The 72,089-nt window shown below is 37.0% G+C and overlaps 3 protein-coding genes and 1 long non-coding RNA gene across 4 annotated transcripts; 2 read left to right on the top strand and 2 right to left on the bottom strand.

Moving 5' to 3' along the window:
- Positions 1-30,448: 30,448 nt before the first annotated feature.
- Positions 30,449-32,732, bottom strand: LOC111892060 (GDSL esterase/lipase At5g45910). The gene is made up of 5 exons (XM_023888124.3): positions 32,445-32,732; positions 32,126-32,353; positions 31,677-31,825; positions 31,123-31,396; positions 30,449-30,837 (listed from the first exon to the last, which is right to left on the bottom strand). Exons 1-5 carry the CDS (start codon positions 32,722-32,724, stop codon positions 30,629-30,631), a joined length of 1,140 nt encoding a protein of 379 aa, XP_023743892.1. The 5' UTR covers positions 32,725-32,732; the 3' UTR covers positions 30,449-30,628.
- Positions 32,733-39,114: 6,382 nt separating this feature from the next.
- On the bottom strand, positions 39,115-40,196 carry LOC111892062 (uncharacterized). The gene is made up of 3 exons (XR_002850421.3): positions 40,138-40,196; positions 39,719-40,055; positions 39,115-39,566 (listed from the first exon to the last, which is right to left on the bottom strand). It is a non-coding gene; the product is annotated as an uncharacterized LOC111892062 (long non-coding RNA).
- A 1,255-nt stretch (positions 40,197-41,451) lies between these two features.
- Positions 41,452-47,269, top strand: LOC128127215 (protein FAR1-RELATED SEQUENCE 5-like). Its single transcript, XM_052765645.1, has 4 exons — positions 41,452-41,554; positions 42,763-42,874; positions 44,911-47,173; positions 47,240-47,269. Exons 1-4 carry the CDS (start codon positions 41,452-41,454, stop codon positions 47,267-47,269), a joined length of 2,508 nt encoding a protein of 835 aa, XP_052621605.1.
- An 18,301-nt stretch (positions 47,270-65,570) lies between these two features.
- Positions 65,571-67,845, top strand: LOC122195163 (uncharacterized). The gene is made up of 2 exons (XM_042896717.1): positions 65,571-65,600; positions 67,036-67,845. The coding sequence occupies exons 1-2, from the start codon at positions 65,571-65,573 to the stop codon at positions 67,843-67,845; spliced, it is 840 nt and encodes a 279-aa protein (XP_042752651.1).
- The last annotated feature ends 4,244 nt before the right edge of the window (positions 67,846-72,089 follow it).

The raw sequence follows: 72,089 nt of genomic DNA, 5'->3' as shown, positions 1-72,089 counted from the left end.
AAACCGAAACCAAATTCGTAATTAATTTGTAATGAAATTCGTCTAAATTTTAAGTGACCAAAATTCGAACCAAAATCAAAGTTATAATTCAGTTTGGTCTTGGAACAAACCAAAAAACGAATTTGAATATGGTTTGATCTGAAACCAATTTCGGTTCGATATGGTTTTCGGGTTATTCGGTTCCAGACCAAATAACTCTCACCCATACAAAACAACACATCACATGCAAATATTGTCTTGGTCAGTTTTGCATTTGTTGGATGAGTACATAAATGCTGTCATTTTTCTCAAAGCAAAAAATGTTATAGAATTAGTTTGTTTATATATTACAAAATTTCTTTCTAAACAAAACATTATATTTTTGAAATATATCTGATTATATTGCTATATTACTATGGCAGTAGATATTTAAATTTCAACAACCTCCGACAAATTTACATTACGTATGAGTTAAGTTCATGTATTATAAAAGATCCAACGGGATACCAAAAGCTCATAATAATCATTTTATGTTTAACTTGAGCTACTATGTTTGTAATCTATAATCTTTTTGCAAGCTTACCCAAATCTTATGCTTGGCAATGTAAGGTCTCCTACAATTACATTAACATTAGGATTCTTTAGAAGCTTCTTAAAGACAATTAATAAAGTTAGCAATGTTTTTAGACATATTAACAACCATTATAAATTCAGTTAAGCTGATTATTATGAAAGAAACACTAAAGAAATTGAAAAATATTTATGTTTTGGTTTTAGGAGATAGACAGAACTATTGTTAAACATTGAAATCGATTTTATAATAAAATGACTACTTGAAAAAATATATAATTCAGAGTGGAAAGAATCTTAGCCAAAAAAAGCCTATTTAGCATTTAAAACCATCAAGATTCGTATTTTGTATTGTTTCATTTGATTCCATGAATGTTTGTGCTAACAAACACCAAAAGTGCTCAAATTCTGGTACATGCATGAATTTGTCAAGTGTTTAAAGCAATCAATCAATTTCTAAAAGCCACCAATCTTACAAAAAATAAAGGAAAGGGTTATAGAATATTGATAAGGAGAGATGAGAGCTAAGATACGAAGAGATAGGAAGTAAGCATGTTACTCGATTCCCATGTACCAAGTTTGAAGCAATCAAGTAACATCCTAGTCTCTACAATTTCCTTTCATCCTGTCATTATGTTACTTAATTTACTTGTATCCTAGAAAACACAACCAAAAAATGGAAGTTGTCAGAGATAGAGAAAGGAAGGAAAAACCAAGTAGTAGACCCGATAAAGGAGATTGGGATTCAAATTTCAAATGTTGAATATACAGATTCGTATATAATTGAATATTTGTGTAGGTTTATTCGGCTCATAGAATCGTCATGGAAACTGTAATTGGCGCCATTATGTTTTTTTGGATCATTTGAAACATTTGCCTTAAATGTAACTTTCTTCACTGCCTTAAATCGTAAAAAAATAATTATCAAAAAACAACACAAAATCCTAATCATTAACAAGGTCGATATATAAAATAAGTACTCTAAACCAAACGCCAACATAAATAAAAAGTCATGGGGCGTGCATATGGGAATGATACTTTGAAAATGGTGATTATTTATGGAATCATATTTAAAAAAAAAAGTTTATTTCCACAAATAATAGTATTTAAAGAAACAGAATTGAGAAAAGGAAGAGACATTTATTTATGGCACTCACCTTTCTACAGATAATGTTAAATTCAAATAAATATTCTTTTCCCTTTAGAAGTTGATGCATTTAACCATTTCCGTTTATAAACTTGTGCATTTGACCATTATACATGATGATTATTATTTTGTATGATTCAAGAAATGTTGAATATGTTTTATATAATAGTTAAGATAATTTATAAAGTTGACGGTGAAGGAGTTAGTGATATTTAAAAAAATAAAATGATGGAAAATATCATTTTACAAAATAAAAAGGTTGCAACTGACAAGAAAAAAATGTCAATTTACAAAGTTAAAGGTGGAGGGTGAAAGTGATATTTTAAAAAATAAAGGGACCGAAAATATAATTTTACAAAATAAAGGAGTTGCAAGTGACGAATCATTCCAATATGATGGATTAAATTTGTAACTTATGCTTTGATGTAGTTGTACATTATACAATGGTACTGTTACTCACACAAATTGGTTTTTGTTTATATTTATAATATAAGAATCTATCAAGATCGATAAAAAGTTAATATTGAATTTGATATTTAAATTTTTTAACATAAATCGAATAAGTATTATTTTTATGCATAATGTTTTTAATGACTAATTATATATTATAATTGCACGTTATATTAAGAAAATTAATATTAAAGAAAAGATGTATTTCTATTTAAATATTGACTACATGCGTTTTGATTTGATTTTCCAATGTATGATTGAATTTAAGTAGAAAAGATCTAATACTAAAAAAAATCGTTTTGGTGTTTATTTTAGCATGATTTGAATTGCCCTTAGTGAGTTTTGATAGATAGATCTCCAGGAAACTCACGCGATTATGAGATTCATATTTTAAGTGTATTGTCAATAGAAAGTTAATATAAAGTGGAAATAGTCAAGCATGCATGATCAAATGAAACAGACAAATAATAAATCGATGTGTATTATAAAGCTTGGTGGAGAAAAAAATGGAGAAAGCTTCTATGGAAGACTTGGTCAACAAAAGGCTATGGACTTGTTGAAATGAACGAATCGTTTTAACACTTTGTTATTTTCTAGATTTTTTAAATTATTTAATATTTATTTTTCATTTTTATAGATTTATTTTTTCTTTTATATTCAAATTCCACAAATTAAATGCCACCTTATATTACTTAATTTTATTAATATATTAATGACAAAATTGCAAAAATGGTCCTTATGGTATGCATTTTTTTGGGGTTTTAGTCCAAACTACGATTTTTTGGGATTGATGGTCCTTTTGAGCTAGTTTCTTTGCGTTTTTTGTCCCTCGGTAAACTGAAAAGACTATTATGCCCTTCTGATATATATTTTTTATGCTTTTTCTATTTAATTTAAATGAAAAATAAAATAATTACCTAATTTGGGCCCACATCTCTCTCTCCCCCCTCACTCTCTATCTCTCCTGTGTAAACCCACTGCCGATCCAAACCACGTTCATATGCCTCTCTCTCTATATCTCTCTCTCTCTGGCAGAGTTTGTACCTTTAAGTAATCTGTTGCTGTTTCTGTTAGTAAAATTGTTCAATTTTATCTTTAAATTGTTTTCTGAAGAGGGATCAGGAGTCAAAAAAGGGGGAGAAGGTGGGGATTTGGGGGCAGATTCTACCGGGGGAAACAAAAGAAGAAGAAAGAAGAAGAGGACCAGACAAACACATAGTGGTTGTATTTGCTTGGATGTCGAGTCAAGATAAGCATTTGAAGAACTATGTTGACCTTTACTCCTCTATCGGTTGGGATTCCCTTATCTTCCATTCGCAATTTCTTAATTTGTATGTGTTCTTCAACCCTAATTAGATTCTTCTATATCCTAATCTTCATTTGGAGTTATTCCCAATTCTCGGTTTTAGGTTGGTACTCCAATTGTTACATAATTAATATTAGATCGATGGTCCTGTATCCTTGGAACGTTGTTTCCTTGATCAACTTCATGGTTCAACCTTCAAAGTATTTTGGTCTGAACCTTCATCATCTGGGTTTCAAAATTCTAATCGATTCATATTCTTGTTTTAATCGTGTAAATCGAGGTGGGATTTGAAGTCAGGTGGTGGATTCTTTTTAATTTCAGTTATCATGCTTAGATTTGAGTTAGAATTTGAGTTGCAGGTTAGATTTTAAGTTTAAGCTCTTGGTTTTGATTTGAGGTTAGAATTAGATTTCAACTATGGTGGTGAATGTCATGATTGGTTATTGTTAGCGGAGGTGAAGTGTGGTGTTTATTGGAGGTGAACAATGGTCTTATTCAGAGGCGAACGGTTGTGGGGGATGGTTCAAAAGAGGTTATTGGAGGAGGTGAACAATGGAGGGGAAGAGGATTATAGGTAATGGTGGAACCATAGATGGAGGTGGCAGATGGTGGTAATGGTTGACTAAGGTGGCGGCGGACAATGGTAGAGGTATACGGTGGTCATAGGGTGGTGGTGGTGGTGGTGGCGGACAGTGGTCAAAGGGTGGTGGTTGTGGAAGATATTCTTAAGTTCTTGAATATGTTCTTGAGATTATGAAGGTGTTCTTGGGTGTTGGGAGAGAGAGAGAGAGAGAGAGAGAGAGAGAGAGAGAGAGGTCCTCTATTATTTTTTAATTGTTAAAATAAATAAAAAATATATTAAATTTTAAGAAAAATGAAAGAAAAATAAAAAATAAATACCCTATAGGTATTATAGTAATTTCAATTTTTGGAGGGACTATTTTCACATACAAACCACTCCAAAAGGACCATGAATCCAAAAAACTCGGGGTTTGGACTAAAACCCCAAAAATTTGCATACCACAGAGACCATTTTTGCAATTTTGACTATATTAAATAATATACATAATAACTTTCTATATCTGAATTCATCTTTCTATTAATATATATCCTAATAAATAAGAATGTTTTTGCTACATGTCCTCTTCTATTTCATTTTGACATTTGTCATTTTCTTGATTTTTTTGAATTATTTAATATTTATTTGTCAATTTTATAGTTTTTTTATTCAAATCCCACCTATTAAATGTTACCTCATATTACTTAATTTTATTAATTAGTATAAATAATAACTTTCTATCTGTGAATTCATCTTTCTATTAAAATATTAATTAATGTATATATATATATATATATATATATATGTAGTAAATTTCATTTGTAAATTCATATTAATTAATTATATTAATATTGATTAATTAAGACCAAATTAAATAAATGGTCTATATGGTTTTACTAAATGTTACAAACTCAGTCATTGTTTATTTATTTTGATGAACATGGTTCTTGTGTTTCCCAAAACTTGGGTGAATAGTCTTTTTTTCCTCACGCCATTACTTTTGGTCCTTTTAATAAACCCGTACAATATACACATCTCACACCTAATGTTTCCCAAAACTTGCGTGAATAGACTTTTTTTTGCTCACACCATTACTTTTGGTCTTTTTAATAAACCTGTATAATACACACATCTCACACCTAGTGACATAATCTACTATAATAAATGAAGGTTTTTTTGCCACATGTCCTCTTCTCCTTTATTTGGACACATGACATTTTCTAAAAATTTTAAATTTTCTATTTTCCACTTGTCATTTTATTGTATATTTCATTTTATTAAATTAAAATTCCACATTTAATATGTAAGGTAATATATATATATATATATATATATATATATATATATATATATATATATATATATATATATATATATAAGGTTTTTATTAGAAAGTGTTTATATATGTAATGTATTCAATACATTAAAGCTTCATTAGTTTTAATAATTCAAAAAAAAATTCATTTTTCTTATAAATTCAAACTTTTCATATTGCTAAAATTTCATATTTTTTTTAAATAAACTCATGTAATACATGGGTCTCACACCTAGTATACAATCAAAGAAGAAACAAGATTGTTGTAAATCATCACGGTAGTTACAAATGGCATTACTTTGTGTTAATTTCCTGAAATAAAAATATGTTATTTAAGTTAAAAATTAAAAATAAATTTTTACTGCGGGCAAGCACTGGATAAGTACGCCCCGCAATAGATACCATGAATCTTGAATCCTATATGAATCTTGGACTCGCAAAATGGTAGCATCGCCCCTTCATAGCCTTTGGATTGTGTTGAACTATACCATCATGTTGTATTTTATTTAGCCCATGTGACTATGTCTAGGCCATATGATGGGTATCTATGTATACATATGTTCTCTTTATGTACCATTTTTGGGATTTAATGATATTGATAGCAATTTCTTAATTTGTTATGTGTTCTCCAACCCTAATTAGATTCTTTTATATCCTAATCTTCATTTGGAGTTATTCCCAATTCACAGTTTTAGTTTGGTACTCTGATTGTTGCATAATTAATATCAGATCGATGGTCCTGTATCCCTGGAACGTTGTTTCTGTTGGTGAATTGTTATCATCAATATTATTTAAGTGTAACGGGATTACTTTGTTGACCAAAAGTGATCTTGATAAATATTAAACAAGTAAGGAAGGTGTAAAGTACACACTTGTTTAAGTTTGATCAAGTTTTCAAAGTACACTGTCATTTAGGGGCGAAACCCCTAAACGAACGGGGTCCGGGGGCAGCGCCCCTTGTAGCGGGGTCCAAGGGGTGGCAGCCCCTAGCGGGGTCCAAGGGGCAGAGCCCCTGGCTGGGAATTGACCATTGTTTAACCCTTATCCAAACTTCCGTTTTTATGTTAGTTTTTATAGTTTTATGACAGTTTGAAACTGTCATATATAGTTTTCAGAAAAAGATCATAAAGTCGGTTTTGGTCACATTTCTGGTACAAATGAAACTATCATCAAAACATTCTAAATTCTTGTCTCTCTGACTCTTATCTGATTAAAGAATATTGGGAGTACCACGCAAATCCTTTAACCTGAAAGTGTTTTACACAATTCTCAGAATTTCAAGCCTTATTATACTCCAAATTCTAACAGTTTCCTTGATCAACTTCATGGTTCAACCTTCAAAGTATCTGGGTCTGAAACTTCATCATATGGGTTTCAAAATTCTAATCGATTCAACAAGTCTATTCTTGTTTTAATCGTGTAAATCGTGTTGGGATTTGAAGTCAGGTGGTAGATTCTTTTTAATTTCAGTTATCATGCTTAAATTTGAGTTAGAAGTTGAGTTACAGGTTAGATTTTAAGTTTAAGCTCTTGGTTTTGATTTGAGGTTAGAATTAGATTTCAACAATGGTGGTGGATGTCATTATTGGTTGTTGTTGGCGGAGGTGAACTGTGGTGTTTGTTGGAGATGGTTGAAAAGAGGTTATTGGAGGAGGTGAACAATAGAAGGGTAGGGGATTATGGGTAATGGTGGAACTATATATGGAGATGGCAAACGGTGGTAGTGGCTGACTAAGGTGGTGATGAACAGTGTTGGAGGCAGACGGTGGTCAAAGGGTGGTGGTGGTGGCGGACAGTGGTCAAAGGGTGGTGGTTGTGGAAGATATTCTTAAGTTCATGAATATGTTCTTGAGTGTTCTTGAGATTATGAAGATGTTTTCTTAAGATTATGAAGGTGTTCTTGGGTGTTGGGAGAGAGAGAGAGAGAGAGAGAGAGAGAGAAAGGTGGGTCCTCTATTATTTTTTTAATTGTTAAAATAAATAAATAATAAATTTTAAGAAAAATGAAAAATAAGCACCCCAAGGGTATTATAGTCATTTTAATTTTCGGAGGGACTATTTTCACATACAAACAACTCCAAAAGTAACATGAATCCAAAAAACTTGGGGTTTGGACTAATACCCCAAAAATTTGCATAGCACACTACCACAGGGACCATTTTTGCAATTTTGTCTATATTAATTAATATAGATAATAACTTTCTATATGTGAATTCATCTTTCTATTAGTATTTACCCTAATAAATAAGAATGATTTTGCCACCTATCCTCTTCTACTTCATTTTAACACGTGTCATTTTCTAGATCTTTTTGAATTATTTAATATTCATTTGTCATATTTATAGTTTTTTATTCAAATTCCACCTATTAAATGCCACCTCATACTACTTAATTTTATTAATATAGTAATTAATATACATGATAACTTTCTATTTGTGAATTTATCTTTCTATTAGTATATTAATTAATGTATATGTATATTAATATAAATAGTACATTCCGTTTGTGAATTCATATTAATTAATTTTATTAATATAGATTAGTTAAGACCAAATTATATAAATGGTCCATATGGTTTACCAAATGTCATAAACTCAGTCATTACTTATTTTTTTTTATGAACATGGTCATTGTGTTTCCTAAAACTTGCATGAATAGTCTTTTTTTGCTCACACCATTACTTTTGGACCTTTTAATAAACTCGTGTAATACATGAGTCTCACACATAGTGACATAATATGCAATCAGAGAAGAAACAAGATTGTTGTAAATCACCACGATAGTTACATTCTACCTAATAAATAAGAATGATTTTGCCATATGTCCTTTTCTACTTCATTTTGACACTTGTCATTTTTTTTTTGATTTTTTTGAATTATTTAATATTCATTTGTCAATTTTATAGTTTTTTTTATTCAAATTCCACCTATTAAATGTCACCTCATATTACTTAATTTTATTAATTAATATACATAATAACTTTCTATCTATGAATTCATCATTTGTGAATTCATATTAATTAATTCTATTAATATAGATTAATTAAGACCACATTACATAAATGGTTTATATGGTTTACCAAATGTCATAAACTCAGTCATTGCTTTTTTTTATGAACATGGTCCTTGTGTTTCCCAAAACTTGCGTGAATTGTTTTTTTTGCTCACATCATTACTTTTGGTCCTTTTAATAAACTCATATAATACACAGATCTCACACCTAGTGACATAATATGTAATCAGAGAAGAAACAAGATTGTTGTAAATCATCAAGGTAGTTACAAATGGCATTACTTTGTGTTAATTTCCTGAAATAAAAATATGTTATTTAAGTTAAAAATTAAAAATAAATTTTTACTGTGGGCAAGCATTGGATAAGTACGCCCTGCAATAGATACCATGAATCTTGAATCCTATATGAATCTTGGACTCTTGTAAAATGGTAGCATCACCCCTTCATAGCCTTTGGATTGTGTTGAACTATCCATCATGTTGTATTTTATTTAGCCCATGTGACTATGTCCAGGCCGTATGATGAGTATCTATGTATATATGCTCTTTTTATGTACCATTTTTGGGATTTAATAATATTGATAGCAACTATTATGGTGTTAGATTCTTTCTTAAACTTCTTCAAAAGATCTTCTTTTCATATTTACCATTCTCATCGTCTCTCTCTGTAACTTCAATCAGTTGACCCTGGCTCATTCTATTTATCTTGCTCATTCTCTTATGCTCTTTTCAACTGCAATTTGTCGACCCTAGCCCTTCTGTATAGTTATCTTTGAATTTCTCATGGTTAAAACTCCACCACAATTAAACAAATCTTTTGGCATAACAAATATCAAGACCTACATTATCCTCCTTCTTGATCTCGACTGACTAAACTATAATGTGTGGAGGGAACCGTTTTCCACACATTGTATCAAATTTGACGTTATCGATCACATTGATGACTCGTACCAAGATCCTACTCCTAAGCCCAACGATCTTGAATTAAAGAAGATGGACTCTATTCTCAAACTTTATATACGGGTAAATCTCTCGGGTTCTCCTTCAAATGGTGCTGAAGAAAGACTTGACTACTCGTGATGTTTGGGTTGGCCTCTAGAACTTATTCTGAATAAATAAAGATGAAGAGGCAATGTAATTGGACAACAAAAAGTGAAATGTTACCATGGGAAATCTCTTTGTCATCACCTACTTCATCAATGTCATATCCATGGTCGTTCTCCTTGATACATCGAAGCGATGGTTCTAGAAAAAAAAATATTTGCTATTTAAGCCTCAACAGACTCATAAAAAATTAACTATGTTGCTAGCATACATAGCCATTGTTAGCCTCTTTCCACTTTTTTGGATACGAACTAATGTTGTTGCTTGGGGTGAAACAAATGTCTTAGAGTAAATTACACGAATGGTCCCTATGGTTTGGGGTAATTTGCACGTTTGGTCCCTAACTTATTTTTTTTTAACTCGGAAGGTCCTTACTGTTTGTTTTTGTTACGCGTTTGGTCCCTACTGTTTGTTTTTGTTACACACTTGGTCCTTGTCTTACCCAAAACGACTATTATTTAAATAGGAAAAAATGATGGGGTGGGTAAGGTAAGGTGAGAGGGGTGGGGTTGGGGGTGTGTTTATTTAAATAGATTAAAAAATCAAAGGCAAAATAGTCTTTTTATGTATGATAGAGACCAAGCGCGTAACAAAAACAAACAATAGGGACCTTCCGATTAAAAATATAAATTAGGGACCAAATGTGCAAATTACCCTAAACCATAAGGACCATTCATGTAATTTACTCAATGTCTTAAGCTCGACCTTCTTCCAATCTGTCTTACAATGACCACATTCCTTCTTCAACCATCTTTACATTGGAGGTTACAAAACAAACAATGGAGATTCGTATCATGATAATAGTAAAAGAAACGACCACCGGTAGCCCGAGAATTCTCCCCAATGACATGGTTGGTTTTACGTTCCTCCACCGGACCACCAACTCATCGGACCATAAAAAACTGGTCTTGGTTCTTTGCTGCCCCAATCTACTGAACTTCTCGGCCCAAAAGTGGAGTATGCCCACTGATAGGCTCCTTAGTGTCATCATGCACATTTTTTTAGCTTGCCTACAAGCCCACTACGTAACAACCTTCACAACAGCCTAATGTTCAGCCACAGTAACCTCAACAGGGCTGTTCCTAGTCCAACTTGATTGACTAGCTCACACCAATGCCACAAATGTTTAGCTTGTTCTCATTAAATGACCTTGGGATTTATTATGGACACTAGAGCCACATACCATGTCCATGAAAAGTAAGGTATATAAAAATTCATCTATAATAATCATGATTTTCATTTTATTTATGTTGGTAATGGATTTCACATCCATGTAAGTATGACTGGACACATCGAATTCCATCTTAAATATCTACACTGAACCCTAAACCCTTCAGCTTAACAAAATCCTCATCTCCCAACTTTATCAAAAATATTATTTTTTTTAGACAATTCACTTGTCATAATAAATGTAATACTAAATTTTATGAGTTTGGTTTTACTGTCAATATTTAAATGAACCAACAACTTCTAATATGATATGATAGCTTTGGTCCTCTCTATGAAATTGTGTCTTCAACCCTTCAAGTGTTTTTTCCGCAAGTCCGTCTCTTCGGAACCAACGTCTTGGTATCCCAAAGATCAAGTTTTAAAGTCTCTTATTTTCAATAATTCAATTCCACGTAATAAACAATTATCTAGCATTTTATGTCGTGCTTGTCAGTTTGGCAAACATATTCAACTTCCATTTACTCTTTCGAATTGCAATATTTGCAATGCTTTTGATATAATCCAATATCATATATGAAAATCTCAAATTTCCAATGTTAGTCGTTTGCTATTATGTACTATTCTTGCAAATTACTATGATGTGTGCTAAATTATACATGTTTTTATGGACATTTTATGGGTATTTTTATAATTAAAGTAAGACAAAAGATGTTTAATTACTTTATATTTTTATTTTGCTATTAAAAAGTCTATGTTGATGAAAAGGAACGAAAATAGACTAATATGGAGCTAAATTGATGAGTTTGAGCAAAACACAAAAAATGCTAGCTAAATTATAAATTGGCTTATGGACCCCTTTGAAGTGATTAGATCATATCTCTCGACTCGTAACTCCAATATACGAAGTTAAATATTTTCTAGAAACTAGAAAATTTTCCAAAAACTCATGTCTTAGGGCCTTTTTTCTAGTTCGACGTCTATCGAGTCTAAAATCGGGTTTGAAGTCAGACCAATAAAGACAGAGTTAAAAATGGAAAGGATTATGAAGATTATGAGGATTTCGAAGACATAAAGGCATATGTTGCAAGCGAATTCGTAGCTTGAAGACTGGGCAAAGTTTGATTAAGGATAATTTCAGAATTAATGAAGATTTCAAAGATATTTAATAATATATGCTGATCGCACCGCGAATATATTGTAGCGCTGCCATTTGGGTCTGTTCTAAAAAGCTATAAATAAAGGTGATTTTCATCCAACATAGGTGGTATTCATCATCACAGAAGAAAATAAGAAGAAAACATCCAGAGAAGGTTGTTTTGAGAGTTTAGAAAGTTATATTAGCCGATAGGATGATATAGATGCAAGAACTTGAAGATTAAGAGAAGAAATCATTAGGCTATCGATATGTTTACTTTTCTGTCTATAATTAGTGAGCCTTTTGTTTTCTTATATGTTCTTATTGAGATTTGAGATTCTACCCATTTTGATTATTTGTTATTTATGAGACCCTAGTTTGTTTGTTTATGTAACATCACGAAAATTTCATAAAATTTAAACTTTTCAAAACAACCCTTTTTATAAAGAAGTATTTACAAAACCATTGTTTCCAAAACATTACTTTAAAAATAAGAATTTCAACATAGTTTTCAAAACATTCACATTATCAAAGTTTCCCAGAATTCATAAGTCCAAAACGCGGAGATGTGTACGGTCATGTCTTCACCTTGACACGATCCATTGAAGTACCTGAAACCATAAATCAAAATTCTAAGCACGAAGCTTAGTGAGTTCCCCCCAAAATGCCAATCACACAAATGATCACATATATAAAATAACAACATGCAATGGGTCTACAACTAAAAGACTGGATTACCCCCGAGCCCACAATATCAGTTTGGTTTGCCTATCGGGCCCACAACTCACAGTTGGCTTGCTCCTGAGCCCACATCATAAGTCCACCTTGCCCTCGGGGCACACAAAGTCATCAAACTGAATTATCAATGTTTAGCCCTCAGTATAAGTCTGGCATACCAACCGGGTCCTTAGATCGTATCCGAAATGCTATTGAGCCCTCAATATGAGCCTGACATGCCCTACCCGACCCTCAGCACATATCTGGATTTCTCCAATACCCTCAAGCCCTCAGTACCAGTCTGGCATACCAACCGGGTCCTCAGCTCGTATTTAGAATGTTATCGAGCCCTTAGTATGAGTCTGGCATGCCCTACCTGGCCCTCAGCTCATATTTGGAATCCCCCCAGGGTTTGTTGGCTACGTCACGAAGCAGTACAACCTCAACCCAACACAATATACTGACAAATAACCAACATATGCAGATAATAACGCAGACAGAATCATAGGTAGTCCTACAGATCTACCAGACTAGCATATCAATAACTAGCATACTCATGCAATTCTCTTCCATACTCGACATATCAGCAACAACAGGTTATCAAACCAAAAGGGCCGACCTTCGTGCCTTCGACCCGAAAGTGTAGTGAGGAAAACTCACCTCGCAATGTCGAATCATACTAAAAACCTCCGACTGCTGGCTCACGAAAATCCCAAACTAACACAGCAAAACAAACATCCAATTAACAGTTGGATTACCATCCTTGACTAATGATCCATATTTAGGTTAAATATCTATTTTACCCTTTTCCTAACAGTCCAAATCTTTGATCCAAAGTCCCAACTTACTTCAAGGCCCATGATTGGCCCAATTTTATAAGTTGGGCCCAAACCCCTTATTGGGCCTTATCCAAAGGTCTAATCGTCATAAGAGTTGCCAAAACACAACAACAGTGAGAACCGGTGATGGAGTGTATGTCATTCAAATATAAATCTTTGGATCCTTATCCCGACTATACTAGGGTTAAGTGGACAAAATGAGTGCAACTGTTAGGAAAATCAAAGTCTGAATCATAACAAAAGGAACCCTCGAAATCGCAAGAGTTTAGGGTGTATAGAGAGCTTATCATCATTATGCAACATGAGATTGACATTGCGCACATGATTTTGCCGACAATGAGTGATCTTGTTATCTACATTTGTTATCTTTTTATTTTGTTTGGATTTTGAACTTATTTATTATTTTTGTGTGTTTTAAATTTAGTTTGCACGGAAATTCTCTTAGATGTTTAAATAGCTTTTGCAAGGTGGCATGATGTTTTATGATTTGAACGCATTTTGGAAAATCAGAAAAAGCGCAGAGCTCATGGCAAAAATTTGGGAAAAATGAAGAAGAAGTTGGTATCATGTAGGTGTGGGGTTATTTTAGAAGGAGCAGAAGAAATAGTTTACAAAGGAAGGAAGATGAGTGTCTAATAAACATAAGTCGATTCTGAAATTATTTTTATAGAAAAAATTAAGAGCACCATACAAAAACGTGCCGCGATTATCTACTACGGGCCGTGTAACACCCGGGTTTCAGGGCTAAGCATATTTGTCAATGTAATAGTCTAGGTCAACTTTTGTAACTCTTTTTGAAGTAATAAAGATGAAATATTTGAGTATTATATGAATTATGTGTGTTTATGTGTTTATTATTTAATTATAAATGTATAATTAATAAAGAATAAAAATAAGCGTCAAGATTAAAGTGTGAGATAAGCCTGATATCTTTACATAAAGTTGTAGTGGTCGAAACAAGGATTTCGGGGATATAAGGAACGTTGAAATCCGAGTTATAACGAAGAAGTTATGACCCGTCGAAGTTTCGCGTCAGAACCGACACGATACCGGGAAGCGTAAATAGTGAATTTACGATAGAGCGAGATTTAGCCTTAGTGATCTAAACAAAAGTCGTAAAATATGTTAAACTAAGAACATCGATAAAAAGAACGCCCAAATCTGACTTCGTATGAAGAAGTTATGATTTTTCGAAGTTTCGGATTAGAAGTGTACAACCCGAAATTCGAATATTAGATCGAGTGATTTTTAGCCGACACGACCTAAACGAGAATCGAAGATCTTGTTAAGAGTAGCGTAACGAGAAAAAGATTGGCGAAAACGGATGTCGAATGAAGAAGTTATGAGGATTTAACGGACCAACCCTGTCCCGGTCTGTTAATAATATAAAATTTAAAATTGAGTCAAAATTAGCCGACGAAGTCTAAACGAAAGTTGTAGAGTACGTGCCCACCTTCACGTGGATATAAAGAACGTCGAAAACGGAGCTCGTATGTGAAGGTTACGAATTTTTAAAGTTAGAAAGTGAAATTACGAAGCTGATGCATGGCCTGATGACGTGGCTTAATCCTGACCGTCGGTTGCTGATCACGGCTCGCTTCGGATGGCCGACACGTGGTCCTCGCTTACGCCCCACGTTCGAAGTCAGTATGTCCCGCGTACTCTCGCCCTTATCTTCTTCCGGAGTGCGAGCCAGCTGGTCCGAGGTGGCGCTCTTATCCGAACCATTACGCCCAGCGTAGGTCCGAGGTACGCCCAGCGTACCGAGGCCTCGCAGGCTATAAAAGGGGGCCGAGAGTTCTTCATTTTTCACACCTTTTACACTTCTCTCTCTAGTTACTTTCTCTCTCTACAACCCCAAACCCCCCCCCCCCCTAAACCCTAGATAAACCCCCTAGCACCCTAAGGATGCCCCGAGGCTCCCGAAGTCCCGAGAAAAAGGAGTCTTTCGGTTTCGAAACGCTGCTCCAATTAAGTTCCGGTTTTCGATAAAATTCGCTGTAAGTGTGCTAAGCTTACGCAATTTTTAATATAGCTTTCAAATAATTATAGGAATGTTATTAGGTCCTTAAAATAATTATTTGGGCTATTATTATGAGTTATATTGAGTGTTATTAACGCTTATATAATAATAATAATAATAATAATAATAATAATAATAATAATAATAATAATAATAATAATAATAATAATAGTCAGACTATTAATTTGTCGCGGTTATCATTAGACTAAACCCTAGTGGTATTGATACTAGGTTTTATCGAAGGAAAATGTTTTAAGAATATCGAAGCACTGTCCGAGTGCTGAGTGACCACCTACTCAGGTGAGTGCATAGTTACTTTCAGCTTACACATAGATATGAAGTATTTTATTTAAATTACGTGCTATGTGTGCATATTATCTGAATACTTGCTATCTATGCTGGATGAACATTGTTATACATGTTTTCAATGATTTAAACTGTATATGTATTTTATATCTACGAAAATGTTGGGGTAAAACATGGGTAGATGTAATAGGTGATGTGTGATAAAATGATGAGAGGCCTCGATGTTGATGTTGTTGATTATGTCATCTAGCCGAGTATGGATGACGACCACGGACTCTTCTAGACAGTCCAGTGGAACATTAGCAGGCTCGCAACCTGTAGGTGTTTGTGAACGATGTGTTCACCGGTGTACTCTATCCCCCACATGGTTGCGTTTAGGACATTTATTGCTGAGGAATCCCCTTAGCAGTAGTGTCTGTCCCGATGATGATCCTTAGGCTAGGTCCCTTATGATAGGTGTTTAGGGACGTAAAGTGAGGATAACGGGAACGGGTAATCGGGTTATTGTTGATTGATGAAAATAAATAACTTATTTATTGTGGGTTGAAAACCCTATGTGCTCACCAGACTCCCAAGCTTGACCCACTCAGTTTTATGTATTACAGGTAGTGATGCTTGAGCATAGATATGATGTTTGGACGAGGGATTACAGATATAGGCATGTAGATATGAAATAATGTAGTAAGGCTTATATTGTACTGTTTATGCTTTTGATCTGTACGAACATGACATCCCAAGTCTTTTAATGAAATACATTTCTATGGAAATGCTTTTGATAAATCTTTATCATATTTTGTTTTGGGACAAATTCCGCAACACTTTTATTTAAAATGTTACTCTGATTTTTTTAAGCAAATCATAAACAAACCGGTCTTTTCTGGCCGTGATTTTGGGGATGTCACATGCCGTGAAAAATGGTTGCAACAAACAAAGAAGACATTTGACATTAAAATGCACCGCAACCAACTACATCTCGCTGTGATTCTTCACTAATGTTGGGACACATGACTTTCAAGTACAAATCTATGGTTCCACATGACGATAACACTCCTTAAATAGCAAAAATACATAATGAAGAGCTAAATATGAAAAGAGAAGCTTAAAGGAACGAGAATGAACAAGTGTTTAGTGCGAACACAAGTTGAGTCCTTATTATTAACGTAAGAAAGGCGTATGGTACTAATTAAAAAGGAATATAAGCTCACTTCATTCCGTAATAATTAAATGAAGATTTTGCCACTTTTCATGTACAACTATGTAATGCTTGAATCTTGGTAAGTTTCCTTATTTCCCTTATTGTTTTTAATGTTGCAATTTTGGTCCTTGATTTGTACGCGGGGTGTACCACATGGTACGCTTAGCGTACAAGATGTAAAGCGAGTACACGAGGCGTACCACATGGTATGCTTAGTGTACTCATGTGAGGCGGGATCGAGACTACGGATACGTACGCTAGGCGTATATGTATGTACGTGGGGAATATGTGAGTCATTTATAAACCCTAATTTCCGAGGTTGGACACTATATAAACATCATTATGGACCATGAAACCCTCATTTCTCATCCTTATTTGTCCCTATAGCCTCAAGCACGAAACCCTAGATCTCTCTTTGATATTTTGAGCTCATTGTGTCCATTTTTGGTGTACTTTGGTCCATACTTTGAAGAAGAAGCTTGATGCAAGGTGTGTGATCAATGAAGGGCTTGTGGATCTTGGTTCTCTGTGCCATTTCTAGCTTACTTGTGGTAAAAAAAAATGATCTTGATCATTGATAACTTAGATCTATTCTATTTGAGTTTTGGACCCTTTTGGCCCTAGAATGAGATCTAGTGGTTTGATGGTACTCCAGGAGATTTGAGTTGTCACTCTTGATGTCTGAGGTTCTAGATGCATAAAGTTGTCACCTTTGAGGTTTGGATCTTTTGGGGCATGCAAAGTCACCAAGTCAGTGACTTTATGGTTCTAGACATTTATTAGGGTTTAGATCTGTGATTTGGACTCATGGTATTAAGCATTAAGAGATTAAGGTTGATTTCGGATTAATGGTTGAGTATTTTGGGTATACAAGTCCATATATGCGGCATACAACCCAAGTTGCATGTATGCTTAGAGTACAACTGAGTATGCCCCACGTACTCAGTCTGTTGGGCTTCACAGATTTTGAGCCTCAATTGGGTCATTCCTTTGGACCTTGTGCTTTGGGCCTTAGTGGGACATCTAAAATCAAGAATTGGGCTAAGAGTTTAGACTAGGGAAAATTATTGGGCCTTAGGGTAAGGTCCATATAGGGTTTGGGGTCCAGTTTGGAAAATTAGGCCAAAAGTGGGCCTTGGAAGATCATTTGGTTTTGGGCCTTTTTGGTTTGTGAGTTTGGGCCTCAAACTAGGTCAGGGTTAAAATAGTCATTTTACCCCAAGTATGGATTATTGGATATAGATTGGAACCCAAGTGTTAATTGGGTACTATTTTGTATTGATAACTCGGGGATTCGTCAGGATAGTAGCTAGGGATTTTCAGTGAGATTCAGCAGTACGAGGTGAATTTCCTCACCATGTATAGCAGGTCGAAGGCACCAATAACGACCCATGGTCTGATATGTTAGAATACTCATTGCCTGTGTGACACTAGTATGTGTATGTGCTTGTATGCTTTCTGGGCGGGGCCCGATGATTATCATGTATGCTATTATTTGTTGTGTGATATGAATTGTATGTGGGCGGGGCCCGTTATGCGATTTAGGGTGGGGCCCATTATACTCATTAGGTGGGGCCCATTATGCCAGTTAGGGAAGGGCCCGTTATACTCTTTGGGCGGGGCCCATTATGTATTTTATGATTGGTATGTACTATCTTGGGGAACTCACTAAGCTTTATGCTTACAGTTTTCAGTTTATGTTTCAGGTACTTCCGGTTCCAAGGGGAAGAGCTCTGGATGACTGCATCGCCCACACCACATAGTTTTCGCTTGTGAGATATACTCTAATTGATATGATGTTTGATACACTTATTTTCATTTGCGTTGTATAGATAATGTTTTCGAATACTGTTTTAGTAAATTGAAAATGAAATTTTTGGAACGTATTTTCGGAACTTTACAAGTTGGTATCAGAGCCTTGGTTTGAGGGATTTAGGCACACTCTCGGGTGTGTCTAAACTCAAACTAGGGATTTAGTAAAGTTTTTCATATATATATATATATATATATATATATATATATATATATATATATATATATATATATATATATATATATATATAAAGAAAAGGGTTTTCTAAAATAAGATGGGGTGTGGTGCATGCAATCAACCGAGCTCAAGTAAGTTTTTCCAAAATACCCATACATGTTATCTGTTATGCTTTGATCTATGAATCTATGAATCGCATGCTAGTTAGGGCTAAGGATCTACTCAGTTTTGCATGATATAATGTTAGGAGAGATGACTTTGTATGCCTGTCATATGAGCTTGTAGACTTGCATGCTAGTACTGATCAGTCGGTGATAGGATGGCTTGGTTAGGTGATGCTTGGTTCTGATTACTTGATGCCTGAATGCTTCTTGCTTTGTGATTTTAGGAGTTGTAACTAGCTTTAGCTAACTAGTAAGCGAATATGCTAAGTTACATACTATGGGAACCAAATAATTTTAGAAGGTTAGGTTTTAACTATATTGTGCTGCTGCTGTTTAAGTCCAACCGTTGTAGTGTGAGACCTCTCATTCGAAGAATTCTTTGGTTTTTGTAATATGTAATTGTATTCGTGAGCTAGTTAGACGAAGTTAGCATGATTTCCTTCTGCAACTGATGGCAAAGAGTTGTGTGGAGTTTTCCCTAGGAAAACCTAGGATGAGATAGTGTTGGGAGCCTTATCTGTGAGGGGAAATTGTATGGATATAAAGTGACTTGGTAAAGTCAAGGCAATCCTTGAGGAAAGTATGGATAGATGTGGAAGGTAATACGGTCCCAACAGAGGATCCGTACTCGATTCAAGGCGGGCTACGATGAAGCCAAAAGCTTGTGGAGTTGTGATTCCCCGATGTATATATATATTTGATGCGCATTCTGATGGTTTGTTTGTCCATTTTTAGTATGGTGACATTACGAGGTAGACCTGTTGGTAGTTCTGGTGTTGGGGAGGGCTCGGGCTCAGGTTCAAGAGTCGGGCATCTTGATGACCAGACGAGGGAGTTCATCTTGTCTGAGACTACATGTAGTGTCCTTGAGTGGACTGATGTAATCTTTGGCACGGTCGAGGAGGGTATTCTGGAGATTCTTGATGAGTGGTTGAGTGACTTTTCGTGCAGAGATGGTGGCTTTGGTTAGGACGCGTTCTTTAATCTTCAAGGTGTTCCAGGGATGTGGAGCTCCAGATTATCACAGAGCGAGGGATATGATTGCAAGTAGGATGTGGTTAGCAGATGTTGCTAACGCCTTCCATACCAGCCGTTCTCCCTAGGGGGACATGTTCATGATAGCTTCTTGCCTTCTGAAGGACAGGGCATGGGATTGGTAGGAGGAGGTAGGACATGTGGTGGGGGATGATGATGTTGATGTGATGACCTGGGATGATTTCTTGACCACGTTCCAATCTTAGGTTGCACTGGTGATTGAGGTGAAGCAGTTGGCGCGAGAGTTTCAGGATCTCCACCAGACTACTGAGATGGTGGCTGAGATCACCTCTATGTTCAGGGAGAGGGTGCTTCTTGTTCCACAGTATGTGGTAGACGAGGAGATGAAAAAGGCCTGATACCATGAGATGTTGAGGCGCGACATTGGACAGTTTGTGAGCCAATCCAGCTGCAAGACGCTAGAAGACATGATAACGAGGGCTAGGGAGAGAGAGGTTGATCTGGAGATGGAAAGGAAGAGGAAGTCAGATGAGGTTCAGGTATCAGGAGGTTTAGGCAAGAGGCCCAAGGTTGTGTATACGATAGGGAAGGGCTAGCAAGGCCAACGCCATTACGGCAGGTCGCACGAGGGGACGTGTAGGGTGGGTGGTTCTGGCCGCTTCAAGTGCGGCCGGAGTGGTCATATCAGCAGGGATTGTACTGCAACCACTACCATCACCCCCGTATTTGATCTGGTTTTCTTTCAGTGCAATCAGATGCGCCACAAGAAGGCCCATTGTTCGAGTTTGGTTACAACAGGACCGGTATTAGCACCCGCTCCTGCGACTCTTCGGATTACTGACAGCCGCCAGAGCCAGGAAGACGCGCCAGTGGTGAAGAGCAGGGTTTTCCAATTGAAGACCGAGGAGGCACGTGCAGCTCCCGATGTGCTGACGAGTATGTATCTTGTCCTTATCTCTTTATTTATATTGAATTGCTTGCTTATATTTGTGTGTTTTATTTTAGGATCGTTCCTTATGAATGGTATTTATGCATTGTATTGTTTGATTCTGTGTTTTATTTTAGTATCTGGTTGATTTGGTTCCCCATTCCTCTGCGTGGGAACAAGGTTATCGTGGGCATGGATTGGTTGAGCCCAAATGAGGCAGTGATCAACTGCGAGTAGCAGTTGGTTCTGGTTCGGACCCCAAGTGGGGTAGATTTGGTGATTCATGCAGATAGACCGTCGCGTGGGCTGACTTTTGTGTTCTGCAGTGAAGGCCAAACGCTATCTCCAGCAGGGTTGCTTGGATTATGTCACCTTTGTCATGGATACCCTGGATAAGGGTAAGGTGACCGTGGATGACGTGTTGATTTTGCGGGATTAACCGGATGTATTCCCAGAGGATTTTCCTGGGGTAACTCTGGAGAGGTAGGTTGAGTTCAGGATTGATCTGGTTCCAGGTGTGGCTCTGATAGCCAAAGCACTGTATCAGTTGGCTCCTCTCGAGATGCAAGAGTTGTCTACACAACTGTAGGAGCTATTAGATAAGGGATTTATTCGACCGAGCAGTTCGCCTTGGGTAACATCGATTCTGTTTGTGAAGAAGAAGGACGAGTCTCATCGCATGTGCATCGACTACCAAGAGTTGAATAAGGTAACGGTGAAGAACCGTTATCTACTCTCGAGGATTGATGATCTTTTCGACCAGCTTTAGGGTGCATCTTGGTTCTCCAAGATTGATTTGCGATCGGGTTATCATCAGATGCGGGTCAGGGATGAGGACGTGTAGAAGACAACTTTCCGGACTCGATATGGTTATTACGAGTTCGTGGTGATGGCTTTTGGGCTAAGCAATGCTCCAGCCACATTCATGGATCTCATGAACAACGTGTGCAGACCGATGACGGATCGGTCTGTGATAGTATTTATTGATGATATCTTGGTTTATTCCAAGATTAAGGAGCAGCATGAGGAGCACTTGAGGGAAGTGCTGGAGACATTGAGGAGGGAGAGACTTTTGGGAAAGCTCTCCAAGTGCGAGTTCTGGTTGCATGAGGTGCACTTTCTGGGTCACCATAAAAACTAGAAGGGTATTTTGGTCAATCTGTCCAAGGTCGAGGCCACGATGCAGTGGGAGGTTCCGAGGTATCCATCTGAGATTCAAAGCTTTCTTGGTTTGGCTGGTTACTATCGGAAATTCATCTAGGATTTCTCCAAGACAGTTGTTCCTTTGACCCGACTGACCATGAAGACGGTTACTTTCCACTAGGGGCCTGAGCAGCGGGCAGCTTTCGAGACTCTAAGATAGCGGTTGTGTGAGGCACTGATTTTGACCCTTCCATAGGGCGTTGATGATTTTGTGGTTTATTGTGATGCTTCGATCTCCGGTATGGGGGCAGTGTTGATCTAGAAGGATCGTGTGATTGCTTATGCTTTGAGGCAGCTGAAGCCTCATGAGGCAAATTATCCGACACATGATTTGGAGTTGGGGGCCATGGTTTTCTCCCTCAATAGTTGGTGACATTACCTCTATGGGGTCCGTTGTACTATTTACATAGATCACAAGAGCCTAAGGTACTTGATGGATCATCCAAATCTGAATATGCAGCAGCGTCGATGGTTAGATGTGGTGAAGGATTATGATTGCGAGATCCCTTATCACCCGGGGAAGGCCAATGTGTTGGCCGATGCTCTCAGCCACAACGAGGTCGAGGCTCCGATCAGAGACATATGTTTGAGGATGGCCATGGTTACTCCATTGTTGGAGCGGATTTTTGAGGCTCAGGTCGAGGCTATGAAGGAAGAGCACCGAAAGAGCGAGCGCATTGTGGGTCAGTTGGCTTCCTTCGATTATGATAGCTATGTATTATTGACTTTGCACCGTCAAGTTTGGGTTCCCTATTGGGGCGGTGTATGTCAGATTTTGATGGAGGAGGCTCACAAGTCGAGGTTCTCCATTCATCTCGAGGCGACATATATGTATAAGGATCTTCGTCTTGATTATTGGTGGCCCTGCATGAAGTGGGATGTGGCATGGTACGTGGAGCACTGCTTGACTTGCAGGAAAGTCAAGGTCGAGCATCAGCAACCTCATGGCAAGATGCAGCCATTGGAGATTCCCATATGGAAATGGGAAGACATCACCATGGATTTTATCAAAAAGCTTCCCAAGACTACGTGCGGGGTGGATTCGATATGGGTCATCGTGGATTGTTTGACCAAGAGTGCTCCACAGAGAAGTTAGCCGAGGTTTATATCATGGAGGTGGTGGCACACCATGGGGTGTCGATATCAGGGGTTTCTGACACAAATGTTCGTTTTACTTCCAGATTTTGGAAGAGGTTTCATGACGAGTTGGGTACTCGTCTCCATTTTAGCACATCTTTTCTTCCGTAGACCGATGGTCAGATCGAGCGGACTATCCAGACTCTTGCGGATATGTTGCATGCCTGTGTGTTAGATTTCAGAGGGAGTTGGGATACGTATCTTCCGTTAGCAGAATTTTCGTATAACAACAGTTATCACACTAGCATTGATCGAACTCCTTTTGAGGTGCTCTATGGGAGGAAATGCAGGACCCCGATTTGTTGGGGCGAGGTCGGGCAGCGGGTTATGGAGAGTACCAAGGTGGTGCTCAAGACTACTGAGCTGATTCAACAAGTTCACAGCAAGCTCCAGACAGCTCAGAGTCGGTAGAAGAGTTATGCCAATAGGTGTCGGTTAGCCTTAGAGTTCTAGGTGGGGGATATGGTTCTCCTAAAGGTGTCACCTTGGAAAGGTGTCATCCGGTTCAGGAAGCAGGGAAAGTTGGGCCCTAGGTATATTGGTCCTTTCAGGGTTATGGCTCGGGTGGGCCGGGTTGCTTATCGCCTGTATATTCCAAATGAGCTTAGTCAGATTCATAGCACGTTACATGTCTCTCAGCTATAGAAGTGTTTAGTGGATGATTCCATAGTGTTACAGTTGGAGGATATTCAGGTGGATGACCGCCTAAATTATATTGAGAGAGCGGTGGCAGTTTTGGATACGAAGACGAAAAACTTGAGGAACAAGGAAGTCAAGTTAGTGAGGTGCAGTGGCAGCACCACAAGGGATCAAAGTGGACATGGGAGCCCGAGGATGAGATGAGAGAGCACTATCCAAAGTTGTTTGGGGCAGCAAACTTCGAGGACGATGTCTGATTCAAATGGGAAAGATTTGTAACGCTTGAATCCTGGTAAGTTTCCCTATTGCCCTTATTGTTACCAAGCTTGCAATTGTGGTCCTAGAGTTGTACGTGGGGCATACCATATGGTACACTTGGCATACTCATGCAAGGTGGGATCGACACTCCGGACACATACGTTGGGCGTATGTGTATGTACGCGGGGCATACATGAGTCATTTAGAAACCCTAATTTTCGAGGTTGGACACTATATTAACATCATTATGGACCATGAAACCCTCATTTCCCCATTGTCTCTATAGCCTCAATCACGAAACCCTAGATCTCTCATTGATATTTTGAGCTCACTGTGTCCGTTTTTGGTGTACTTTGGTCCATACTTTGAAGAAGAAGCTTGGTGCAAGGTGGTTGATTAAGGAAGGGCTTGTGGATCTTGGTTCTCTATTCCATTTCTAGCTTACTTGAGGTAAAAAGTTATGCTCTTGATAATTGATAGCTTAGATGTATTTTAATTGAGTTTTGGTCCCTTTTGGCCTTAGAATGAGATCTAGTGGCTTGATACCACTCCAGGAGCTTTGAGTTGCCACTCTTGATGTTTCTAAGGTTCTAGATGCATAAAGTTGTCACCTTTGAGGTTTAGATCCATCCATGCATGAGTTTATTTCCATTGTATAAAGTAAAATGCTATATCTTGAATTTGAGATCTTTTGGGGCATGCAAAGTCACCAAGTCAGTGACTTTATGGTTCTATAAGTTTATTAGGGTTTAGATATTTGATATGGACTCATGATCTCAAGCATTAAGAAATTAAGGTTGATTTTGGCTTAATGGTTGAGTACGTTGGGTGTACAAGTCTCTACGCGTGGCGTACAACCCAAGTTGCATGTACGCTTAGCGTATAGCTGAGTACACCCCGCATACTCAATCTGTTAGGCTTCGCAGTTTTTGGGCCTCGGTTCGGTCATTTCTTTGGACCTTGTGCTTTAGGCCTTAGTGGGCCAGCTGAAATCAAGCATTGGGCTAAGAGTTTGGACTATGGAAAATTATTGGGCCTTAGCGTAATGTCTATATAGGGTTTGGGGCCTAATTTGGAAAATTAAGCCATAAGTGGGCCTTGGAAGATCATTTGGTCTTGGGACTTTTTGGTTTGTAAGTTTGGGCCTCAGACTTGGTTTAAACTTGGTCAGGGGTAAAATGGTCATTTTACCCCAATTATGGACTATTGGATATATATTGGAAGTGTTAATTGGGTACTATTTTGTATTAATAACTCGGGATTCGTCAGGACAACAACTAGGGATTTTTAGTGAGATTCAGTAGTAAGAAGTGAGTTTACTCACCATGTATAGTGGGTCAAAGGCACTCTGTTTCATGTCGTTTCATAATTCAGGACCGTGCCCCAAAGATCAATTATCATCAGGCTTCAGGCCTTGGTAAAGGAGAGGTTTAGACCTATTTGGATGTGGATAATGTAGATTATATGATCCAAGAGTTTGGTTTGTGCTTTGGAGCCCAAGTGTATAATGGGAATAGTGGTGTTTCAGATCTCTTTTATGAATTAAAGAATTTAGTTTGATGTGTTTTAAGTTAAAAGTAATTAGATAGGGTTGCAGAGCTCCCCGATACATTTCTTTGGATATACAGATCGTTGAAATCGGAGTTGAAACGAAGAAGTTATGACCGTTAGAGTTAGGTTCCCTTCTTGTTCTTGGGAGTTGGATGCTTGGCCTTGTATACATTCCAGTCATCATGGTCTGAACGTGACCTTGAGGGGTTTCTTTTGGAGTATCTCCCTCTTGGTGCGTTCAGCCATCCTTGTGCATAGTAAGTAACGTATGCACGATTTGGACAGTTTCTGGCAATGTGTCCAGGTGTTCTATAGTGAAAACAAGTCCTTTTCTTCACTTGGAAATTGTTTCTTCCCTCCCCTGGTGGCGTATCCTTGCCTTGTCTCTTATTGATCCCAGATGCACACTTGCAATAGGCACTCTGTTGCGTTGGAATTGGAGGCCTATATTTCTCAACGGCAGGTTTGTTAGGAGTAACAGAATTCGAAGCAACAGATTCTGAGTTCAAGGAGATGTTGGATTTTTCTATGGTTTTCTCCTTGTTCTCATCTTCTGTTACTTTGCCTGCACAAGAAGTAGCAACATTAGTATCTTTAATATTAATAACTCCTCCTGACACAAATCCAGTTCGTTTTCCATATTAAAGATGTGCATCCCTGTCAATTTCTTTCTTTGTCATGGGGATGGATGTGTAGTTATGATTGAAAGGAGGGGGAACACTATCATACCCTAGACCCGTGCTTTGATTTTCTTTGAATTTTAATTGGGTTTCATATAAGGACTCGACTGTCTGACTTGATGCAGTATAATTTTTAAAACTAACGTCTGTTTTTCCACACTTAATTTTTAAAGCGACAAGTTCTTTAGTTACAGCAGCAAGTTGTCTCTTAATATAATCATAATTTTCACACTTGTTGCTATACTCTTACTGAAGTTTCCTAAAGTCCTTGGTTTTTGCTTCTAATTCAGCCTTCAGGGGTTTCTGTCCTTTCCTGAGTTGATATCCTTCATATCTCAGGTCCTCAACTTCTCTTTTAAATAAATCAATTTGTTCCCGAAGAAATTTAATCGTATCTTCACTAGATAGTGTACATGAAACTTCACATGATTGAGAACCTGAAACTTCATTAACCAAGATGTTTGCAGAACTCTTTGTATTTCCACACTTCAAAGCGTCAAGCTCTTCAATTACATCAGCAATACTAAGACGATTGAGATCTTTTGTCTTCTTGATGATAGCCACGTTCATATCCCACGATTTCGGAAGTGAATTCAATAGCTTTTTGTTTATCTCAGATTTGGCCAAGAAGATCCCAACTATATTCATCTCAGTAGTGAGTGTGGTAAATCGCTGCAACTGAGTTTCGAAGGTTTCTCCAGGGATATAATCAAAAATGTTGAAATTTTGTCTTAACATATTCTGACGGCTCTTTTTCATGTTTTCAACTCCCTCGTAGACCTTAAAATCGATTAAAAACACAACTAGAAGCTAAAATAAAACTTAAAAGTCAAATTTAAAAAAAAAAAATCAAACTCAAAAGTCAAATATGAAAAAGTCAACGTTGAAGAAGTCAGACTTAAAAAAATCAAACTTGAAAGTCAAACCGAAAAGTTAAATTTAAAAATTTTAAAAATTAAACGAAAAAGTCAAAGGTCAAACTTGAAAGTCAAAGTCAAAATTTGAAATAAAAAGTCAAAAATAAAAACAATTATTATTATTATTATTATTATTATTATTATTTTATTATTATTATTATTTTTATTATTTATTTATTTATTTATTTTATTATTATTATTATTATTATTATTATTATTATTATTATTATTATTATTATTATTTATTTATTTTTTGGATGAAAATAGAATTTAAAACTAAAAAAAAAGTGAATTTTGGGTTAAACCGAGAAAGAAGCTTTATGAATTAAATTCGGAAGGGAAGTAACAAACGGTCTTCTAGCCGATTTGGCAAGCCGCAAGGTTTAGTTGGCAGGAGACCCGGGTTCGATCCCAGGCGCCTCTGAAATTCCGATTTTTTTATCTGTGCGAAGCGAGGCTGGTTCTTGCGAGGCCAAGGAGTTATGCGAGGACGAGGCTATTGAGCAAGGCTGTAAACCACCGAGGCCGAGTCTGACGCCGTAAACTCCGAGCCGCAAGCTCGGACCGTGAATCCTTGGGCCGTGAACTCCGAAACCCTAGCCGCCGGCCGCAAACTCCGACCAAAAACACCGATTTTTCGACTTTGAAGCTCCAAAACTCGATCAAAAACCCTTTTTTATGAAAAACACGAAGAACAAATCCCCCTTATTTTTGCGATATCTATCCAAAAACGCAAAAATATTTCGACAATAAGATCAAATAATGCCCAAAATCTGACAAAATTGACTGATACAACTTGGCTCTGATACCAATTGTAAGTCCCTAATTTGCCTGTGTATCAATCAAATCCGTTTGATGGTGCGGAATCCCAATCAAACGGATGATGTCAGATCAAATAGAAGAGAAGGAGAAGGAGAAGAAGAAGATGATGAATCTCAATGTATTAATGAATAGAATGATGATTCGGATACAAGAGATTCACACACACTAACACACAATAGTTCTTCTGTCTCTCTGACCGTAAACTCTCTAGGGTTCATCAATCTCTACTCCTCACCTTAACACCTATATTTATACTTGGAGAACATGGGTCGGGTAACATGGGCCGTAAATGGGTTTACGGCCGTAAGGTGTTTACGACCGTAAACTCAACCGTAAACATGACCGTAAACTCCAAAAATATTACAGAAAAATACAATTGCCCAGAAAAGCAAAGTATAAACCATATTTTGACCCAACAGTAATCATTATCAAAAAAGAAAATAACAAGAATACATCCAAAGAAGGCCATTTTGAGAGTCTAGAAGGCTATATCAACCGACAGTCTGATATAGATGCATAAATCTGAAGATCAATAGAAGAAATCATTAGATTATCGATCTATTTACTTTTCTATCTATAATTAGAAAGCTTTTTGATTTCTTATATGTTCTTTTTAAGATTTAGACCCATTATGATTATTTGTTATTTATGAAACCCTATTTTCTTTGATTGATTGATATTTGATATTGAGAGTTATTCAATTTATTATGTTTATGCTCAATTAAAGATCCATGAGTATTGATAATGATTTTATTATGTTTATGTAACTGAGTGAATGATTTATGATTAGGTTCATATTATGTATCTTGAATCACATTGTTTATTAATTTGTCCAAGATGGAAAACTGAGTAAAGAGTGTAGGCAGTCGTGACTAGTTGTGAGATACCCTAGGTTAACCATAATAAAACTGATTTAATATTTCTGATTGATCCAATAACTTGGAAAATTTGAGAGGTCGCCACTAACAATTGGATTGATTATACCTATTGTGTCATTACATAATATGAATGAATGGATTGAGTCTAGGGAGTTATCCTTATTAGTAGACTACTTAGAATCATAAGATTAATGGAATTAGCATGAGGTTAATCAATTTAGGAATTAATGGATAAGTTACCAATATCATTTAAATGATGTTAATTAAATGAACTAGGATGTATTAAATACAAATATGATTACCTTCATATTAGGTTATTTATGAAGTTATCCATGGTGGTTATGGTTATTTGATTATTTATTTGCTTATTTGTTTGCTAGTTTATTTGAATGACAATTATTCCCCTGTATTTGCTTTCTTTTGAGATTGATTAATAAGAAGATATTGATATGTTAGTATACACTTGTCCCTCATGTGTTTGCTACCCTTACTTACCTAAGCTATACTGTCATTGATCAGGTACACTACCTGATGTAGGTAGTCAGTTTGATTTGTTGGAAATTACAAATGTAAAACTAAATTTGTATTTTCAAGTCTATATATTTTATGACAACAAATTTTCAAGTATATTTTTTGACTATCAATTACACATCACTCTACACTTTGCTCTATTGATCAAAACTGAGTTCGGTTGTACCATATATAAATCTATCGAATATGACAATGGTAGTGAGTACAACAACACCGTCTTTCATAAATTTTTAGCATCCCAAGGTACTCAATTTTGCTTCTAATGCCCTCATTCAACCGGATGGTAAGTCCGAAAGAATTTTTCGCACAACGAATAACACCATACACATTCTTTTGTTCCATTCCATCTCCGACCTAAATTATGGGTTGAAGCTCTTAACATCACAATTTATCTCCTAAATATCATTTCATCTACCTCTATTAAAATCGAAACCACATACTTTTGTATTTTCCAACATCATCCTGCTTATACACATCTTTGTGTATTCAGTTGCTTATGCTACCCACTTCTCACCACAAAAAATATTTCCATGCACCACTTTGTGCATCTTTGTAAGCTACCTTTCCTATACCTTAGATAGTGGTTTCCTGAGCTTTCCATTCACAAAACCATTATCTCCCGAAATGTGATCTTTGAGGAGTCAATCTTCCTGACCATATGGATCGGTCACAGCTGACACACCACCCACCTACGATTTCCTAGGTTAGAGTTCTGAATTGTTACTGTGCGAAACAAAAAATTTAATAAAAGAAAAATATGTTGTGGTTGTCTATATCTTCCTTAACTTGAAAAGTAAATCAAGACATGTTATATCGATCAATCTATTGATTTAATGCATCAGTTTTTTATGCCAATCCTTATAAATGAATTAGAGGCAGATCTAGACTCGATTTATGATTATTAAAATGGAAGCATGTAATCAATTGCTACACACTACAAGATATATCTTATTAAATATTAATTAACCATTTTATTTCCAATAAATCCATCAAAAATATAAAACTATTTCCTAATTTGTTGAGCAAATAAACTCTTTTTCTGCACTAACAAATAACAAAATATAACTATTTATTACAACATAGATGAAGAATTCGAAGAAATTGAACACTAGATAGGTGGAGAAGTGAAATTTCCATTGAGCAATCCCATAGCTACATGCCTATAAGCTGTCTCAGTCAGGTGCACCCCATCCCAATTTGCATAAGTAGATGGATCCTTGCATGCTTTTGAACCAATGTGACCACACCTTGCTTTGTAGTTGAAGTTGTATGGTCCACCCCCTCCACAACAAGCATTCAAAGCTCCATTCTCAAGTCCTAAATGTATACATCAAATAATATGTCATTCAGGAATCCAAATTTAGCATTAGCATCCAAATTTCATACATACGTAAAATATCCTATTTGCATACATATATACATATAAAAGTGTACGTTGCTAAATAATAACAGTTGGCCTACCATACTTTAATTACACAACAACCTGTAGAGGTACCAAAGTTGTAAATGTTTGATTTGTCATACTTCATACTAGCTATGATATAGTATAATTATTTCTTTAGCTAAGTAATAGTTATGGATTTAAGACTTGTAAAATGTTACCAAGATGGTGTGGTATGTGGAATAAGGCCTTCGCAGCACCATAGTAGTCAGCATAGATGATCCGAGCTTGAGGGTATTTATGCCTTAATTTCTCCAAGGATAGCTTGAGTTGAGCATTGTGATACTTTGAGAAAGTATTGTGTGCTTTCAAACAACCGTTTTCATCATAAGCTGTTTTGTCTTTAGTTTCAAACAACGTTAGGTAAGCCCCCAAGCAACCAATAGGAAAATTCCCTGGCACCACCAACTCCTTGGCACCTTCTTCAATCAACATCTTCAAAACATAATTCATTATACATTTATGTCAAAGGCTGAAATTCAAATGATGGCAATGTTTCATAATAAGATGTTTTAATAAATACACCAATGAAGATACATTGTTATATATTAGGAAGTGAGTCTTATACAACAGTTTTTCTCTATACACAACAATTTATATTTTATAGAGTTATACAATACAATATTTTAAAGCACAAATTGTTGTGTATGAAAAAACATTGTTGTGTACGAATCAGCTCCAGCGACAAATGCAACACCATGTCACAAATACTTACTCTGGCGGCAGCAGTGATCAAACCCACAACCGAAGGCACCATTCTTTTTAATTTATTAACAGTTACACCCAAGAAAAATGCATAATTGTAGTCATTACCACCAATTTCTCCCAATAGAAATAGCGATCTCTTGAAGTACCTATCGCATTCTGCATTACACAAAAAGGTAATTAAAGCACGTAAATATGGCTCAACATGTACTATAACTGGTATATGGGTAAAATGTTTTCGGATAAACAATATTTAAAATATATTTGAGAAATTAAGGTAGACTTGGGGAAATGAAAGGAAGAGTAAGTAAATGACGAAACATTGTGAAAAACAACTTAATGGGAAAAACCTTAAGTCGTTTATTAAGCCAAAAAAATAAATAAATAAATAAAAACAACACGTGAAATCATTTAAAACAATGAGTATGGACTCTAAAACTCGTTGCCCATATTTGTTACCTTGTTTAGTTGTGCACATGGTTGACTTGAGCTGCTTGAACCAGCCCAACTGAGTGGTTAAGGAGTGGTTTGTCCAAAGAGCTTGCCCAATGCCTTGATCATAAAAAAATTTCGAATCAAGTGCAGTAGCTCCAGCAACAGCAAAGTTAACTCCATGTTCACCTTTTAACTTCAAGCTTTCAACAATTGTTAAATATGGTGGTAGATATGGTACGCTATATTTCTCAGCTGTGTTTTTGGATGATCATCACATAAAAGCAAAATTACATAATAGATACGATAAAAAACAACGAAAGAACTAAAGAAGTAAATTCTATACCGATGAAGTCAACGATAAGCCTTCCATTTGAGCAACGACCAGTTGCATGATGAAAGAACGTCTCACCATACGGAAGCTTTCCGATGACTGGGTTTGTCATTGCACCTGAATGCAAGAAGTTTCCGGTGTCTGCTAGGGAATCACCAAAGCTATAGATTTTGTCATACTTTAATGGAATTGAGAAAGAAAGTGTTGTGTAGACACAAACGAAAAGAAAGAAGAGAGTTACTATGTTCATAATTTCACAATGATTACGAAAAATAATATTTTTCTTTGTCATCGCAAAGTAATAAGTAGATTACGGTAATATCATGGCCGGCATGTGGAAACAATTAATGTAGTGTCCTTTGGCACTAATTACCCAACCATCTTTCGGCTATAATAATGGTCAACTGATCCCACTCTACCTGTGATGGCTTGACGAAGGTAGAATTTCATGAAAATTCGAATCATATATGTAAGATTCAATAATCTTCCTTGCCTTTATTATTCTCCCAAGGTTTAATATACGCACATGAGATCTCTATCTATATGGAAAGTATATTGCAACTAGGAAAAGATAACAACTAAGTACAAAATCAAAAATCAAAGATAACTATTAATTATAAGATACTAGTTTATAACAGCCGGAATAAAACACTGTTACAAAATTAATTAAATTTTTATATAAAAAACTCAAAATTATTAATAATTATTTTAAGTAAATTGTTTTAAATAAATTATTAATTAGGAGATTTTTTAGTTATATAAAATTATAATCAGAAGAAACATCATAAATGGTCCCTGTGGTTATCCAAAATCTGAAATTTAGTCTCCGTGGTTTAAAAACCTCATAGATAGTCCCTGTGTTTTCAAAACTTTTAATGTTTGGTCCTTTTTGCTAACTCCGTTAGTTTTCTACCGTTAAATGAAGGGTATTTCCGTCATTTAACTATCCAGGGACCTTTTTATGAGGTTTTCTTTTATTTTATTTTTTAAAAGAGAAAAAAATAATTAAATTTAATATCCAATCGGTCTCTCTCTCTCTCTCTCTCTCTCTCTCTTACATACACACTCATACCTGCAACAACCTCACCATTTCCTCTTCAATATCCTTATTCATCATTAACTCCAAATCAAACATCTCCACCGTCCACTCCTCCTGGACCACCGACTGCACCCACCGCGGCAAATCCACCGCCCCACCGTACCAAATCCCACCATGCTCAACAATCGCTAGACATTTCATAGTCAAAAGCTTCAACCTTATCGTCGGCATCCCCCCTCGTTTACTCAACCTCCTGAGGATTAAAACTTATTGTCGGTGAACACACCTCCGATGAAACATCATTCCCTTCAGCAACCCACTACCCTATTATCTCATCCATGAATCGATCTCAAAGAAACCCAGATTGATGTTGATTTTTCCGACGAATCTGAGTCTCTTACCCCTTTCCTTTCAATCGACTTGCAGTCATCAACCCTTTCATCTAGGTAATGCATAAGTCGTTCTTTCACCCACTAACTTGATCCACATCAGGTATACACCCTTTAATTCCTCCTCCTCAGATCAGCTCATCCGAATTCAGTTTTGTTGACCTTTTTACAGACACACCTGGACCAAGTTTTCTAGTATGTGCAACCAGCAATAACTCATTTAGGTTTGCATCTCTGCGTGTCTTCTTTCTCTTAACCCCTAAACCTTTTCTTCTTTTTCTCTTTAGGATTTGGTTGATTTGATTCCATATTTGGGTATCTATCGGGCGAAAACCACTCCACATCTAGGTATCTATTAGAGCTTCATTTGTTTTTTTGGTTCCAAATCATTCCAGAAACGAAAGCCACACATGAAATCTGGGATTATTCTAGATCTTGTCCCAAAACAGCCCCTCTTGATGTGTGAATTGTTTGATGCAGGTGGGTATTTGGTGTATAAATAAGAACAAAAACAAGAAGAAGGGAGAAAATGGGAATGGAAGGGTTCAAAATGATGAATAGTGTTAGGTTTTATTTTTCTTGTTTCTTTGTATGTTTGTTTGTAGAAGGGTTGGGATGTATTTAACTGTCTTCCAGAAATGATTTCAGATTCAAAAAAAAAAATTGTTCCAGAAACGATTCTGAATTCACTGGTTTGGGGGTTTGTCAATGTAGGAGAAAGGGTGGGTGGAAGGCTTCCAATGCATTGTAGACGACATAGGATTGATCCTTGAGGGTTACTTTATCGATATCTTGGTAGTGGTGGTGGTATGTTTATATGTGTGTTCTTGATTATTGAAGAACAAACCAATATATGTGTTGGTTGCTGAAGCGCGCACGCGCGTGTGTGTGTGTGTGAGAGAGAGAGAGAGACCTTTTATATATTTAATTATGTTTAATTTTTTCTTTTTTTAAAAAATACGAGAAAACATCATAAATGGTCCCTAAGGTGGTGAAATGACGAAAATACCCTTCAGTTAACGGACGAACTTAACGGAGTTACCAAAAACGACCAAACATCAAAAGTTTTGAAAACACAAGGACCATCTATGAGGTTTTTAAACCACGAGGACTAAACTTCAGATTTTGGGTAACCATAGGGACCATTTATGATGTTTTTTCTTATAATCATTGATTTAAATAAATATGTGTAATTATATCACTTTATAATTTGTATTAATTTTATTTTAATTTTTATTCTAATGTTATTAATTAATATAATTAGAGTGAAAAATTTAAAATTTGAAATGAAGAATCAATAGGTTGACAAGTGGCATGCATTAATTAAGAGGCATAATAGGGTGACATGTGACAAAAAGAGAATAAAATATATATTAATTAGAAGACCTAATAGGATAACACATGTCAAAAGGAGAATAAAATTATTCTTTTATTAGAATAGGGATTTGTTATTAATAGTGATGTGCTATTTAATAATCCATTGCACTCGAAATAGAGGGGGACGAATGGTAAGACTACCTCGGCATGCACCAACTAGTATGGAACTGTGAAGGGGCATGTAACACATGTATTTCCCCTTGATCAGCAATGTTCTCTCGTACGGAATGGATATTCGTCACAATACGTTAAGTGTGTTATGTTTATGGGGATGTCCTGCAAGGTATATGACACTAACGTTATTAGTTATCAAAATAAACAACATAACTTTGGTGAAAGGACAATGACGTTGATGAAAATCATAATGTTGTTACAAAGCTGTACAAAAAAGTAATAATATTCTGCTTCAAGGGATGAATAGGGTGATATGTTAAGAATGATCATGTGGTGAAGGCTTTTGTTGTATGATAAAACAAGGCATGTTCCTCAAATACTCTGAACTTTTCGGCGATCCACCAAGTATAATACCAACGTCCCAAAAATCACATTAAAATTTTTCATTTTTAATTAAGTAACAACCATTGTTCATTAGAGTCAACCATCAAAAATATAAGTACCAAGTACAAAAACAAAAAAAAATCCAAATCAAGTATCATAAAAATCTCTCATAACAAGCCACTGGATCATGTGTATAATCATGCCTTCGCTTTCCCCCAATCATCTGATATACTTGAAACATGACACCGAAACTGTAAGCCAAAACTTACTAAGTTCCCCCCCAATATACCACACATAATCAACATAACAACATATATAACATGTGTAACAAGCCCACTCAGCCATCGAACTAGAATACCCTGGCCCAATCAGTCATTGGACTGGAATCCCATCATGTAACAGGTCCACTCAGTCTAGGGATGTCAACGGGACCAAACGGGAGCGGAAATGGTTGCCCCCGCCCCCGCTCCCGAAATTCCTTGTTGCCCCCGCTCCCGGTCCCGCTCCCGGATCCCCCGCTTACACAGCCCCCGGTCCCGCCCCCGGTTACCTCCATCGCCCCCGGTCCCGCCCCCGTTCCCCCGGTACTCCCGGTTTATAGGCTTAAAAATGGATTTTTTTTGCTAAAAAATTACTTTGTTTTTGGCTAAAAATAGTTTTTTTAATAACTTTTGTATATAAACAAACATGTAAGCCCTTGATAAATCAAGAATTGATCAAACATAAAACATCACTAAAGTTATAAACACATATATATATTTTTTATATAAATATAAACGGGGCCCCCGCGGGAGTACGGGAAGGAAATACTCACTCCCGCCCCCGGTCCCGAAAATAAACGGGAGTTAATATCGCCCCCGCCCCCGCTCCCGCTCCCGAATTTTTTAAAAAATTAGTCCCGTACGGTATCGGGGTCCCACGGGAACGGGGTCCCACGAGGGTTTTTGACATCCCTAACTCAGTCATTGAAATGGAATAGTCTGGGCCCAATCAGTCATCGGTCTGGAATGACCCGGTCTGTTGGCCTACGCACAGAGCAGTAAATCCTCACCTATCCTGCACTATGTCGACATATGCATAAACATAATAATACAAACAATCATAACCAATCATAACCCTAAAGTAATATAGCAAAATCCAATGACTCAACCTTGGTGCCTTCGACCCATAAATATAGTGATAAATTCACCTGAACTAAAGCTGAATCTCAACAAACCTACCGATAGGAGCTAAATGAGCTTATCCCTCTCCGAACACCTACATCCCAAACTAATAACTCTATTAGGTTATATTCATGATAATACGTAACTTGTATTTATTTTATACTTATATATATATATATATATATATATATATATATATATATATATATATATATCATATTCTACAAAAAGAATAGGTTTATTCTCCTATTGACAAGTGACACACTATTACAACTCCTCCTTAATATTATATCTCACATATCATGTCACTTGTCAACCTATTAATTATCCAATTCAAATTTTGAATTTTCACTCTAATTACATTAAATTAGTAATTGATTATCCATTTCAATTTTCAAATTAATTGATTCTTCATTTTAAAATTCAAATTTTAAATTTTCTCATTCTAGTTATATTAAATTAACAGCATTAGATTAAAAAATAAAATAAAATTAATACAAATTATAAGGTGATATAACTTCATGTATTTATTTTAATCAACGATTATAATTTTATATAACTAAAAAACATATCTCTTAAGTAATAATTTATTTAAAATAATTGATTAATAATTTTGATTTTTTAATATAAAAATTTAATTAATTTTATTACCATGATTCTCACGGGTTATAAACTTATATATATATATATATATATATATATATATATATATATATATATATATATATATATATATATATATATATATATATATATATATATATATATATATATATATATATATATATATATATATATATATATATATATATATATATATATATATATGAAATCTTAGATTACACACCAAGTTCATGCCAAAACCAAAAGGTTGTTGATTTTTTTACTAGGCTTTTTATCTATCCACTGAAAAAATAGTGGATGGACAATTATACCCTCGTTTAATTTAGACAAGGTTAAACATAACTAGTAAAGCTTCCCCGCTTTGCGAGGGTTGGAAGTCATCGGTTGAATGCAAACGAATCAAGTTCCTCAATTGTTTTTCCTTACATAAAAGAAATATTCAACATGGTGAAGTAATGAAACGGCATGAAATGGTCCCCAACACTAAGAGTGAGATTTTGCCTATGCATACTACTACTTTTGTATCCAAATATGACATGTACTGTCTTCACCCTTGTCGGCAACTACCACTGTATCACAAGAGGAGACACCAAACGAAATTAGACCTGCAACAAATAAAGGCAAAACGAAATCCATAAGCAAAATGCAAAATCTCATCATGATAGTAGACTAAGAATCCATTTCTCCACACAACATTTTGAAACAAATCATACACTGATAGTAAAAAAAACCGAGTAAAAGAAGTCCCAAAAAACAAAGACGACCACAAAATAATTGAAATTATTGTTTCAACTTCCAACTCTTTGTAATCCATCCAATTCATAATTTTTTTAGGCCAGCATGTACGATTGATCAATCAGAGGGATTGAATCTATAACCATGAACCGAATGAACCAAATTACAGGAATAAAAATGCAAGTGAATAGAAATACAAAGAAGGGAAATAGACAAAACATTTCAAAGTAATATGCCCAGAAGTTCCTCACATATGAATGATAGGCTCTAAAGGTTTGCCGATATAACATCTTAACCCTTTGAAGATCTCGCCAACTGTATTTGTCAACCCGAATTCATACAATCAAAGTCAAAGGTTAAAAATAAATGTGATAAACAACAACTTTAATAATGAAAAGCTGAAAGTACCATACTATAAAAGAAAGTTAGAATTTTTTCTGAAACATTACCGTCTAGTATGTGTCTATTCAGTAGCACAATTTTGAACGTTGAGTTGTCGTTTGTAATAACTATGAATAGGAGGAAATGACTGCTAACCCATTTGACGTAATTTTGGCCTAATAATTTTTATTTTCCTTATTTACTCATTATAGATAAAATATAAATAAAATCGAATCATTCATATACAAATTAACCAAAAAGGCAAACCCTGCCTATTATTTACTGCATTTATATCCTAAAAGTAGAAAAGTCACCAAATGACAATGTAAAAAACATGAAAAAATAGGTCCAACTTCAAAGTACATTGTTATTTAGGGCATTGTAGTCTTAAAAATGGAAAATGCACCTAATAACAATGTAGTTAGGTTTTTGATGAAAAAAGTCAAAAGAAAAATACAAAAAAACAGGGGGGAAAAGTGAAAATTCAAAGTATGTTGCTATTTACTGCATTTGCCACCAAAACTTCAATACAAATGCTTCATGTCACATGCAATGTTCAAATAAATAATTATTAAAAATGATTAGTTGCAATTAGAGGTCTATAACAAACAAAAAGAGCAATACGGGACGCCAAAGAAACACATCAATACTATATAAACCTGAATGAATGACTATTTTACCCTTCAGCCTATTTAATACATACAAATAACACAAAATAAACATATACTCAATAATCATTATGAAATTAAACCCAAAATATCAAAGATCTTTAAGCCCAAAATTTGAATCTAAGATGTAAAAAAGACATAAATAACCCTGAACCACCTTATCGTCGCCACAATGTCGAGCTTGGTTGTCAAAGTTTCCAGATGCCCAACTGACAGCCGGCAACGTTCAGCCTCCGGGTAACCATCTTTGCTCGTTTTGCCTAATAAAAACGGGACATTCAACATCAGACACTAACAAATGGAATGAAGTAATCTATATACATATATAAAGATTGAACATGAATCTTGGTTTAAGGTTGATTTGATACATATACTAAAAATAAAAGATTAAAGATTTACAAAGAAACTATACCTCCTTCACAAGATCACTAACAGCAGGGACACCCAGACAACCAACTAACTGCAGTCCACATTAGGTAAGACTTACTTTCTTTCAAAAGCGATAATACCTCAAGATCTATTTCAAACAAACTGACTCATGATTTGGAGTCATAAGATCTATATCAAATATTTGATATATACTCAAATACTTTGTAGTTGCATGGATAGGAGGAAGTAGTAATTGAGAAAAAAGTTGATATCAGACCTCAACTATTGCCAACAGCTAAACTGGATGTCTTTCAGTTAAAAGTCAAGGCTGATATTGGTTTACTTGCACCTGGAACTTCGGTTCCTTCGGTATCTTCCACCTGAGGACACATGTTTTTAATCAAACCCTAATCAAAATGTTGAATGATTTATGACATTCTTAACCATACACATGGCACTAACCTGTGTATTTATGACATTTTTAATCAAGAACCGAAAAACATTCTTAACCATTTGTTTCTGCATTCAGTAAAAAAAGTTATATATATATATATATATATATATATATATATATATATATGAGATTGAATAGTTGTAATAATAACTAAAAGTATATTTAAAAAAAAAACTAAAAACTTTAACCTTTAGTATAGACTCTTCTTTCCACATCTCAATTCCCCTAAAACAAAAAGACCCTAAAGATGTTCCTGTCAACAAATATTGGGAAAATTTTAATCATTGGTAAAAAAAATTATTGGTCTTCAAGTCAATGGACAGATCCACATCACATATGTGACATCTACTTGTATAAATTAATAATTTAATACCTAAACATCATATAAAGTACATTGGTCTAAACCTACTTGACAATAACATATAGATAAACACTCGTAGTTTTTATTAATCTTAGTTAAGCAATAATGCAATTCTAAACCTAAAAAAAAATAGAAGATTATTCAATTGAAGATGTATATATAACAGGATGATGATGAGAACAGTGATGAGTCAATAGGGAAAAACGACACTAAGAAAACAATAGGGCTAAATCATAGTCCAGAATTGGTACTTCCCTGCAAGGATGTTGTACTCTTAGATTGTACCAAAACGATGATGCAGATGCTCCCATTATCATACCTGAAACATGAATTATTAAGATTCTTCTATAAAATTAATTAGAATTTCAGAAGATTTCAATCAATCTAATCTTGATCACAGTTCAAATTTGAATTCAGAGCATACACTTGGAAAGAGCATACAATTAATTTTAGTTAAGCAATAATACCGTACTTATTCCCCTTTTCCTGATCAACTTGGAATTCTTTGAAACCTACAAACAGAAAAAAGGAAAATCAAATGACAAATTTTAAGCCATATTTATTTAAATCAAAAGAAGCAGAAAAAAATTGACTGAAAGAAGGAGGGTTAGGGTTCAATAGCCATATCTGATTGATAAATTGGTAACGAACAAAAAGGAAAAGAAAAAAATCAGTTGTACTTATCCCCAAATCGGAAATAGTTAGTGAAGACGGACATGTAAATAAAACTCAAATCGAAACAAAATCGCTTCTTCTCGTTCACACATGTAGTAAGTAAAACACTCCAGTCGTGCATGTAATTGTGTGAGAGAATAAATGATGATTGGATGCCTCTGATAGCCACCGGATGGACGACCCCGCTGCACTTTTCGGTGATCGGCATATGTTTGATCGATTTGGGGTTTTCGGGTCGCTTAAGCTTTGATTTGATTTCTTCCGCAACGCGACCGTAGATCATTTGATGAGGATATGGTGGAGCTTGTGTGGGAAACTCAAAGACGCTGGAGATGGCGGTGGTGGTCGAAGCGGATCTAGAGATGGTGGTGGTGGCGGCGACCGGTGTGGTGCTTTTAGGGCTTGTGGGGGCCGACGAATCTGAAACCCACTTTCTAGGGTAGGAGTTGGTGGAGGTAAGAAGAAGAAGAGAAGGCCGTTAATGGAGATTTCTTGAGCGGAGGAAGGAGGTGGTATGAGGCGGTGGGTTTCTAGCACTAGTAGAGCATACCGAGGAATAAAAAGAGTTCGACACATAAACATCAAATACAGAAAGCGAAACCTGATTGGTCGATAAAAAGGTGAAGCAAATCCAAAACGACACGTGTATACAAAGGAATTTACAAAATGACCTTTAAAAGAAACTACCTACAATTTTAACCATATATATATATATATATATATATATATATATATATATATATATATATATATATATATATATATATATATATATATATATATATATATATATATATATATATATATATAGATGAAGGGCCAATTATGTCAAACCTTAGCCATTTTACTGTAGCTGAGGTTGGATAATTTTAATATATAGTATAATTATGCAAATACCCAACAAGTCTTCTTCTTCAATGGTCTTTTCAGTTTTCACTCATCACCGTAGAGCATGTCCTCCGGTCACCATCTCCAGTGATCACCTGCTCTAAACTATCATCTCCCTTCTTCTCCAAACCACCACTAAACCTCCGCCCCTCTCACTCAACTATAGGATCCCACTATCTGCCACTATCTTACCCTACTTTCCCGATCACCATCTCCGACAATCACTCTTACACCGGAAAGCAAACTAAAAATAGGAAACCCAAATCTCAAAACAACCTTGCCGCTTTCAGTCCTCTATCTTTTTTTCTTTTCTCAAGGTCACAAGTCTTTACCCAGCCTCGTCATTTTGCCCATTTGCATTTTCTCCAAGGATAATCGGGAAAAACAGGGAGGTTGGTAGTGTAAACTTCTGGGATTGTCTAATCAATTGCCGACCCTTTTATTTACGATACATTTGAAATATTTTAATAAAGAATACATATCTAAACTGCATAGGAATTCATTTTTGCTAATATCGCTTGTTCCTTAGACAATCTTGTAACCTTGATCACATCCACATGAACATTTAAATGTTTACCTGTGACACAAAACCATCTTTGTTTCTTGGAAATCCCACTGGTATTCAACCCAAAATCCAAAAACTTTTAATTTCTGTAATCCATTATTATAAAATTGATATAAGATGATAGCGGGTTATATTATATATCAGTGGTTGCCAGAGATGGTGATCGAAAAAAAGAGGGGAAGATAGTGGCCGACGGTGGGTTTCTACTTCTGAGTGAGAAGGGCGGAGGTTTACTAGTGGTGGCAAAAGGAGGGAGGTGATAGTTTAGAGGAGGTCATCGGGGATGGTGACGAGAGGGACTTGCTCTTTGTTGGCGACTGAAAGAGAACCGGAAGAAGAAGACTGGCTAGGCATTTACAGATTTGGTGTATATAACTTACCCTAAATTATATGAGGGTATAATTGTCCATCCACTATTTTTTTCAGTGGATGGATGAAAACGTTATGTGGAAAAATTAGCCCCCAAACCAAAATCCTAGACTGTCATCTGCCTCCAACCAACTCTTGACACACATTATGGGTTGTTTCTTAACACAAGATTTAGTTCCAAAACAGATTTGACGGACCAAAACACTCAAAAAGTGGAGCTCTTTGGTTCTAGGGTTTTGAAGGCAAAAAAAAAAAAAAAAACGACAAAAAGGTTTTGTTATCTTGGTCCTATACTTCAACACAACACAAGCAACATTTAGGGAGCTACATACGGTCTTAACAATTCCAAACATGCCATTAACAAAATCCAAGAGCTTTAACAATGGATTGAACTTGTCCTTGCCAAAAAGTTTCAGAAATAAAATGCTTATGAGAAGATTTCAAGTGCTTTTGAGATCATATTCTTGATTCAAACTGAATACACTTGATATTAAGTGTTAAAGAGAATAATAGACATCATTTAGACCAACAAGAATATTTAAAATCCAATAAGCCCGACATCAAAGATTTCAAAACAGAAAACTCGCAATATATGCGATTTTGGGAGTACATTCACATGCTTTTTTGAGGTTATTTTTGTGGTTCAAGCTCTATACACTTTATCTCCAATGACAAGAGGACCATATGACACAACTTGAGAAGATCAGCAGGTTAGAACTCCACAAAAACGATAACAAAAAGCTCCGAAACAGAATTTTTGGAATGTACATTTTTCTGGTGAATAGGAGGCTGTTGGAGGCTGCTCCGGCCTCCACAGCGCTGATGCATGTTCTAAGGACCATAAGAAACGGAGTGGAGAAAAGGTTCAACTGCCTGATGACCCGGTTCGCATATTACAACAAGAAACTTCACAAACCCTAGCAATGGCGGCAAGGGAAGAACCTAGGCTATTCACAGGATTTTTTTGAAATGAAAGGGAAGGTAGGTCGGTCTAATAGTAACAGGAAAATGGTATTAGGGTATAGTCACATCCACTTTTGATTATTCGAATTTGTGTAGCAGCCAAAGTGGGAAAGAAACAGGTCAGAGGTACCTGCGTCGCTGCTCGTTGAAGAAGGCACAAGTTTCGCAGCTTGGCGTAAATGGTCCCTACAGTTATCATGCGAACAAAACCCACCCCACTTGATATTCTTTCTTCACACTAATATATATATATATATATATATATGGAAAAGGGAATATATGGCTATTAGGTATTTAAGCTTAGGAATAGAATATAAAACTCGACGTCGTTTTGTAGATGAACAATCAAATCCTTAAATTGATTTTACGATTTCCTAGCATATGGTTTCTTTCCTTCTTTCGATCTTAGTATTCACGATCATTCTTTATTGACTAATCATCTTCAACCCTAATATCGTCTTTTTTGATTTTGCATCGCTTGTTCCAGGTCGATTTTAGTCGTTAATTTTCCTGCAGTGATTGTCTTCTTCAAATTCACATCCCCTGTTCCATTCTAGGTAGTAATTAAATATTTCCCGGTAATAATAAAGTTGTGCATTGTTTATCTTATTTAAATTAAAATTAACACATTCCCATGTGATGTACAGTGAAATTGGGTTAGTAGTATAATAACATTATCCATGATTCGTTTATTATGCTCAAAGCCCAATAAATTACTTCATAGAAAAGAAAATTGAAAGATCATGTTGTATATTCCAATTATTAAGAAAATAATAGGAATTACTTTGTTTTTCTCCTCTTCATTTCTATAAAGCACATATTACCTTATTGACAGTAAATAATGGAAGGTTCTTTTTGCAACATATTAAATTATACTTTGTTTGACAGCTCTACGGTTTTATATTTTCTAGCTATAAAAAATGTTTAAAATGTAAGTTCTTGTGTTTATATGTACTACAGGTCATTCACTATGAACACAGAAATACAAGTAGCAGACAAATCTATTGAAACACATATGGTTAACGACATTGATGCAAATAGTTATCTAGAATCAACTTTAGAATGCGAGAAAATAAATGATATCAATGTAAATCTGGGTCATGATGGAGATGAAAGTATCATTGGAAAGGTTTTCAGTACACCTCATGATGCATATACGTTTTATAATCAATATGCTTTTTTACATGGATTTGGTATACGAATTCATTGGGCCTTTAAAAACAAGACGACAAATGAGCCATACCGTAAAATGTATGTTTGCAATAAACAAGGCTTTAAAAGATTGAAGGCTAATAGTTCTGGGGTTGCAAAGAAACAACGTAGAAATTTGAGGACCGGATGCCAAGCAATGCTTCGAATTTCAAAAGGAAAAGATGGGATATGGTTTGCGGACATGTTTAACGATACCCACAATCATGAGTTAAGTGTTACACCTACAAAAGTAATGAAGCATCGTTCTCATGGGAAGCTTCATCGTTCATTGGCATGTAAATCTCTTATGTTGGAACTTGGTCAATCAGGATTAAAGCCTTCCCAAATAAAAAAGGCTGTTAATGCAATGAAAACTCCACAGGATCTTGATGTTACTTCAAAACAATGTGTGGATATATTATCTGAGCAACGAAGACAATACAAAGGTAAAGAGTTTTACGGGCTTATCAAACATTTCCAAGATAAAGCATTAGTAGATGATAACCAGTATTTTGTTGTGGATTTATTTGAGGACGGGTCTCCTCGAAATATTTTTTGGGCCGATGGAAGATCAAGGGATGCCTATACTAAATTCGGAGATGTTGTTGTCTTTGATGTTACATACATGACAAACAAATTTAAGATGCCATTTTCTCCATTTGTTGGGGTGAACCATCATGGTCAAACCATACTGTTTGGTGGTGCATTACTAGAAAATGAAAAGGAAGAAACTTTTTGTTGGTTATTTGAGCATTTTTTAAAGTGCATGTTCAACAAGCACCCATCTGCAATGATAACCGATCAAGATAAAGCAATCGGTAATGCAATAAAAAAAGTGTTTCCAAACACTCGACATCGCTACTGTGCATGGCATATTAAGAAGCATGAGCTTGAACATCTCCGACTGCTTGTAGCCCATTATAGTGATTTTAAGGAGTCTTATAGACGGTGGGTAAAAAGTGATACAGTTGAAGAATTTGAAACAGAGTGGGAAGTTATGCGTGGTAAGTATAACCTTGAAAATTGTTGTTGGATCATCGATATGTATAACCAACGAAAACATTGGGTTAAAGCCTACTTAAAGGATGTTTTTTTTGCTGGCATGACAACCAGTGGACGAAGCGAGAGCATTCATTCCTTTTTTGATGGATTTGTAAATTCCAAGACAATGTTGAATGAGTTTGTAGTTCAATATGATAAAGCAGTTGAATCTCGAAGAGCCGTTGAAGAAGATGAAGACTTTAAGACTATGAACTCGAAGCCAATTCTATCTTCTGTTCATCCAATAGAAGCAAAAGCAGGTGAATGTTATACCAAAAAGATTTTTGACATTTTTAAAAAAGAATGGATAGAAGCTACACAAAATTTAACTCATGAAACATTAAGCAAATGTACAGAAGAAATCAAATATAGAGTTGGCCAAGTGGATATTGATAAAGCGCATTGGAGATTTGTTAGTTATCGTTTCACGAATCAAGTGGATGTCAGATGTTCGTGTGCTAAGTTTGAAACATATGGCATATTATGCAAACATAGTCTATACATGATCAAGAAGAGAAATGTTCAAACCCTTCCTGACCATTATATTTTACCTAGGTGGACACTTGATGCAAGGTTTAGCTTGGGTAGTCATAGCGTCGGAATGCATGAGATCAATACCGAAAAGGAAGTTAGTGCCTTAACCCTATGGTATGTCCATGCAAACTGTAACAAAGCAATCGAACATGCAAAAGACTCCCCTTCAAAGATAAAAAAGTTCAACAATTTAGTGATAAAGTTTTTAGAAGATGAAATTATTCAGAAAAAGCCAAATGGACCTCAAAACGTACCTCAAGATTCTTGTGTAGGAATTTCCCAGTTAGACATGATGCCTCATATATCTATTCGAGATCCAGTTTTTCTTACTAACACGAAAGGGCGTCCTAAAAATGCAAACAGGATTAAGTCTTCTTTGGAGCTGGCAAAGAAAAAGAGAACTTGTTCTCATTGCAAGGGTCTGGGTCATTATGCTACTGGTTGTTCAAGCAGAAAGGTATTTTTTTAAGCTTTATGATTTTTGTAATCTAATGCTCATTTTTTATTTTTCTTTTTGGTATAGGCAGAGGAGGCTTTACAAGAGAAACAATGAAGCTATTTTTTTAAAGTTATTCTAGGGGTGGTACAGAATAAGAGAACTAGCTGAATTTTTTTTATTTGATTTACATAAACCAATGAAATTGGTTATTTGAGAGTTTTCATTACTATAATAAAATAACAAAATTGGTTATTTGATACTTGAGTTTTCTCCACTCACAATGTACTTTATACTGTTTATTTTAATTAGTGATTTAGTATCATGGGCTCTCATTTCTTATTGGTATTTACTGTTTAATAATTGTTTCATGTTTGTGTATAAGATCCGATCACCATTCTTTGATTTTGTTATTATAAAATATTTTATGCACCAAGTGTACCTTCTATGATACAATGCACTAATGAAACAAAGTGTAGGTACAATGCAATAATAGAAATAAAAATAGAAAGTAAAATGCTATAATAAGAAAAAAATTACTATAAATCATTACTTTAATATAGTCATAATCAATTTAAAAAATAAATTTACAACAAGAATTTTTCTTGACATCAAGTCTAATAATTGACATTTGCAATCGGATGCAACGTCTGACATTTGCAATCGAATGTGGGCGTCCTGAATAAAGATAGAGAGCAAGCAATAACAAAAGCATTGATGACCCTTTAATAAAAATTAGTTGCATAAATTGCAATATATACTATTATATATTGTAGCTTTGCTGTTGGTTTGTGAACTAAGCCATATTAGATGCATCCATGTTGATCTGTGTACACAAAACCAAAAAACCAAAAACAAAGGCTTAAAAAGGTTTTAAAGTAAACATGATGTATCAACCAGCATGCCATCCCACTCTTATACCTTTACCACTCTTATTTGATATATTTGACATCAAAAAATATGCAAATCTGTAAAGGTTAGAATATGTGCTCAATAATTCTGATGCTCTTGCTGACAACACTAGAGTTCCTGGAACATCATGCCTGTGTTGAGTAAAAAAACTACATACTAACTTTGTTAAATATGTTTTTTTGAATCAATATCAAATAATTAGTTATAATGTCAAATGTGTGTATGCAGATTAATATGAATTTATGACTTAAGCTTTCAACCATAAACATGCTGATCTCGTGAAGAAACTATAATTTGGTTTTTTTTCCAACTGGTTTCCGGTACATCTCACGTGAAAAGATATACATCAAATTGAACTAATGAATTAGACATACAACAATTTGGAATACTATCATACTAAATCCCAAACCTCAAAAATCGGTAAAAAAGAGAATTAAGAAAATCCCAACAAGATTAAATTGAGAAATCAAACCTGAAATTCTACTGTGATCAAGCACTGACAGCTTATACTGAACAAAATAGAAATACCCACCAACTAGATGACCTAAATACGTAGTGAACAGTGTAGTTCAATTAGTGGGAAACAACACGAAATTGATGACTTTAAGACACTAGGTACGTCTCTGTATTGTATGGCTTTGCTAAAATTCGATAGAGAAAGGGAATTTAGGATAAAAAGTAAGCCTATTTCAGTTTTGATCGTCTTCAAGTTCTGATCGTCTTCAATCTTTAATATGTTCGTCGTATTTGACTCTTCGGTAAGAAAGGTTCCGACAAAATTCTTCATATTCAATTTTTTTGCCTATCCCAATGATTGGAGTAAAACGATAAGGAAAAAGGAAGTAGCACGAGAATGGAATTAAAGGACAATCTGGGAGGTGTAGATCGATACGTCAGAAAATGATCACATGAGTATTTGAGGAAGAAAATCAGCTGAAAACGGTGGTGGGTCTTTTTTTATATGAAACGACAGGGTTTTAGAGGTTCTATGCGTAAAGTTGGCTATATAACAGCCATATATTCCCAAAGCCCATATATATATATATATATATATATATATATATATATATATATATATATATATATATATATATATATATATATATATATATATATATATATATATATATATAAGGTCACAGCATATGATCTGATGAGTCAAACACATAACATGTTGATCCATCAACGTCAGCGTCTACTAGTCTATGATTCGACAACGCCAACACTAGCTCTACAAGTTCAACAACATCCGCTTATAGATGTTCTATTGTAATCTTAGGTATATTAGGCAGTATATTATAAAGATATATATATATATAATAGATCAGATCCCGTATCTTTATCATAAGATCGGTTCTTAGTATAAATTAGATACAATCCCGTCAATCATGGGATATACATGTATATATTAGTATATATATATATATATATATATATATATATATATATATATATATATACTACATTAGGGAAAACCGTAATGTATAGAGGACGTATGCTAGTTTGTGGTTTTGTGTCAACTGTTTTTGTGGCAAACCTCTTCTTCTTGATGAAGACAAAACCTCTTTTCTTGGTGAAAGGACATTGGGAGAACTTCTGTGTTATTTACTTTATGTTGATAATTTCATTTAGACTAGGTTTACTTTTTTTGTTCATACTTGAAGTATATCTTATCATAATACAAACCTTCAATAGGTATCAGAGCAGGTTTGTGATATACTCAAGTTATCATGTCGAATTCAAGCAATTCCAAATCCTTCAGTCTCAACAAAATACCTCCATTCGATGAATACAACTTCGCCATGTGGAAAACCAATGTCATGGTGGTTCTTGAAACCATTAACTATGAGATGAAAAATATCGTTGAAAAAGGTCCCCATGTTCCTATGTACCAACCCATGGCAAACAAAGCTTCCGTTGGACCTCTGAAGCAAAAGCCGGAAACAAGCTATGATGACGATGATAAAAGACTGCTCAGCCTTGATGTAAAAGCCAGGGACGCTATTGGAAATTCTCTTCCATAGCATGTGTATCATCTCGTATATAAAAGACGGTGCCTTATGAAGGCATTGTGGAAGTCCAGGCTACGTGAAACATCCCGATTTTCAAGACCAAAAATTTTCATTTTTAAATATAATTCTTATAAAACCATTTACTAAAAAGCAACATCAATATCATATTAACTCATAACCCATAAGTCAAATTTCATAAAACATGTCATGGAATAATAATAATAATAATAATAATAATAATAATAATAATAATAATAATAATAATATCAGAGTACAATCCCAAGGACATCATAGTGCGGAAATCGAGTGTGTGTGCGATGCGCTGCTACCGCGCCGGCTCCTTCTCTTTGTTGAAGAGGTACCTGAAACAAAACTGAAAACTGTAAGCACGAAGCTTAGTGAGTTCCCCCATCATACCACATACCATACAACATAGATACTGGCAGGCAATTTTGGGGTGCCCGACCTACCCATGTCAAGCAGTTCTGGGGTGCTGACCTACCCATGTCAAGCCGTTCTGGGGTGCTGACCTACCCATGTCAAGCAGTTCTGGGTTGCTGACCTATGCGTGTCAGGCCATTCTAGGGTGCCTGCCTACCCTCCAGTCTATCTCACCCGGTCACAGGTACTATTTCACCCCTTACTACTATCACATAATAACATATCATAATCAAGTTGTCAAACATATCTCAGGTGTCCGACCTACCCTTTGGTCCTAACAACCGAATCTGTAACGACCAAAATTTCAAAACAATTAAAACTTTCCAAAAACCACCCATTTTAATAACGTTGTTACAAAAAGGTTTTCAATACATTATTTAACAGAGCATTTTCCCAGGTTCATATCATAAAACACCAACGTGAGGAACGGTACGATCACGCCTTTGCCTTGCCACAGACTCCTGAGAACCTGAAAACATAAAACCACAACTGTAAGCCCGAAAGCTTAGTGAGATACCCCCAATATACCAACCACATATACGCCCTTCCAGGCCACGACCTTCTGGTCTAAAACATATCGCCTTCCGGCCCATAACGCAATGCCTTCCGGCCCATAACGCAATGCCTTCCGGCCCATAACATATTGCCTTCCGGCCCATAACATATTGCCTTCCGGCCCACAGCATAAAAGCATACATATCATAACAGAACATAGAGCGACCCTACATACCGGGTCACACCCCAGGTCTAGCAATCATACGCATAACACATAATCATATAACAGTTCACAGTCACCAATCGATCAACAGACCACATAACATAGCATTAATCTATTCAAGATACCGGCCTAGCTGGTCACTAGCATAACATCACCCTACGAATCAGTCAACATACTAAATGCACACATACGCCTTTCCAGGCCATGACCTTCCAGTCCACATAGCAATGCCTTCCGGCCTGCAACATATAACGCCTTCCGGCCCATATCATAACAACTGACAACTACCCGGATTTCCATCCGATAAAAAGGTTGGCCTTGGTGCCATAAACCCTAGCGATATAGTGAGGATAACTCACCTCGAAACTGCCGACTGAACAGATAGCTCAAGCTGCTCCGATCACTGATACGATCTCCACCTCTGGACAGCCACCAATGCACTGAACTCAAACAATAATCAACAATTACCAAAATACCCCTGGAACCACTGGTCAACCCTTGGTCAAAGACAAGGTCAAAGTCAACCCCTGACTGACCCTACTCGCTGAGTCAACCCGATGACTCGCCGAGTCCCTATACTCAGAACTTCACTCAATCCGCGATCTAACTCGCCGAGTCACCCCGAGACTCGCCGAGTTCAACAACTCTGAGTCCACTCGCCCTCAACTCACCGAGTCATCCCTTGACTCACCGATTCTCGACTCAACCAGAGAATATCGGGACTCTTCGACAAGACTCGCCGAGTCTAAGAACAGGCTCGCCGAGTCTATGGCTATCTTCAACCTACTCGCCGAGTTGTTCATACAACTCGCCGATTTCCAAGCCATCTTCATCCGACTCGCCGAGTTGTTCTTCCAACTCGTCGAGTCCCAGCTCATCTTCAAGCAACTCGTCGAGTTCACCCATGTGACTCGCCGAGTACCACCGATCTGAATCCATACAGAAGCATCCCAGACCATGCAATTGATCCAAAACATAGATCCAACCTCCTACAACTCATCCATCACGTAAAGTGGCAAACTTTACGTGAATCCATAGAGATCTAGGCCATATTCACTCATAACTAGGGTTTGGGACTTGCAAGCTTCACTAAACAATCCAACACAGGGACTTTCATGCTCTCTAATTCTTCTCTACTCCAGATCTGAGGTAGCAACCTCAGATCTACCCTCTAGACTTCCAATTACATCCAAAGGCAAGATCCCACAAACCCCAAAATGAAGAAACAACATACAATCGGACCAAGAACGAAATATTACCTCCAATGGATGCCCCCAACTGCAATGAAGTTGATTCCAAGCAAAGCCCCTTGCCCCAAGCCTTCAATTCCCACAAAATTCCTTCAATGATTACTTCTCCAAGCTTCAATCCACTCAACAATGGAGCTCCTCTGCGATTTAGGGTTTCTGGAACTCAAGAGGGAAATAAAGAGGCTGGGGAAGGAACATAATGTTCCTTATATAGGGCTCAACCCCGAGAATTAGGGTTTTCTCCACCTAGCGCCTACTCGCCGAGTCCATCTCATCGACTCGCCGAGTCGGCTACTTAACACGCGGCCAAGTCGCGACTCTACTCGCCGAGTCCAGCCATGGACTCGCCGAGTCACTCTTTCCCAAATAACACTTTTGGCCCTTCAACTCTACTCTCGCTATTTCGGGATGTTACAATTCTCCCCCACTTATATTAGGCTTCGCCCTCAAAGCCTATAGCAGCTCAACTCCAAGGTACTCCCGCAACGCGCCACCTGACCTCTACCAGACCAGGTCCCACAAGGCATACCCAAACGAACTCGAATACACTTTCCTTCCCTCATGGTGTCCTGACCACCGTCTCAAATAGGGCACCGGATTCACCCTCTAATAACTTCACTTACCCCTGAGAATTACCCATAATGCAACACTGCTCCAAATCACAACCATCACTTGACTCATAAAGGCTAGAAAACCATGAACCATCGGATCCCCGATCCGAATCCCACTTTATCCCTTCCGTGACGACGGAAAAACTCATTCTCTATCTCAGAGCAACTCTCACGAGTTCTCCTCTTGCAACCGCACACACAAGATGAACCAGCTCTAACACCTTCAGGTTGGGAAACCTGATACACTGATACTATCCTCAAACATCTCCCAAGATGAACCACTAATATCCACCCTATACCCTGATCAGAATCACACTGAGAATTCAAGATTCTCTCTCTCCCTGCATCCCTTCTGAGCCTCAACAGACATCCCAAACCGGATGAGTTCCTACTTCACTGCCGCGAACACGATGCTCAAAACCATACTCGAAATACTCTAACCATAACTCTGCTCTGCAGCTTTCACTTTCGTGAACTTGCACTCCCCTACGGAGTTACACACCTTTCTCTTTTCCTTTTCCAAGGAACCCTCTTGGCCATAATGCCACCCCAAGCTGTGCCACGGTGCTCGCCCAAAGCGACACCACCCTTTTTGTGTAACCGCTATTCACATACTCTGGCTCTCATTGCAGGGGCTCTCAAGCCCATGCACTCTCTCCACTCAACAAAATCACTACCTCAACTAAACAAGATCACTAACCCGGGGCCAGACCTTCCAATGTAATCACACTGCAACATACACAATCCGAAATCTCAAACTGATCCAACAATACCATCAGAGTCTCCAGCATGACTGGACCGACTCTCATAACACACACTAGCCACTCAAGGCTATATCTCTGTGGGTCCGTACACCCAAACTCTGTGAACCCTCAGGTTCTAACTCTGGGAACCTTCCGGTTCCAACTCTAGAAACATGCACAACATAAATCCCGTGGGATTAATGCAGTACAACCCATCACATACATCAAGCATACAAATACTCTGATCACATAACCCCGGTTACCTACTCAAACTTGATCCCGGCCTACTCCCAGGCCTCCACAATCAAATGCCCTAGGTCTGTATCCCGCCCCGCATACTCGACACTCGCTCTTGTCAGCCTATACTCTGAGCTGACAGAACACTGCTGAATCCCAACAGCTAAGCACCCTCACATACTCATCGATCTCCCGGAGAATTCTCCAATTCTCCCCCCACTTAAAGCACTGACTAACAACCACCGATCGCCATTAACGACCTTCCAGAACAACCCCGCACAAAGAGAACACTTACACACTGACTGCTTCCGACAAGCATAAGCAACCCTCAGCAAAACACATCTCCTCCCTGATCAATTCGCTCAAAAGAATCCGGTCTTTCAATTATCCACTCCACGACTGCAGATACTACCCGACATTCAACCCAGTGCCGCATCTCCACTATCAACCCTCACGAATGATAACCAACGGAATTCCCAAACAATAACCCATAACCAAACCCACAACCCGCAAAAGGATGAATACTGCATCGAAAACCGCACAAGGATACCAGCACCAAAACACCAAACTATAACCATACCAAACCTTCAGGGAACAACGGATGCCAAAACGAAAACCTGAAACACCAATCCATAACCATGCCAAACCCGCGAAACAACGAATACCGCATCGAAATCCATACAAAGATACCAGCACAACAATACCCACAATAATCGCAAGATAACAAGACACTAAGAAAGGAACATACCCGCAGCTGCATCCGGCACTGCTCTGACCTCCTCTGCCGCAGGCTGATAAGTGCGACCCTGAGCCCCTAGGGGCTCCGCCCCACCCTGACCTCCACCTGAAATCCTCAAAGTGACCGGTGCGGGAGCCTGCACCGGTCCCGCAGAAAGCTATGGACAGTTGACCCTCAAATTTCCAACCTGACGACAATGATAACAAATCCTCAAATCCCGAATCGGCACTGACTGCCGACAATTCCGTGCATAGTGCCCCTCCTTTCCGCACTTACGGCATGCACCACCGGACCAACAAGCTCTGGTGTGACCCCTCCCACACTTCCCACAAGTGTGGCCACTCCAATCCCTCACTCTAACATCAACTGTCCTGGACCGTTTCGGCGCCGGCTGCGACTGCATCGGAGCCTGCCTCAGCTCATGAAACTGCAACTCAACCTCTAACTCACGCCGCCTGGCGGCCTCCTGTAACTCCAACAAGGTCTCGCACCTCTGCGCAAACACGAACTGTCTGATATCCCCCTTGAGCATACTCAGATATCGGGACATCTGAGCCTGCTCCGAAGCGAACTCAGGGCAAAACATCGCCCTCTCAGCGAACATCCTGGTGATCTCAGTCACCGACTCTGAATCCTGCTTCAGCTCAAGGAACTCTTGAGCCAATCTCTCCCTCTCATCATGCGGAACAAGCGGGTGATGAACATCTCTCGGAACTGATCCCATGAAACCGCAGCCCTCTGCGCATCTAAATATGACCCCGTGGTCAATCTCCACCAAACCTTCGCCCCGAGCCTTAACAGGTTCAGAGCACACCTCACCCTCTGATCAGCAGGGCATAAACACGTGGAGAAACACCCCTCCACGTCTGATAACCATCTCATAGCAACAATCGGGTCCTGAACTCCATCGAATGTGGGAGGCTTCGCATAATAGAAGTCCCGATACTGAAAACCCCGACTAGCTCCTCCCCTTGCCGCTGCTACAGCCGCTGTAGCTGCCGCGGCAGCCGTCTCTGCGAGAGCCGCATAACGCTCATCAAAATACTCAACCATGGCGGTCTTAATCGACCCAAACAGTTCCGGCAACTCAGCCCGGAACAATGCAGCAACCTCATCATGCAGGATCTTGCGAATCCTCGCATCCAACTCGCTCGTGCTCATCTGATCGATAACCTCAGATGGCACCGATCCACCCGGAACTCCCTCTCCAGCTCCCGATCCTGATCCGGATCCACTCTCATCATGCCTCGAAATCTCCATACTGGAAAACACCAAACCAAAACTCAGACTCATCCCACAAACCTGGGATCCAACTCTCGCAACCCAACCCTAGAGATTATGGTTTCCCTGATACGCGTATGGGTCCTGTGCTTTCAGTAGTACGGGCCCATACTACCTTCCACACCTACCCATATTTGTATGAAGTACTACCATAATATGCTAGAGAACATTCATAACGACTATCAACCCTCACCACTAGAGGAACACTGAGAATCTCCCATAAGGGACCCTAGGCTACAGGCATCACAAATCAGGCAACATTATCATGAATTCCTGAAGATCCCTAGCCTAACTCTAGCATGCTTTTCTATCAAGCTCAATAAAACAAATATCATGTATGGTATCTTGGGGTTACTTACTGGCTCCGGCTGATCGTACCTCCGCGTCCTCCCTTTACTTAATTTGAAAACCATTTTAATTTTCTCTTTTTAAAAACCTCCTCGATTTGAGACTGGAGTCACACGAATGTTCCCCCAATTCACTCAAACCAAGGCTCTGATACCAACTTGTAACGACCAAAATTTCAAAACAATTAAAACTTTCCAAAAACCACCCATTTTAATAACGTTGTTACAAAAAGGTTTTCAATACATTATTTAACAGAGCATTTTCCCATGTTCATATCATAAAACACCAACGTGAGGAACGGTACGATCACGCCTTTGCCTTGCCACAGACTCCTGAGAACCTGAAAACATAAAACCACAACTGTAAGCCCGAAAGCTTAGTGAGATACCCCCAATATACCAACCACATATACGCCCTTCCAGGCCACGACCTTCTGGTCTAAAACATATCGCCTTCCGGCCCATAACGCAATGCCTTCCGGCCCATAACATATTGCCTTCCGGCCCATAACATATTGCCTTCCGGCCCACAGCATAAAAGCATACATATCATAACAGAACATAGAGCGACCCTGCATACCGGGTCACACCCCAGGTCTAGCAATCATACGCATAACACATAATCATATAACAGTTCACAGTCAGCAATCGATCAACAGACCACATAACATAGCATTACTCTATTCAAGAGACCGGCCTAGCCGGTCACTAGCATAACATCACCCTACGAATCAGTCAACATACTAAATGCACACATACGCCTTTCCAGGCCATGACCTTCCGGTCCACATAGCAATGCCTTCCGGCCCACAACATGTAATGCCTTCCGGCCTGCAACATATAACGCCTTCCGGCCCATATCATAACAACTGACAACTACCCGGATTTCCATCCGATAAAAAGGTTGGCCTTGGTGCCATAAACCCTAGCGATATAGTGAGGATAACTCACCTCGAAACTGCCGACTGAACAGATAGCTCAAGCTGCTCCGATCACTGATACGATCTCCACCTCTGGACAGCCACCAATGCACTGAACTCAAACAATAATCAACAATTACCAAAATACCCCTGGAACCACTGGTCAACCCTTGGTCAAAGACAAGGTCAAAGTCAACCCCTGACTGACCCTACTCGCTGAGTCAACCCGATGACTCGCCGAGTCCCTATACTCAGAACTTCACTCAATCCGCGATCTAACTCGCCGAGTCACCCCGAGACTCGCCGAGTTCAACAACTCTGAGTCCACTCGCCCTCAACTCACCGAGTCATCCCTTGACTCACCGATTCTCGACTCAACCAGAGAATATCGGGACTCTTCGACAAGACTCGCCGAGTCTAAGAACAGGCTCGCCGAGTCTATGGCTATCTTCAACCTACTCGCCGAGTTGTTCATACAACTCGCCGATTTCCAAGCCATCTTCATCCGACTCGCCGAGTTGTTCTTCCAACTCGTCGAGTCCCAGCTCATCTTCAAGCAACTCGTCGAGTTCACCCATGTGACTCGCCGAGTACCACCGATCTGAATCCATACAGAAGCATCCCAGACCATGCAATTGATCCAAAACATAGATCCAACCTCCTACAACTCATCCATCACGTAAAGTGGCAAACTTTACGTGAATCCATAGAGATCTAGGCCATATTCACTCATAACTAGGGTTTGGGACTTGCAAGCTTCACTAAACAATCCAACACAGGGACTTTCATGCTCTCTGATTCTTCTTTACTCCAGATCTGAGGTAGCAACCTCAGATCTACCCTCTAGACTTCCAATTACATCCAAAGGCAAGATCCCACAAACCCCAAAATGAAGAAACAACATACAATCAGACCAAGAACGAGATATTACCTCCAATGGATGCCCCCAACTGCAATGAAGTTGATTCCAAGCAAAGCCCCTTGCCCCAAGCCTTCAATTCCCACAAAATTCCTTCAATGATTACTTCTCCAAGCTTCAATCCACTCAACAATGGAGCTCCTCTGCGATTTAGGGTTTCTGGAACTCAAGAGGGAAATAAAGAGGCTGGGGAAGGAACATAATGTTCCTTATATAGGGCTCAACCCCGAGAATTAGGGTTTTCTCCACCCAACGCCTACTCGCCGAGTCCATCTCATCGACTCGCCGAGTCGGCTACTTAACACGCGGCCAAGTCGCGACTCTACTCGCCGAGTCCAGCCATGGACTCGCCGAGTCACTCTTTCCCAAATAACACTTTTGGCCCTTCAACTCTACTCTCGCTATTTCGGGATGTTACAGAATCGGGAGACTGTTCCCCTCCTACTACCACTAGCACATAGAACATATCATACTGGCACATAGAACACATCAAGTAATAGCAAACCAAACAATTATCACAAAGACAATTATCACAAAGACAATCATCTCAACTGTAATCAACTACTAGTGGGTCGGCCTTGGTGCCTTAGACCCACTTCTCCTGGAAGGTAACTCACCTCAATGTCGTGTAGTGTTTGCACTGTCCTCGGTACGGAAATCAACTCTTCTCGACTCTTCGATCCCTACACAACATCCTTTCTAAGTTACCATTTCACACTCATAACCCCTACAAGGGTCAACTCAAGTCCAAGTCAAAGTCAACTTTGGTCAAAGTCAATATCTGGTTGACTAGACTCGCCGAGTTGGTCCACCAACTCGTCGAGTTCCCATGTCCACGGAGTGCTACAACCCCGTCCCTACTCGTCGAGTCTAGCAAGAGCTCGACGAGTTTGCCTTCAACAAAACATCGGGACCTTTTTCAACTGACTCGTCGAGTTCATCTTCATCCGTATGAAGGTGTTTAGTCTATGACTCGTCGAGCTCTCCTTGAATTCGTTGAGTCCGTCTTCATGTGGTTGGGACATTGCCTTGAACTTGTTGACTTCCTCCTTGCACTCGTCGAGTCCTTCGATCTTCAAGTCCATAACAAACCCCCAATAGGCTGAGTTTTCCTTCAACTCAACCAAAGACCATTTCTAGAAGACGTTTGGGGGAAACTGCGACCCGACTCACCGAGTCCCATGAACGACTCGTCGAGTCCCTTTTTGTCCAAAACTATACAGTCGATTTCAGTGGGTCTTAGTGCATCCAAATCATAGGTCTGACCTCCTAGGGTCCATTTTATACGTAAAACTACGAACTTGATGTCTATGCATGGGGTTTTTGGCTAAAAAATCCATAAAAAGGGGTTTATATGATGCATGGGTCTCCCATGGCCATAAAGTTGGCACCTTTATGCCATGGGAACCCTCAATGGTTCTAGATCTGAATTTCTTATCCCAGAATCGTGGTTGCATCCAAGAATAGCTCCAAAATGGCTTCCAAAAACCCTAAGTTACTCCAAAAAGAGTATCTAATGAAAGGAGAAGCAAGTTCTGGACTTTTTACCTCCAATAAATAGGAAATGAAGCAAAACCTATGGATCTCCTTGCTCCTTCTGAACTCCCAAGCTCCTTCTTCTGCTCTTCAACCTTCTAACTTGCACAAAATGGTACAAAGAGCTCAAAATCACTCAAAAATGGTTAGGGTTTCGTGGGGATGGTCTGAGGGTGTTGATGGCTGTAAAGGAAACCACTTAAGGTGTTTAAATAGGGTGCAAACCCTAAATATTAGGGTTTCATCTAGACAGTCCTACTCGTCGATTCGGGTTCCCGACTCGTTGAGTAGGTTACTTAAAACCCGCATCCAAAGTCTTGTCTCCTCAACGAGTTGGGCCTCCAACTCGCCGAGTCCTAGTGTAAAAACATAAAATCTTTAAATTTAAAATACGTACCGGGAACCGGGCGTTACACTACGACCACCAATAACCTTAATCAAAGATACGAGCATTTTTTTTGCTCAACAAGGTGAGTCTCTTACTCAAACCTTCAATAGGTTTAATTGTTTGGTTAATGATATGTGCAAGCTGGGAATCACTAGGTGTAACGCCCGTGAGTTAGGGCTAGACGTTAAAGGGATAATAATAATAAATATTCATTTTATTAAATAAATAAAATCTTCGAATACGATAATTGTTTGTCGTACGCATTACGAGTTATATAAGTACATCCAAGGATGAATACAAGTAGTGAAACGGTATTTTTGTGTTACATCTGTTTTTCGATGATAATTATCCCTATATATTTTACCACGTTAGCGATTGGTGATTAACTTTAATATATCATAAGATAATATCAATCAAACTAGTTGTTTTATATATATGATGTATTAAATAAATAATAAAGAAATTAATTAATTATTCATTAAAAATAAACGTTTAAATGTCTATACAGAGGTCGTTGGAGATTGTGATATATTAAATAATCATATATACATATCTCTTATATATGTACGAATAGAAATAGTTACTAAAGTGATGGTAAAAATAATGATATATGTATATTATAGTTGTCAATTTACAAAGTACGTAATTAAATGATTATATATATATATATATATATATATATATATATATATATATATATATATATATATATATATATATATATATATATATATATATATATATATATATATATATATATATATATATATATATATACTTTGAATTTTTGTTAAAGTTTTATAGCGTGTATATGTAAGTGTGGTGAAAATGGATTGAAATTCAAACATGCATATAACGTGTGGATTAGAAGTTAGAACATCCAAAATAAATGAGGTGTCCATGTAGTAAAGAAAAAGGGATACGTGTTGATAAAGGAAATTTGTACATTAAATTTTGGATATATATGAAGGTAACGTGTCAACTTTTGGGCTTTAAGCGATATGAATTATTCGAAAGAAGGCGGTTCAAATCAGAATATAAGTAGATGAGCTAAACAAAACATTTTGTATCATAGTTAGATTAGCATCAACTATTTAGTTTGATCATCAAGATTGAGATTAAAGATTAAGAAATCCTATTGGTCGGTATGGCGAAAAATATCACAACCACGTATAAATAGCCCAAAATGTTGTATTTCATCGATTAAAATTTCGAACGTTCAAGAGGTGACTCGTAGATAAAGGAAGTGCATAACGACGCCGACTACGAAATTACGCTTGCAAAACGAGATAAGGTTTCGACAAGATAATAAGTTGGCAAACAAGTAAAGATAGTAGTTAGTTTCCACTAACTAGCTAGGTGAGTGCATAGTTACTTTTATGAACATGATTTTAATACAAGTATTAATTAAAATTTTAAATATTTGTTGAAAGTTTGTATGTCAGTTATATGTGTTGCCTGAAATATGTGTTAGATATATATTTGATGATATACAATGTGCGAACCAGTTCTGGTTCTATATGTGTTAAGATGTATATATATATATATATATATATATATATATATATATATATATATATATATATATATATATATATATATATATATATATATATTATTACGTAGTAATAATAATAATAATAATAATAATAATAATAATAATAATAATAATAGAAGTATTATTTCTAAAAAAAAAGTAAATTAATACCTAAAACTCTGTGTTAAGTATATACTAGTTAGCGTTGCCTAAACGAAGATGGTATTGAAAATTGATTATAAGCATTGTAGATTTGCCAGTGATGAGATAAGACTTAAAAGGGGATGTTTAATTCAACGAAGTGTGAACATTGGGTAGCCTCTTATTAAGAGTACGTGTGTACTGAGATTGATGATCGGCAGAGTACGTCCTACGTATAGAAGTACATTTTATGTACGAAGTCTTTTTCAAAGCTCTGTGTCTCGGGTGCTACTTGTGCCATGGTATTATTATGTTCTGGGGTACGAGTCCTACTCATGCATGGGTAGTATAATATGCCAGAAGTACTATCATGTATAAAGTCTTTTTTTGACACTATTGTGTGTCGGTTACGGGAGCGTACGGGAGTACTTTATTAGTATTTCCCCATACTTTTATTTTGAAGAGCTTTGGAGTCATCGTTTCTTTTATGAAGTGATCGGACGAGCTTCATGTGTCAGCGTTTCCTTTCACGAAGTAATTGAGGGAACTTCATAGACTGCCTAATGAAGTGTATCGGTGATAGACCACTACTAGGTATGTCTGGTGTTATATTGTCGGATAGGGTGAGTCTGGGGGTAAATACCCCATGGTGTCAGACCACTGCTAGGCACAATTATCTAGATAACTACCCCTGACTTAATTGTCTTGTGGTTTTTACGAACGAAGGTTCGTGGTGAAAATTATTCCATTCCCCTCATTTGATGTCTTTATTGATCCTCGTTTGCTGCCAGGGAATTTCCGAAGCAGCGTCGTCAGTTTGTTGTTCATATTCTAGGCTAGACCTCGTAAGATCATTATATATGATCAGTACATGGGGATTGACGGGATGTGATAGATTGTTTTAGAGATATGATATATATGTGTTAAGGATAATAGTGGTTTTGCAGGTTTGAGATACACATTATTATCACATTGTGGGATTGAAAACCCTATGTATCTCACCAGGTTTCCCAACCTGACCCACTTAATTTATATGCATCACATGTAGCAACGTAAGACTATTGAAGACTCGAGTATGATGCTGAGAGAGGACCTGCAATAGAGTTCAAGGGCACCAGGTCTTTACGCTGTAACATATGTTGTGTATCAGTTATGACATCCCAAGAGTTGTATTATTTTGAGACAATATTTTGTACTCAAATTGTTTTAATATACGGGGAATTTCCGAAATAAAAGATATTATGATTTTGAAAGCGTAAAGAAATATTATTTTTCAGTTCTGAAAATTAGGGATGTCACACTATGCACTCATCACATTTGGTTCTAAAGTTTCTTGATTCTTTTGGGAAGAGCTGGGAACATCACGTTGATGTTCTTAAGAATGGTGTGAAGATCGATTCCATGGATCTGAATTCGTTGTTCGATAATTTGTGAAATTATGAAGAGACTAAAGCTATTCGTAAAGAATTCAAGAAGGACTCGAACAATGAAAAGTATGTTGCCCTGATGTCTCGAAAGGAAACAATAAAACACATCAGAGAATCAGAGAACTCAGATCAGGGTGAACAAAGTGATGAAGATCTCACCGATGAGCTTATTGCCAGCGTTGCACTTATCGTCAAGCGTTATGAAGAAAGTAGAGAAAATGGGGTTAGAAGAGTTCAATTCAAAGGAAGCAGTTCAACAAAAAGATCCACCTTAAAGAAGAAAGGCTCAGGTAACTACTTTAATTGTGGAAGCCCTAACCATTTTTCCAGGTATTGCAAGGAGAAGAGAGAAGCCTAGAGTCGTGAGAATTATGAAGTCTTGTACAAGAAGCTAGTGGCTCATATGAAGAAAGAAAACGTCTCTTTGCCAAAAATTTTCATTGCAAAACAAGAAGATCATGAAGAGTGGGTGGATGAAAAAGAGACTTCTGAAGATGAGGCATTGAACGTTAAGCGTCTCATGGAACTTGTAAATGATTCCCCTGATGACATATGTGACGTTGATAGTTCTCACTTTGACGTTGAATCTAGTCCAAATCTAGGTCAAACTTATTACCTAGAAAGTGGAAGATCTAGACACCTAACCAGTTACAAGTCTCTCCTAACAAATTTTGCGAAGAAGGATGGTCTAATGGTGACGTTTGGTGATAATAGCGGAAGAGCTGTTTCAGGTGTTGGAACTTTTGAGTGCAGGGCGTTCAAGCTGAAGGATGTATTCGATGTAGAAGGACTCAAAATCAACTTCATCTCCATCAGTCAACTTTGTGACGCTGGTTAAAAAGTTATTTTCAATCGTCATGAGGGAAAAGTGTTTGATGTTGAAAACAAAATCGTGCTTTCTGCTCTTAGGGAGAATGATATTTATATGGTTTGAATTGTTAATTTTGACATTGATACTGTATCTTTGTTTCATGTTTTGATATTTTTAAAACTTTGAACATAAGTTGCTATACATTTAATTTATATTTTAGTTTTCTTGCATTAAAAAAAAAATTATTCCTTACCAAAGAAGTATACACTATGAATACATTTTCTCTTTCTACTAACATTTCCTACATGATCTTCTATATCAATAGTGACCTCTTCTGACTGATCTCTTTGAAGGAATGAGTGTGTCATTCCTTAAATGCATCACTCCCCTTATGAAATCCCGTTGACGCTAACTCTGCATCTTTTTTTAGCACCAATAGCTCTCACACCGTCACAGATGCTCATGTTAATAAGAACAGATGGGGGATAATTGTGCAACCAAGTGGTCTTGTTGGAACACATTTCTTCTGTCTTGAACTGCCTATTTTTGCTTCAATGAGATGAGATGAAGTTAGGTAACCTAGCTCGACTAATTTATAGAGATTTTGTCACTATAACTTCATCCCCTCAAAGATCCAAAGGCGCCTTCAAGGAGACAGCCATCCCATCTTCTCTTCCTTCAATGATATCAATGAATGGAACCTTCAAGTGTTGTCTTGGTTACTCTTATAACTCAAAGATCACAAATATTGGATCCCTCTAACTCGTTGGTAACAAAGACTAGTTCATGTTCTTTGTTTGTTCTAGGTGAACATGAAACTTGGAATCGATCTGCAGAACCTCAACGACTAAAGGTATTCTCTATCTTGTTTTATATGATTTGTGTTATTTGTGTGTAATATATTTGATCTTATTTGTTCTCTTTTTATAGCTGAAATTTCAAGTGGTAGATATCTCGGAAAATGGAAGGGCATTAATGACCATTCAATTCCAAAGATTTGATGGATCAAGTCTTATCACTTTTTTGAAAAAGCTGCACATTTTTCTGTTTAAACTATTTCGGTTTTGACTAATTATTTTGTTTGTATTCTTATATTATTCTTTTGTAACATTTTGTAAAGGAATCTGATGGTGGCAATTTGAGCCGAATATGCAACTTAAGACACATCATCGTCCCTAGAACCATGTTGTTGTATGTGACTAAATCTCTCTAAGTCTCTCATTAGTGAGACCATCTACTGAGAACATTGATTCACCCTCTCACGCTAATTGTCTAGCATTTTCTAAACTCTCTGAAGTGAGATAGACTGGTCCAAATGAAAAATATTGATAAAGAGGCTAGGGTGTTTATTTTTTTAAGTTAATCATCTTTACCTTATCCTGTCCCTGGAAGCATGCTTGTCGTATGCATCATGTCTCATGTTCTATTGAAACATTGAGCATAACCCAATGGCTTACCCTGATTGCATAGTCATCAATGTAAGAGATACTTGTCAGCTCCTTAAATGAAAAAGGTTTGTTCATGTCCCTGACCTTCTATTTTGAGGTAGACATGGTATCATTATGAATTAACAGTGAATCTTTGATTCCAGATTGCAACTTACTCTATGATACTGAAATTTAAACCACTCCTTGTTGATGAGTTAAATTGTTAATGATTCATGTTGATTTCATCTCAGCATGACTGAAACAATCCGTTCTTACCCTTACATTCTTCTTTAAAGTTTTATGATTCAGCGTAATGTACTATACGCTGATAAGAGCTTGAAAAATCTGTGCGAATGGATATATCATTGTCCATGACGTATTACACGCACCTATCCACTCTTGCCAATTTTCTTCTAATAAAAGAGATTTATGATTCAGCGTATGAAACCACACGCTAATGACATCTCGAAACACTACGTCAGTAAATGGTAGACTTAACCCACGCTATCGGGAGACATCTCAAACCAACTAGATAATCATCATCTTCTCACTGATTGATTACGCTGATGCTGATAACGTGTCTAAAGTATCTATCTTATCCAAACGGTAACTTTTTAAATGGCGTAAAAGTTCATCATTATCTTGGGATACGAGATTGTTACGGAGCATATCTCTTCTCTCATGATTACGTAAGAAAGAAGATAATGTTTGGGTATAAATTGGGAATTCACTAATCTTGTTTAATTTCACAAGTGATTCAAAAGCAATTGGCATTCTCTCAGAAATCTCTTAATCATCATCTTCCTCGCAACTTTCACCAGCACCAACGTCATCAAACGTGAATTATGGAATCAAAGATTTTGTCGAGTTTTTCAAAAGCGGCTCACTTCGGTATGTATCCTGCGACTTTCCTGAACCTTTCTACCCTAAAAAAGTATGTGAGTTCTACTACACATCCTTTGTTGATACCATTGCTCGAACCATCTGTGGAACCATTGGAGATGGTCGATATAGGGTTATTATTGATGTGGAAACCATTCGAAATTCTCTTCGCCTTCCTCTATATGATAGATACTCTAAAACTCCTTCTAAAAATAGTTTCAAGACTGTTCATGAAAAATAGGGTATAACTTCAAACTCGAGGGCCTCACTCGTGAAACCTACACGAACAATCTTCTTCAATGTTTCAATGGAGGATGGAAATATTTAACAGGTGTGATTGGAAAATGTCTTGGTCACAAGACTGGAAGTTTGGATCAGCTAAATCTCTTTGAGCTAGAAAAGAATCTTATATGCCATCTTTTACAATAAGAAACTGTATTTTACTCAAATCTTTCTTGATCAACTGATTGATTATTGTTCTGGAAACAGGAGACCAATGCATGTTCGCTACCCATGCATCATTCCTATTCCTTCTCTTTCCTCGAAAATCATCAATGTTGCTCCATCTTTTGATGATCTGTCTATTACTACAAGAATATGAAAGTGGATTGAAAATCCCTATGTGGTTGAATCCTCATACTTTGAAGAAGATGATGAAAATGATGACGTTGGTGATGAAGAAGTTAATGATAATGAGAATTCAGAAGCTGATCATCAAAAAGGAGCTGATAAGGGAGAAGACACTGATAAAGACGAAAATAATCCAGCAGCTAACATGGGAGATGACTTCACTAAGAATATGAACTCTCCCCCAAGGAAAAACAAGCGCATACATCTTTCATCTACTTCTCCTACTGATGACATTGAACATCGTGGATCAACCCCTCCCATTGGAGATACTACTGAGCTTGTGATCGAGGATGAACCTTCTCCCATGCCATCTCCTTTTCCTCAAGCTGATATAGTACATCACGTTGAAATGGTTCCTCCAACACCATCACCCATTAATGTTGTTGTTCATCATCAGGGTGACCAAGGAGAAGCCAGCTCCAACTCTGAAACTAATGTGCTTTCCCAACTCTCCTTAATTGTGCAACTGACGCAGTCAATGAATAAAATATTGACTAAAGTTGAAAGGAATGTAGCTACAATGAGGAGACTTATGACCTTGGATGGTGAATATGATGATGTTGATACGACTGTTGATGACACTCCACCTAACTCTCCAGGTGATAACCCTCCTCCTACATTAACAAACCCTCTTCCACCACCTCCTCCACCATCACATCCTCCTCCAAAAACTCCTTCTCCTCCTCCTAACTCTCCTCCCCAATCTGATGCTGCCAAAAAGGGGGAGAATTTTCAAGAGGTCGTCATCCAATGCAGATGGTTATTGCATCTTAGCCTAAGATAAGTGAAAGGAGTGAAGCTAAAATTGATTCTCTAGGGACTACTGATGTTGATGATGTTGGATTAATGTCTAAGTCCATAACTATAATTGGTAACACTTGACCCGACCCGGCATGGTCCATTTGGGTTGCATGGCATCATGCATTTGGATAGACTATAATGAGAGAAATAACACTTAAGGATTATTAATATATTATAAGTTCTAATATATTAATAGGATTATTTAATTAGTATTGATCAAGAATTAATTTAGAATTAATTAAGTGATCAAAAGAACACTAATTAAATATATGGGTTGATTGTGTAAATCATCCATACTTGTATAGTGGGCTAAGACTCCATGGATTATCAAGTTGGGCTAAAACCCATAGGATGATCCATGGATGCTTCATGGTGTATTTGAACCCATGGATCCAAGGAAATGGAAAGCCATGACAATTAAGGGTTTACCCTAATTGTAACACTATATAAAGATCATATTCTTGGGAAAATCGGGCCACTGTGTGAGGATAGAAAGGGCTAGCCGATATTATGAAGTGTGGATTTCTCTCTAATCTATTCCAAGTGTATTTGGTGTTGTGTGAACCATTTGAGGTGTCACGCTTGGGGCACTAGGCAATCAAGCTTTATGAAGACATTCTACATCAAAGAGGTATGTAATTCTAACTTGATATATTCATATGAATCAATGTTATTATGCTAGTTAGGATGAATACCTTGGAAAGTTCATATTTGCATGTATAATAGAGAAAACATAGATCCAATGTATTTAGGGTTGCATGTACACTTAGGAGTGTTAGAATGCTCAAAACTCTACAGTGGTATCAGAGCCTAGGCTTGTTTTCTTGTTATACTTGCAAAATTGGCTTAAAAATCGAATTTTGATGTTGTCTGCTCAGCAAACTCGCCGAGTCCAAGGCAAAAAGCATCCAACTCGCCGAGTTGGTTCGTGCACTCGACGAGTTGGACCCCCAGACAACATATATTCGATTATTTTGGCTGGAATTGGACTAGGAACATTACCCTAAGATGTTTTTTTGACTTATAAACTTGTTTTTGATGTGGTAATGTTCATGCTAATCCAATTTCAAAGATAATTGTCAATAGATTCATGTTTGCATTAGTTTAAGGTTTAGACTAATTACATGAAAAAGTTTGATTTGAATTATCTTGTTCTTATGAGTTGCTTAGATTAATAGAAAAATTAATTGATTATGTGTTTTCAATCCATTTTAATCTAAGATTTGATTCTAAAATGTGTTTTTGTAACTTGTCCTCAAGTTATATGAAAAGTCACATTGAAGTTTCATAAAACTCATAAAAGTTGGCAATGGTTACAAAAAATGAAGAGTCTTGTCCACAAGTTATGGAGGTTCAAGAGTCACTTCATTAAGTAATAAAATGTGTAACCTTAATTAATTCCATAAGTTACAAAATAAAGAAAAGTTACATTCTTTCATAATTTAAAGTCTTCCATAACTTGTCCTCAAGTTATGGAACTTGAAGAGTTTTTGGATTAAAACTACTTTAAACACATAAGTTATGGAATTAATTAGTTTTGAATAGTTTCAAAACTTGCCCTCAAGTTTTGGAATTTAAAAAGTTTTCACTTATGAATACTTTAATTCCAAGTTAGCCTTAGAATTTTAAAAGTTAAAATTCAACCCTTATACTTTATAATATTATAAGTTAATAATATTTATATATGTGTATAAGAGCAAAGTCAGTCTTACCGTTAGTAGGCCTCATTCACGAAGTCGGTTTATAAGGGGCGTTGGTGGTTGTCGAGGCCAACACAAATAATAACCCTAAATATTACACACTAAAATAGTGTATAGTGGTAAAGGGATCGAATCCACGGAGATTGGTTCAATTTATAACTCTATGAAAAATCTTTTTGTAAAAATACTTGTAAAATGACAATAAAAATAAAATGGGGGGTTTTGTTGTTTTGAAATATTTGAAACAAACTAGAATTAACTATGATTTAAATAGACAAATGCAACAAAAATAAGAGTTTGATGTAAAATCAATGAGGGAGAGATGGTTGACTTAAAGTTTCCTCACTTTGACTTTTGATGAACATATCATTAGAATCCAATGGTGCAATACTTTGATTTAAATCCTTAATTTGGCTATAGTAATCCAAGGAGCTTGAGATTACCTAGACTTTTCTTAATTGTTGAAATGGCTAGAGAAGCTCATAACAATTTCCTTAGTCAAAGTCACTAATTCCAAATAGCATGTAATTAGTGAAAGTCAACTAGCATTAAGAACCAAAAAGTCACCAAATCCAAGAGGGGTCAAATGCTTTCACCACCATGTTGGAGGAAATGTTTTTATGATTGTATGAAGCAAAAACAACACAAAAATCATTTGTTGCTTGCTAATTTGAGGATCCTTTACTTAATCAAGAAATTAGCCAACTAATCACCACAAACACATTTAAACTCATGAACTAAAACATACAAGTAGTGATAAGATGTTAAAACACAAAACATTCCCATAAAGATTTAAAAACATGTTCATAGATTCTTCAACATACAACAAAAGTTCAAAGGATTAACCAAAAGTCAACCAAGATTAGTTTAGTCAAGCATGGCTAAACCCAAAGAAACAAAGTTAGAGAAAATTGTACCAAACATTAAGCAAGAATCAAGAGGTAAAAATATGATGTTCTTCAAGTGTTCTTGGCCTTCAAAAGTCTTCAAAACTCCAGAGAGAATCTCCAAAAATCGGATGTCTAAGAGTCTCCAAAAGATGGGCACCAACCTTCCTCAAATAGCTCAAAAGAAGAATTTCCGAAACTGCCCCTGCAGGAGGTTGTGCGACCCGCGTGCTGTTGCGCGGGTGGGTTGCGCGGGTGGTCCCTGAATGTAGCATCTTTGAGGTTTTGGGCCTCCATAGCTTAGCCCACTTGGCCCAGTGCGAGCCCAATCAGCTCCTAGCCCATTTTTCTTCAAGTTTTCTTCAATTTAAGCCCAATTTGGCTTCTCCAAATGATTCATAGCTCGTAAACTCGCCCGATTAATAATCTATGCATGCTTGAATATACTCCCGCATCTTGCAAATTTAAATGTTTATTTCTCTCCAAGCCTTCAAATAACCATCAAGCTCGCTCCATGCATAATCTCCACAGTCACCAAGCCTAACATCATTTTTGCCTATCAAATCTCATCGCTTCCCATACGTCCCGAACACTCCCGCTCCGCTAGACCCGAAAACCTGCAATTATGCTCACAAGATTCAAAAGTACCCGAAATAGTCATAAAATAACAAAAGGGAAAATATGCATGGAAATTATCTAAATTATGAATGAAATATGCTAAAATAAACTATAAAAAGAAGTAAACAAAACTAACTATCAGGCGTATAAGGTTACTACTTATAAAATGGCAGTTTAATGGTTGTCCACTCTCACCCACCGCTTCCTTGACCGGTGGAGGGTCGTTAGCCGAACGGGTAGGACAAGGACTAGAATTCTCCCTTCATTAAAAGTATTAATGATAAATAATAAGTAACTAAACCTTTTATAAATACCCAATCTTAGTTACTTAGGGAAAAGTGAATAAGGTGCTAATCCATGAAATTACACTTTGCACTTTGTTTAATTCGGTTAGTGGAGTGTGTGTGGTTAACCGGCACACTAACTCGTATTTAACAAGGTATGCAATGGGTAACTTAATGTTTATCATAGTATCGGTGGAGCGTGCGTGGTTAACCCGCACATCGATTAAGGATTAAATATTAAGGGTACCCAGTATATTTGCATGGTTACTTCACACCTTGTTTTGTGATCCTCAGCGTCCCAGTCACAAAATCTGAAGGGCACACTCGAGATTGAAACATGCCATTGAACAGTTCAATGAATCTCAAAAGATCTACGAGTTTCAAATCCAAGTAAAACCTAATTAAATTATTTCGTTTTCATGGTGGAAATTGGTGAATCGTCATTCGCATACCTTCAAATATTTTATAGCTTGGATTACGGCATCCCTCTTCCAAGTTATAAAAGTATTATGTTGGGTCCTAGCCTTAATATTTCAGATTGGGTGTTATATTAAGGACTTTTAATCAACTATCTTGAATATCTCCCAAAAATATGTATGGTTTAGACATTTATGATCTTCCCAAATCTCTTGAAACAAGCTTTCCTAAATGAAGATGATGTCCCATGGAAATCATACTTCTTTCACTTCCTCTAATTATTCTCCCTAACCCACAATTTCTTGAAAAGTTTAAGGTCAC

Source organism: Lactuca sativa, chromosome 7 (assembly GCF_002870075.4).
Source record: "Lactuca sativa cultivar Salinas chromosome 7, Lsat_Salinas_v11, whole genome shotgun sequence".
NCBI lineage: Eukaryota > Viridiplantae > Streptophyta > Magnoliopsida > Asterales > Asteraceae > Lactuca > Lactuca sativa.
This window is presented reverse-complemented; position numbering and strand designations above follow the sequence as displayed.

Bases quoted from the DNA above. Each gene is read 5' to 3' on its own strand.
- LOC111892060 (XM_023888124.3), bottom strand. From the start codon at position 32,724: ATGACAAAGAAAAATATTATTTTTCGTAATCATTGTGAAATTATGAAC. The intron at 32,354-32,444 runs GTATAGAATTTA...CCAAAAACACAG, and splicing joins GCTTATCGTTGACTTCATCG to CTGAGAAATATAGCGTACCA. The intron at 31,397-31,676 runs GTAAGTATTTGT...TATGTTTTGAAG, and splicing joins TGATCACTGCTGCCGCCAGA to ATGTTGATTGAAGAAGGTGC.
- LOC128127215 (XM_052765645.1), top strand. From the start codon at position 41,452: ATGAGGATATGGTGGAGCTTGTGTGGGAAACTCAAAGACGCTGGAGAT. The intron at 41,555-42,762 runs GTGCTTTTAGGG...ATTATATATCAG, and splicing joins TGGTGGCGGCGACCGGTGTG to TGGTTGCCAGAGATGGTGAT. The intron at 42,875-44,910 runs GTGATAGTTTAG...TATGTACTACAG, and splicing joins GTGGTGGCAAAAGGAGGGAG to GTCATTCACTATGAACACAG.
- LOC122195163 (XM_042896717.1), top strand. From the start codon at position 65,571: ATGGCTTACCCTGATTGCATAGTCATCAAT. The intron at 65,601-67,035 runs GTAAGAGATACT...AGAATATGAAAG, and splicing joins CTGATTGCATAGTCATCAAT to TGGATTGAAAATCCCTATGT.